The sequence below is a fragment of the Lissotriton helveticus genome, chromosome 8 (assembly GCF_964261635.1).
Source record: "Lissotriton helveticus chromosome 8, aLisHel1.1, whole genome shotgun sequence".
Taxonomy (NCBI): Eukaryota; Metazoa; Chordata; class Amphibia; order Caudata; family Salamandridae; genus Lissotriton; species Lissotriton helveticus.
The window spans coordinates 669,143,547-669,215,635 of NC_136069.1; positions in this window are offsets into that span (position 1 = coordinate 669,143,547).

Here is a 72,089-nt window from a genome sequence, read left to right on the forward strand (position 1 = left end):
CTGATCAATATTATTCTGATGTAAGAGAGTTTTATTGTTTTTATAACTTCTGATTGTTTCTTCATGCACTGTCTTTTCTTCTTTATGCCTTAATAAACTTCAAACTTAAAAAAAAAAAAGAAATGGGATTTCTGGTTGGTTAGGGCAAGCGCCTAAGCCAGGCAGAAACCACCACTCTAGTCAGGGCAAGGGAGTTACACGCTAAAGATAACCCCTGATCACCCCCTTGGTCGCTTGGCACGAGCAGGCAGACCTATCCCAGAGGCAATGTGTAAAGTGCTTGCGCAACACACTCACACAGGAGCAACACACTAGGCACACACCACAAAAGAAATTCCACACATGGTTATATAGGAATAGCCTTTGTATTATTTATTTATTTATTTATTTATTTTTAATATTTATAAAGCGCATCATTTACCCTTGGGCGTCTTGGCGCTAATGGAACCAATTTATCTATACGGTCAGTATGAGGAAGGGATGATCATTGAGCAAACAGCCAGGTTTTTAAAAGTTTGCGGAATTGGAGAAGAGAGGAGCTATCCCTGATGTTTGAGGGAAGCGCGTTCCAGAGCCTTGGGGCGGCCACCAAAAAGCGCCGATCGCCCCAGGTGACAGTTTTAGTGCGAGGAATGACCAGTTGATTGAGGGTGGCTGATCGTAGAACTCTGTTAGGTTTGTATTGTTGTAGCTGTTCTTTCAGAAAGTGGGGTCCTCACAAAGCACATTAGAATGCAATCACATATATACACTGTGCCACCTGGCACTAGGTATTACTTTACAGAGGATTATATACATAACAGGGCCAATCGGGCCGCTGTCCGGACCATCACAACTCACAATTGTACATTGAGAGAAAGCACCCAGTAACTACTGGCAATAGGACACTAGCATGAACATTACATTTGGGATTAACCAATAACCACTGGCAGCCATGTACATTGGCACAAAACATTGGGTATAACCCACATACCAACACTGAGCATAGCACATTTGCTCATACACCGAATAAGCCAAAGTGCCCCCAAGGAAACACTCACATTAATGCTCCCTAGCCCACAGACTTCCTGTAGTGCATCTGGGCATAATACATAACAGTATGGCACCTCGTGCCCACCTTAGACCTATGCAGATCACCAATACTGCACATTTGGGTGCCTTTCTGGCTAATGCAATGCCACATACGAGCACCAGTATTAGGAAGAACAGTAACTAAGGGCAGGGTTACACAGGGCATAAAACATTATGTCCATATCACCCACAGTTTACCATATGCGGGCCACGGCGCCTATGTACTCTAGCTGTGTTTTAAGCCCCTTAATTACCGTGTGTCTGGTGCCCTTCAGACACATAGGTGCTTGCTTCCAACTAGGCACTTCTAGCGGCCGAAGGGGAGAGCACCAAATAGTGGGCAGATGCAGGGAGACCAGTCTTCCCCGTGAGCCAAGATTCACAGCAGTTGCCCCTAAACAAGATTTGCCAGGTTGACAGGGGCCCTCGCTCAGTCCTTCCTGCGTGCTGTGACCTTGTAGGGCCTCCCACTCAATGCCCCTTCTTTAGAGTCAGGGCTCAGGCCACTACTTGCACCCCACGCGCAGCTGCCTACAATCTGGCAGTGCAGCTGCCAACACTGGCCTCAGGCTCCCCATGCCGGGAGCATCAAGTATGGCAGTGTCACGCACCCCACCGACTTTTCAGGTCTGACACAGTGGTAGCAGGACATGGAGTGAAGTCTCCGTCTGTGTCATCCCCTCTGCCTTGCCTTCTCCAGCAGCAGTCCTGTCTACTTCTGGGAGTGTGGTCACACTTCCATCCACACTTGGGAATTACGCAGGGCTCTTATCTCCTCCCGGGAGCCCCATCCATCAAGGCAACAGGCGCCTGGCTTCCGGCGCCTTCAGCTTTTTTCTAGCAGCGTTGTTCACAATAAGGCTTTCTGGGCATAGTTCCCCCAACAACCTGGCCAGGTGCCTGTATTCCGGTGGCTTCTTTGTCCCCTGACGGCGCACTGGTGGGGGGTTAGGTAGGGGGAGCACTCCTCTATCGCTGCTCCTCCCTCCGGTAGCAGCTTTTCTGCACCTCACTCTTCAGCTGTGGGAACACACACAAGGCTCTCCATACGCTGTCCCCAACAAGAGGGCTTCTTCATGCTGGCAATCAAACAGGGCTCCCCCCTTCTCACTGGGCCCCGCCCACAACCAGGCGACTGCTACCTGACTTGCGCTTCGTGGTGCAGCTGCTCTTGCCATTCTCAGAGAGCAAGGGCCCCCTCCTCTGGCTCAAAGGGGCAAAAGATGAAGTGCTCTGCTCACGACACTGTGCTTGAAAGTAGGAGCCCCACTTCTTGGTCTCAAAGACAAAAGAGGTAAAGCGCTCCTACATGCGCCCCACTCGAGCCCCACTCCAGGGTCTTGGTCAATGAAGTTGTAGTGCTCAAGAGGTGGTAAGTCCAGAGTTCCCCACGGCAGAGCTGGGCATAGGCCGGCCACCACATAGGGTCCCACAGGAGACAGCAGCTAGGTCCCACAGTGGTTCTTCCTGGTGCCCAGCAGTCCTTCCGTTCCAGTCAAGCACAAAGCAGCACCTACACATGGGGTCACAGCCTCAATACTTATACCACTTAGGGCCGGATGTAGTTCACCCAATACCGGTAGGTAATGGCCGAAATTACTGAATTTCAGCCGTTACCGACTAGTATTTGGCTCTTGAGATGTAGATGGCATGATTCCTGGATTCTGTATTTTACCAAATCGGTAATTTAAGGAATCGGTAAATTATCGAATTCTTAACATACGAATTCGGTAAATTACCGAATCCGTAATGTAGGGAGCACTCAAGTTAGTGCATTCCTGAGTTAAGGTTTCTTTATTTACCACCAACTACAAGTTGGTGGTAAATATCGAAAACCTTTGAAAAAGCTATTATTTTGCTTTTACAACAGTGCGATGTGGCAGACATACATGCCCCATGCACTATTCAGGGGTGCAACAGGGTGTCAATGTGACACCCTGCCACCCTTGAAAATGTTCCCCCTATTACCGATTCGGTATTTACCAAATCGGTAATACTAAATGGCTTCCCATTCATTCCTATGGGCCTCCAGGCTCAAAAGAAGTAATGGAAATTACCGAATCGGCAAACACTGATTCTTAATTACCGAATCCTACCGATTCGGGAAAAATTTACAGAATAATTATCTACATCCCATTTACCTATTCTTAAATACCGAATCAGTAAAATTCGGTATTTAAGAATAGGTAAATTGAGATTACCTACATATGGCCCTTAGTGTCTTTGTTCTCCCCCTGCCACAGGGCTCTCTGCCCAGTCCAAAGCAGTTCTGGGGGGGGCACTGAAACATTTTCTCAGATGTGTACAACACCTTCTATGTCAGTGTAGGCTCTGGCCCCAGACACACCACAGGGGGGCGGAGCCAGTATTGTGTGAGACAGGCTCTGTCCTATTCAGGCCCAGGTGCTGCTCCTCCTACTACTCAAAATGCAGATTGGCCTATTCAGCCTAGTGCTGACTCGCCCAGCCCCTCTGGAGCCACTGCACCTCCCCAGCCCCTGTCACTCCAGAGCCAGACATGCAATACACAACATGCAGGCACAAAGACCCATATCACACAGAAATGCCCACTTTTGAAAGTGGCATTTCTAAAATAGTGATAATAAATCTCTGAACACCATTACGTAGCATTTATTATCACTATTACAAACATACCAAACTTGACCACTCTACTCCTCTCAGGTCAAGAATTACCCCTGAAGCACATATCAGGGAATCTCCAATGCATTCCTATGAGAGGGTAGCCTCACAGTAGTGAGAAACCAAAATGGCTGTTTGTCTCTACCAGGACATGTCACACAGTTAAGGCACATGTCCTACCTTTTACCTACAATGAACTCTGCCCATAGGGCTACCCAGGGCTTACCTTAGGGGTGACTGATATTTAGTAAACTTTATGTGCCACATCACAGCGGCAGTGAGACAGGTTTGAAAGGCTACTTTGGTGGGCGACGCAATCAGCGCTGCAAGCCCACCAGTTGCATTTAATTTACTGGCCCTGGTTGTCTGAGATACCAATTTACAAAACAGGTGTAGACCAATCTTACCATGTTTTGCCATAGAGAGCACATGCACTTTAAACTGGACAGCCGTAATAAACTGCCTAGAGTCCTAAAACCACCAACACCAGAGTGGCAGCAACTCCCCCCTGTAAATGTGAGAGGGAAGTGTGTGTGTTTGACAGGTAGGAAGGAATGCACGAAGGGTTGTGTGAGAGGGTGGCAGGAGGCCAGGTTGGTATGGATTTTTCTATATTGGCGTTGGGCGAGGGTAATGCAGATGCTGGAAAGGGAGGATTGTGGGCAAAGGCATATTTTTAATATGTGGAAAACACCAGCTGCAGTTTTGTTCTTTAAATGGGAAGGGTATGGGGAGGAAATGTGCAGTTGGTGGTGAAGGATGATGGAAGACCACTAAATATAGAATTTTGTACCAGACCGGAGGGCTGGCACCATATGAGTTTTTTTTTTTTAATGGAGTGGAAGAGAGTAGGCTAATGGCTAGTCTGGGTGTGGGCATTGGCAGATTTATGTTTGGCTCCCTTTCTTTCTAGCAAGGAAACCAAGGTGTGCAAAGATCACATATAACATATAACAAAACAATACAATTAGTGATAATGTGACTGTAAATGTGGATGATATTTTTCATATCTTGCTTGAGAGTGATGTCATAGACAGCTAGAGCTTCATGCTCTTTCTCATTAGATGCCACTCAGTACACCTCAGGGAAAACATATCTTTTATTCACTCTCACCTTTCTATAGTTCTATATTATCTTGCTGCTCTGCACTAAAATAGTAGTTTAGCATTGTGAATATTGTGGTTGGAATCAACTTCTTTAACTATTTAAAAACATTTTAAAACTATATTTTTCGCTTGTCCTTGAAAATACTCCTCTAATATCCTCCAATACCTCCTCAGATTTCCAGCTTCATTTCATTTAATCAGTCCTACAATTTAGGGTGAAAGGGTATGTGAACTCTGCTATTAGTTAAAAACATAAACCCAATAAAACAAAAATATGATGAGTATATGCATTAACATACTGAGCTGTTTTACTTTTCAAGAGTTGCATGGATTGGTATATTATTAGTTATGATTAACAATTCCTATTCAGAAACATATTGCACACATTTTAAATTCTGCACATATACTCATAATCATTTAGCAATGTATTAAATGTTTAAATTGCTGGGAAGAATATAATAATGGTAATTGGTAAATGGGAGAGAATTTAGGCCGGTCATCCATAAACTATGGAGGTTTATGTTGGAACATTTCAGTAAATTTAATATACAATTCCATGATAAGTGATTTTGATCTTTAAGCTATTACTTCATTCTCACTCAGGAGTATACAACGTGGGCCATTTAATGCATTGCTGAAAGATTTAGTTATGGATCAATAGTAATAAAAGCAGAAGATATCAGTAGTGTGCAAATAAATGATTTGTAAAATGCCACGCTAGATGGTTTTATTCTTCCATGCACAAATCGTCAAAAGGTTGGTTGTAGCAGCCAGAACACAATCAATAAATATTTTGTAATATTAATTATTTCTTGATTTCTAAACACCCTCTCACTTTTTTAGAGGCTTATTTACAAATCCGTTTCGCCGCCGGTGCGTCACTTTTAATATGGGAAAAAGTGACATACCAGCGGCGCAAGGGGCTTGTAAATAGGCCCCATAGTCTGTTGCACTCTGTCAACATTTCTGGCTGTCTTTTCCACCATTTTCACTGTAGATCTTTTCATATCCTCTCTCTCTTGCTCGCTCTCACACACACACACGTGCATAAGCAGGTGTGTGTGCACACCCAGTCAGATTCATAAAAATTGAACTTTTGGTACTAAACCCACAGAATGTGCCATGTTGTTTATGCTTCTTGAGTGCACGAGGAGCAATACTTTGACAAAGATTACAGTGAGGATGAGAAGGCAAATCATGCTTTAAATATTACCTATCGGGCACCTTATCCTTATGAGCTGTTGATGATGAAGAACAGCAGAAAGACAATTATACATTTGAAGATAATATGACATTGTACGGTACGGTGTGTTAGTTGTGAATCAATTGGAAAATGTGCTGGTGAGTTGCATAGTTCCAGTGTGTTTTATATTTTTTTTCTGTTTCTATAGAACACTGGAAGGTGAAGACAGTTGAGAGGATGCATTACCTACTGAGATTCAGGATAAAGCTCTGTATTGGAAAATTCTACCATTAAATAGACTTAATTTACACTTTAACACCACAGATTGAAAAATATTTTCTCCAAACACACACAATTTATAGGTTGATGGTGCTAGGACACACTTCTGAGTAACAGCGAAATGTCAGAAAACATTTACACAACATAACATGGCTGATTTTTTGCAGACATCATCCTGATGAAGCGAAATCCTTTCTTCAAGGGAGACTTTCATGATGAGCTCTAAGAATGTTCCCACTCTTAGCATTTTGGCTTTAATCCTATCATCCATACAAAGCTTGTTTGTGAGACTCTGTAGTGTATTTTATTCAATTTCGTTTTTTCTACATTTGAATTGGTTTTAGCTTTTGTGTGTTTAAATGTTGTGGCCAATATGGCACTTTAAATGTTTTGGGGATTCCATAGTGTGTTTTACCACTGGGATGTACAATGCTGCTCGCACAGCTCAGAGCTGCTATTTTAGTGTAGTGACAGGTAGAAAAGAGAGTGCAGGGTATAATTCATTACTGGCAGAATAGATTAAAATTCAGGTGTGGCGGAGATAAGACTATACAAAGACATCCAAGATGGCTGGCTGCACCTTCAACTTTATGGCAGCAACACAATGGATTATTTTTCCCCAGAATTTATGAGCAGTGCCAGATTTACTAGCAGTGTATAGACAACTGTAGACCTGCTTGTACTCACTTTAACTCTTTCATGCGTCGGACGGCGGGGAGCCATCCGACGCTACAGGGCTCATGTGCGTCTGACGTCTCCAGGCCATCTGTGCACATGGCACAGGAAATCCCCCTTGTGCGGGCACCAGAGGAATTTCCTTTAAATCAAAACAGCCTCTGGAGCTAGCTCCCTAGGCTGTTCTTATTGTTTCTTTGAAATGACGTTCAGCACGCACGCCGCACTGACATCATTTCAGAGAAACCAACACTGAAATGAGCGGCTTGGCTTGTTTCAGTTTCACTGTCTCAGTTCTCAGGGGGCTATGTCAGCCCTCTGAACACCGAGGCAGAAGGGGGAGGTATCATTGAAAAGGGGAGAAACATCTCCTTCCAATGGTACCTGTACCTAGTGGATCCCTGCCTGGGGACCACTGCAGGAGGGTGATCCCAAGCAGGGATCCAACCACTAGGCACCAGGGAGGTGAAGTGGCCCTTTGGGCAAGAGATTGCTCTCTCCCCCATATTTTTACCCAAAAATTCAGTCTTTCTGCCCCCCTCTGGGAGGCAGCCGGGGCAATAGCCACTGATCTGTGCCCCACCGGGGACCGAAAGCACACTAGGCTCCAGGGATTTTTTTAATGTATATAGGGGTGTGGGCTGCCCAAAATAGGCATGCCGATGCCATACCCCCAAAGATTCCACAGTATTTCTGTCCCCCCAGGAGGCAGATGGGGCAATATCTCCTGATCTGCCCCATGGAGGAACAGAAAGCCCTCTATGCACCAAGTATTGTTTTTTTTTAATACGTAGGGGCTGCCCAAAAAGGGTATGCCAATACCCCAGCTCTAAACAATTGCCACATTTTTTTCTGGCGCCCTCCTGGGGCAATAGCACTTTATCTGACCCATCGGGGGTACATACAGAACACTAAGCACCAGGGATTATGTTTTTTTATTATATGAAGGGATTGGAGCTGCCCAGAATGGGCATGCCAGTTCCTTACCCCAAAAATATTAGCCACAGTTTTTCTGCTTCCCCCGCGAGGCTTATGGGGGCAATAACCCATGCTATGCCCAAAAGGAGAGAAAGCCCACTAGGCACCAGGGATATGTTAATGGGCATGTCAGGGAGAAAATCTATAGGCAAGGGTCACTCCAAAACACAATTTGGCTGTTTCTGTGATATTTTTAGTCTAATCTGCCCCCCAAATGGAGGCAGAAAACCACTAGAAACCTCTAGGGAGAGTTTTTGTGTGTGTGTGTGAAATAGAGTTTGGCTGACGGTCTGTGTGGCCTGACCTTTGGCTCGCATTCAGCTTGCAGTGTGTATGGACCTGCACTTGGTTAATGGTGTGTGTGACCTCACACTTGATGACGGTGTGAGTAGATTGGAGCTTGCCTGGTAATGTGATTAGAGAGGCGGTTGGTTGGCAGTGTGCATGGACTGGTGCTTGGCTGGCAGTGTGCGGGGATTGCACTTGCCTTGCAGAGTGTGAGGGTGGTACTTTCCTGTGGTGTGGGAGGAGCGGCTTGCATGGCTCTTCCAACATTGTCTTACTCAGAATCTCCTGCAAACCTCAAATTTAGCTAACAAACAAATCACATTTTTCTCACTTTTCTGTGAGGGAAAGTTATGGGATCACCTGGCGACACAAATTTCCTACCAACCAGTATTCCCCCAGGTATTTTGACCAAAAAGGTACCTCAATTGTATGTGTAGACCTAGTGCCCGTGGCAGGAAATGTCCCAAAAACATACTGTGGAGACTTAAAAACAATCTATAGCAAAACTACCTGTTTTTTAAGAGGAAGTAACCTGTGTTTTTGGTCCTGGGCTCAGTGCTATCTAAGGAAACCTACCAAACCCAGAAATTTCTGAAAACTTGACACCTAGGGGAGTCCAAGGAGGTGTGGTTTGCATGAATCTCTCACAGTTCCTACCCAATATCCCCTACATACCTCAAATGTAGCTAAAAAAATCACAGTTTGCTAATTTTGGGGTCTCCTCCTGGGGAATCCACAAACTCTGGGTACTTATAGAATCCTCTGGGTATTGGAAGAATAAAAAGCTAATTTGGCATGGATACCTTATGTGTATAAAAAGTTACAAGGGCCTAAATCCAAACTTCCCCAAATAGCCAAAAAAAGGGTTATCACGAGGGGCCTAGCAGTGAAGGGGTTAAGGTCTTGATTGGAACCAGAATAGTATGAACTAGTGCTCGAATATCCCATTGGGGATGAGGGTGCACTCTATGAATTCCATATACATATATACATACATATCCTTGCCCTGAGATTATCACAAGAGTTCTTGAACAAACTCACTGCAGTTGCTTGTGTTCTCCTCAGCAGTTAGATGGTTTCTTCTATGGTTACCGATATCGGACTCACAAATATTGTCATACACAAATATGTGAATAATATTGAGAGCATAAATATTGACTTTTAATGGTGTCTATGTAAAATATGGAATTATCAATAACAATATCACAATCAAAAATTATTTAAAAAAATCACAACATTTAGTCACAAAATATAAATGACAATATTGTCTTTAAAGCAGTACATTGCAAATACAACCAACTACATTGAAACCTAAAGTAGTTTGTTCTCTAACATTGATAAATATTAAAAAATACACCTAACTTATAAAAGCAACCAGGCAATTTAAACCATGTCTATGTTTTATAAAATCATTACTTTCACATTGCACATAAATTAGTATTTACCATTTAAGGTAAGTAAAAAAAGGCAAACCAATCACCTTCAAAAGTAAAACTGTCAAATTAGAACACAATACCAATTACTAAAGCACTGTAAATTGAAGGGGCACAAAACAGTCATTGTGTCTGCCACCTGCACAAGAAAAAAAGCTATTCAACTTGAATAAACTAGTTCTTTAACAGCAACAAAAAATACTTAAACTAATTAAAATCATTAATAAAACTAACCAAACATAGTTCCTTTTTTGCATTTTACAATCAGAATTGTCACCTGCATATGTTACTGAGGAAAACACTAGGAAATCAAATGAATTACAGTTGAAGGCCAAAAAAGGTTTACACCAAAAGCCTGAAAAAAAGAGAAGGTGTAAGTCTAAAAACTTTAACAGTACCTATAATGTTAAAGTATTATAATTTAAAGTTAGAACACATAAGTATCACATACATCTACAATTCTTTTGACTGCTCTTTATATCACACACATAGCCTAAAATGTCTAACAAGTCCAGTTTAACACCATCTAAAAAGGGGAAGCCCCTTTTTACCTTAGGCTATATGTATAATTAAGAAACACACCAGTAAACAATGTACTCATTTCTAACCACATTGCAGATTTTGCAAGCTATAAATACTTGCTTCGGGTTTAGTCAAAAGCATATGGAATTAATGTAGGACATTAACTCTATTTGATCACATCAATTTGGCAAAAAGGAATATTATTTGTAATCAATACTATTTCATAAAAAGCCCAAGACAAGAATAAGTCAGAAGAATATTCACTTCGGCCAAAGTGAATATAATTTATTCTGTAGTTAAAACTTGTACCACAGATGGGTTTCTTAGAACATATGCATTTGGAGTATTACACTACAAGCACAACAGAGTGATTAGTGAGCCCCAGTGAAGTGATCATAACCTAACGTGGTAAAAAACTAAGAGAAAAGTAAGCAGGGGAAAGGTTATTGTTAAAAAACTAAAGGAAGAGCTTTGTACAATGAACAATGTAATGTATCTTTCTTGCTCTCTCTTTGTAATTGTCGACAACTTTTCGACCCTCTCTCGATACGGGGTCTCCCCAGGACAGCGTTTCTGGGGACTAATGTAGAAAAGTTGTCAGTGCGAGAAGTGGAACCACAAGAATGGTGAAGGCTTGGAGAGGCGCGCAGTGGCTTACCTATAGTGGTACAGGAGTATATATATGGGTATAAGATTGTGTGATTTCACAGTTGACTTGGGACAGGAACCACTAGAAAATGCAGGGTTGCGACCCGATCTGTGTGAGTAGTCATCAGAAGCCTGTGGTAAGGGGAACAGAGTAGGTATTCTATTCACTAGCATTCATACGCACATGGCAGTGGGGAATAGTACAAAGGGCAGACTCACCAGAGTAGTGGGTGTGGTGAGTAGTCTTTTGATTGGAGGATATCAAATTTGCCTAAGTACCACATACAATGGTGGAGATACTACTAAAAATCACAATAATCTGTTCAGATTGATAGATTGTGCCTATGGTACCTAACGTATACTTAAGTGGCAAACTACAGCGCAATTGTGGGGCTATGTGCGGAGGCCAGACAAGGTATTGTCATTGTCAAGAGACTATGTGAGAGTGTTGCATTCATAACTTGTATTATCACATAACACAGTAAACTGATCAGCGCCTAAAATTTGGAAGCATGAGTGAAGCACAGTGAATTACACATAGAGCACTCGGGCTTACCAGACGCGAAGGTGTGGTGAGAGATCCTTAGTGGGATTCTATCTCTGATGGATACCAGAGCAGTACCGGTGTGGAGGGATGTTAGCTTGTCGGGTTGCGGGTTGGATTGTGTCCTGTGACGAACTGTAAGGAGACCACAGGGACACAGTTACAATAGTGAAAACGGGGGGGATGGGTGTTAGGTAGGGATGGAAGGATGCTGATTTAAAGGCTCCCAAGAGTACTTATTCAAGCGTCGTTGGGTCGGACTTCTCAATGGAGGATTCAGTTGGCGTGCGAGTCGCCGGCTGTAAGGACGTATTTATGGTCTGTAAGCCAGAGATAATTGGTGGCACATGCGCACAGGGACCACTCTTGGAGGAGGGTGTGGTGGCCATCTTGGAGTAGCGAATAGTGTGTCTCCCTCAATGGATAGGTGCAATATGTCACTTAATCTGCTCATGTGGTGATAAGTCTGGGAACTCATGACACTATTCATAGGGTCTACAGGAGGATACTGATTGTGAAGGTGTACTATGATCACTGTTCAGTGAGTGAAGCTTACATTTTCTAGCAGTAAAGGGAAATCTATTTCTTGATAGATTCGTGTCAGTGAACTATACGTGACAATAGTCTTTATACAATATAAAGTCATAATTTGGTGGGTGTCTGCTGAGGGACCCAGGTTGAGTCAGATTCTACTGGTTGAAATTAATCACATAAGTTTTTTATTACCTGCATGTTAACAGCTGTATATATTTGGAGATATCTACTTTACAAGGGTTGATACATAATACATCATAGTACAAAACAGCAGTATTGGTTTATTTCACAATATAGAGAGTTATATAGATAAAGTGCCACTATATACAGTGTATAGATTCAGATCAAAAGTGAAGCTAGTCAGAGCCCTGGCTAGCTAATCGTGAGTAATGTACCACATTTTAATGAAGGCTGATAAACCTAGGCCAGTCTTCTCGGCTGTTCAATCACCTCTGTATAGATTCACATTTATCGATCCATTTACACTCTAAGGACTGCAAAATCAGTGAGATGTCTCCACCTCTGGGGGTATCCTGGCTTTTTCTAACACCTGCCATTTAACATCATCTGCTGAGTGGGCTTTCTCTTTGTAGTGTTCAACAAGAAGGGAGTTCTCTACTTGACAACAAATTCTACTACGATTTTGGCAAACTACATCAATAGTTTTGTCAAAGAGTATGTGCCTGCCCTACCAACATACATCGGAGACAGCACATACATGATAAATCTGGTAAAAGGTATTGAATACAATCCCACCCACAAGATACTCGTAACTATGGACATAGAATCGTTGTATTTGAATATTCCTCAAATTTTATGTACAGCAAAGATAAAGAGATGATCCTTTTTTGGACCTGAAGATGAGACACTGCAACAATCAAATAAATGTGACCCTCTATCGCAAACCGACTGACAGAAATACACTTTTATAATACAACAGCTTCCATCCCAGGGCGCTGAAGGATGGTGTAACCTATGGTCAATTTTTAAGACTTCAGCCGGGCCCTCAACTGTATAAATTTTGGAGGAACAAGAGGCGATTACTTCCTTGGGCAACGCAGTGGCTGGGAAACCTAAGGAACTTAAAAAATACCCATTATTCTTCAAAGCTAAACCTGGATTGACACCTGGCACAGAGGGGGTGGAGAGTGTCCCGCCAACAGCTGAACAGCCTCATGACCCCCTTAAGGGTACGCCTTTCTGTGGTGGTCCTTTCACAAACTCTAGCACAACCCTTTCCGTCTCCCAGACGGAGCTTATCTGGATTACCCACTCCTGAAAATGCTGGGCAGGCAGTACCTGATAACACTGTAACTTTTGTAGCATCTACAGCGCAATTTAAATCTGGGTCTGAATTAACTCAGGAAAGCTCCTCTGAGGACGATAGATCCTTCACTTTGCACTGAGATGCTAAGAGCCTGCTCAACTTAATTCTGGAGGAGATTAGGGAGCTCAAAGTCTCTCAATCCATGGAAATTGCTGCCATTCACGCCCGCCTCACTAAAATTGAAGACAACTTGGCCAGAGTTCCAGTGCGACTTCATGAGGCTGAGACTAGTATCTTGCAGTTGGAGGATCAAGTATCTATTATGAATGATGAATGAATGAATGATAAAGTTGCCTCTTATCAGAGCCAAGAATCTGCAATAGAGTACACACTGGAAGAATTGGCGAATCACTCTAGATGCTCTAATCTCCGAATTCTTGGTATTCTGGAAGGCCTTGAGGGGCAGTAGACACTACAAAGGGTCGACTCTTAAAATAAAATATCTTCCCAGAATATAATGGGTATTTGACTCTCATAAGGGCCCTTTGGGTGCCTGTGCCTCTTCCACCTAACCCCAAATTCCTGCGGACAATCTTTGTTAACATTGGGGATTACAGGATCAAGGAACAACTTCTATCTAAGGCCATAAAGCAGAGACAGTTTACCTCCTTGGATGTCCCACTATGTCATATTTTCTCTGACATGTCTCCATCCAGAGCCAAAAGGCGGAACAAATTTGTTTGAAGGTTGCATTTAGTTAAATAACAGGGGGCACAGGCAATGATTGCACAACAAAGCAAACTAGAAGTGTTTTTAAAAGGTAGATGTTTTCATCAATGTCCCAAAAGCATAGGATCTACTGCAGCAAATGTCTTCAAACAAGTCCTAATTTCCTAGTTCAGGGCTCTTAAAGTAGTTGCAGTAACTAGTTGGATATTTTCTTTTTTGTCTGTTCTTTCTTTTTGAGTTGTTATTTTTTTATCTGAGATAGTTTTCTGGGGATTATCTCTTCTTCTTTTTTCTCTTTTCTGAGTCCATTTCTTTCTTTTTTCATGCCCTGGGTGAGGGGGAGGGGTTTTTAGGCTGGTAGCACCTGGCACAAGGTCAACATGCCAATTTTGGGGAGTTGGGTAAGCCTGTCAGCCATGAGCAGGGACCGTGGACTGTTCACCACAGCTTTTTGGAGAGGGGGGAGCACATGGTTGGAATGGGAAGCAAGAAGGAAGAAAAAGATCCATTTTAAAAATCTGGATTCATCCAAATCTTATCAGTAAATGTATACCCTGTTAGGGCAAGTATGGGATTAATGATAGATCATGCGTCCCTCCAGCAAAGCTGATGGATAAAAAGGAAATCTTAAAGGTGGTCTCATTTAATGTCAACAGTCTCCACAATAAAAAGAAAATGCTGGCCATTGAATTCTGGATAAAGACAGAAAACTTGTCTTTCATTTTAATTCAAGAGACAAATATATATCGGAGGGGAAGCTTGAAGATTGTTCTGTATTTAGGTCCTAGGCAGCATACCGAGGGCTTCTTCTCCTCCTTTGCATCACATCCCGGCACGGCGATCTTCTTGGGTGAACATTTTTTGGCAGAGGTGGTTAACTTTGTGAGTGATCAGAGAGGAAGGTGGTGTTGGGTAACTTGTAACCGGGGAAACAGATACCTAGCCTTTGCTAGTATTATGCCCCAGTAGAGGATAATCATGTGCCAGACGAAGAGTGTTTTCAATCCCTGATTCAAATTCCCGGTGAAATGATTGTAGGAGGGGGGGTTAATTTTTGAGCGAACCCAAAAACTGATTCCTCAGTCATTTCCAAAAAGCAATTAAAACCTCAAACTTTTAGACTTATTCAAAATTATAGGAAGACTCTGGATATAAATGAACCCTGGAGGGCAGTATTCCTGACTAAAATTGCATGTACCTGTTTCTTCGGCAGATTTCGCACCTCCTCACATATCAATTTTTTTCTTATATCTAAGACCCTGATTTTTAGTCAGCAGAACATCCTTCCAAACAGATTTTCGGATCATGCTATGATCATCTTAGAACTTGAGTTAGGTAAACTCTCGGCTCATTCTAAGAGATGGACTCAAAATAGGCAATATCTATCGGAAGAACGCTGGGTGTTACTATGTAAAACAGAGTTTCTTGTGAGAAATCACGGGTCTGCTCTTCCCCATATTACCTGGAATTCTCTTAAGGAATATATTCGAGGTCTAGTTATAGGGAACAACGCTGAAAGTTCTGGAAAGGAGAAGGAAAGAAAGCAAAACCTGAACAGAAGGTGCAGAAGTGCTATGATAACTTTCTTAGTAGCCCCTCAGCCCCCAACCAACGAAAACTTTGCCAGGCGAAATGGGCTATTAGTGAGACCTACTATTTAGAATGTGAAACTTTTAATAGTAACTATAGGCAAAATTTATATGAAGAGAGTAATCAAGGTTCCTTGCTTGGCAGGCTCGGGAGCAGGCGGTAAGTAACCAGATTGGTACATTGAGATGTCCTGTAACTGGTACTCAAAGTAGGGGAACATAATGTTCCAATACTACAGGCGTATTTATGGTCAACAACAATCCATCCATAATGCATCCCTAAACAAGTTCCTTCGGGAACAGGAAATTCCGGTACTTGCCGAGGCCGACAAAATTAGAATGATGCGCTCTTTCTCCAAAGAATAATTGGGGGATATTATAAAAAACCTTCCGAATGGTAAAGCCTGTGGACTGGATGGTCTCCCGGCTGAGTTTTTTAAAAACATTTTGAGGGTCCGTTTTAGAATATTTTTTGCTGATCACTGATACAATCTTATAGGGAGGCCCAATACCACCTTCATTCCAAAAAGGGAAGGTAGTTAGTTTTTAAAAAGGGAAAAGACTGCAAAGTCCCCAATTCATATCGCCCAATCACAATTTTAAACTCTGACTGTAAGATCATCAATAAACTTTTAGCCAACAGATTTAATGTAATAGCCTCAAACCTGATCCACTCCAATCAAAATGGAGGGAGACAGCTTGGGACCAACACGCATTATTTAGCTGAAGCACTGGTTTATTTCGAAACCAAGAAAATACCAGCCTAGGTCCTTCTGTTAGACGCAGAGAAGGCATTCAACCTCATGGTCTGGGAGACTTTATTCCATATCCTCACTAGTTTTGACATACCCCCAAGATCATAGGGATGATTTAGAGAATGTACTATAACGCAGAAGCCAATATTATTGTTAACGCCTCTGAGGTAGGACAAATCAGTGTCAAACAGGGGAATAGACAAGGCTGTCCACTGTCCCCCGTTTTATTTGCTTTTTTTTTTTAACCTTTGACTATCGCTATCTGAGATAATGCAGATATTCGTCCCTCTTTACATACTATGGGGAAACGAAAATTATATGCAGACAATATCATGCTCATAATCAAAGGCGATAAGGGGATCCAAACAAAAGTCTTTGAGGTCTTTGAGCAGGTTGAATTGCTCAGCGGGTATAAAATGAACTATGTGAAAACAGAAAAAATCCGTGTGGATGCAAGTCCAATGTTTTACACTCTGATATTTTGTCCTGTCTAAATTCTAAACCAGAAAGATATTTGGGTGTTCATTTCTCATCAAGAATCTCTGACTTGTACGATTTAAATTTTGCCCCACTTCTGCTGAAAGTACATGAATTACTGCACCGGTGGAACTCACTCCTGTTTACTATAGTGGGGAGGGTCTCACTGATCAAGATGTCTGTTCTCCCGCGAATTTTTTTTTTTTTTTGGCATTCGGTGTGTTTTAACAGCACCTTTTTTGCAAAATTAGAGTCAATGTTTACATCCTTTCTTTGGGGAAATTAACCCCCAAGAATTGCCCTTAGCACATTATATGAGGAGTTGGAGAATGGTGGCTTAGCTCTCTCTAATGTCAGGGATTATTATTTTGCATACTTTGCACCATATATGTCGAGGTTTAAGTTGGAATAACATACAGGACTATTCGCTACAAGTGTATGCAGTGGTTCTTTCATTAATGTCAGGACTTTTATAGAAGATATACAATCCCAGTAATCAATTCCTCAACCCCATTATCCTAACTCACTTTAGTATTTTGGATTAGAGAATCAACTGAAATAATTCAAAAAATGGGCTAAGGCCGGCTTTCGGAAAATCTCAGACTGTATAATAACGATAGGTGGCTAGACATTTCCGAAATGTCTGATTTAATTCTGAATGATTTCCTTCTTCACGGGTCATATAATATTCTTATCAAGTTTCTTAGTAATCTGGATCTGATACAGATTAATGAACGTAGAAATCTGGCATATGCACTATGCGAAGAAATCACAGTTAGGAAACCCGGGGAGTGGAAAAAACTTTTAGCCCCTATCAAGGGTCTGGACCTTGCGGAGAAAGCAATAACAAAATGGGAAAAACAAGGAGTATTGGAGGTTACAACGAGTCCTAAGTAAATAAACTTAATTTTAGTACGTTAAAGGGGGCTAACTGGCACCGGCTGCTATTTTTTAGCAAATGACTTCTATATAGAACCCCACATTTTTTATCTTACGTCCATCCTAGCCAATCTGGTCAGTGTTTTCGCTGCTTAAATCATCTGATAACCATTTGGAGACATATTATATCACAGTGCCCTTCAATTCAGGGATTCTAAAACAACATTTTTCATCATCTGAATGCTGAATGTTTAATCACAGTAGACTTGAACATTTGGCGGGAGATCCTTGGCTATTACCCTACTCTACACCTTTCCGATAAGTTGGTTAAACTATTGTATATTGTAATGGCGGTTGTCAGGTCACTCCTGCTTCAGAGATGGGGATCAGGTCTGGTACCAACAAAATGAGAGTGGGTTCAGAAAATCAAGCAAGTTAGAGATAGTGAGCATTTGTATGCATTGCAAATTCGGGGAATTAGGAAGTCTGAAAAAGTCTGGGCGGCCCATTTTGATTACATTTTAAATAAGAACTTTAATTTTAAAGGTACTTCTAATATGCTGAAATTTTATCTGATGTTTTTATGTGTTGACATTTTTGTACATTTTCCTGCAAATTATTGCACTATAGAAACTTATTCTATTGCACTTTATTGCACTAGAGACACCTTAGCTTCTTTTTTTTATAAGTAATCAAAGGCGTTTTAACATGATGAAACATTATTTATGCCACATATGTTGATATTTTTTGCATAGTCTAATGTACCTAATGCACTATAGACACCTTAGCTCTTTTTACAACAGGCAGGTGATGTCGTATTTGATCTTTATTATGCCAAAACACAATTGGCAGTCTTATTTTTGGCTAAACTTTCAAGCTTTACCGGGAATTACATTTTAATGCACTATGGGCACTTTAGTTAATATCTTTGGGAAAATTGTGCCACACAATGGGGGAAATCGTACCACACAACAGAAGCGCCGCGCACTACGTGATTGCTCCATGAGGCGCAGAAAAGGCTGACCGGGACCCCGCTGCGCGGGAAATCGCGCCACACTACGGAAACTCTGCCCCTACCCACGGAGGCGACGCTCTGATGCTGTGGTTCCGTAGTTGACCCGTTGGGACTGGAGCTCGCATTGTGCCTCGCCGGCCCACCAGAGGACTACAATTCCGGGCATTCCTTGCAGCGCTTCATGCCGCGCTCTATGTGATCGTGCCAGGAGGTGCAGAAAGGCTGACTGGGACCCCGCTGCGCGGGAAATCGTGTCACACTATGGAAACTGTGTCCCTACCCACGGAGGTGACTCTCTGATGCTGTGGTTCCGTGGTTGACCCGTTGGGCCTGGAGCTCGCATTGTGCCTCGCCCGCCCACTGGAGGACTACAATTTCCGGCATTCCTTGCAGCGCAGAAAAGGCTGACTGGGACCCCACTGCGCGGAAAGTGCACGGGCGCTTCCCGGGCAGGCCTGTCGGAGATTGTCTGAGCCAGGAGAAGGCAGGGCAGGGCCACCCCCCTTTCAAATGTCTTTTGGTAAGTATATGGACTTGGTTAGTGACTTTGATCTTTGCTAAACTTTGTTTATTCCTTCTATTGTTTTTTTTTTTTTTTTGCAAATTAGTATTGTGCTAAAGTTAGATATGAGTAAGAAAAACCTCAAGGGATCGGGGGGTTCAGGGGTTGTTGGTACACTTGACGCTTTTCTTATTAGAGCGGAATCTGTACTCAGGCATGAGATTGAGCTCACCTAAAGGAGATTGTCTCTAGATCCCCGTTGAGTTTCTGCTGGAGCTCCTTGAGTATGTTCCCAAGGGGGTTTGGGCTCATCTGTTGAATTGGCATCACACTCATCACCTCGGTCTCTTGTTACATCAATAGCTGTTCCAACAACCCCAGCTAGAGATCCTATCCCGCCTATCTCATCCCCAGACAAGATACTAACCCGCCATTAACGGCAAACCCAGGTTAAGAAAGGGGACGGTGCGGTTACAGCTCCATTGAAGAAAAGGAAGGCAGGGGGGCTACCCCTTACTTTTCATCAGGCCAGTAAAGTGGCTAAAACTAGAGGGACTGCCTGCGGAAAGAAAGGTTGTGCTCAAGATGTTGTAATATCACAGGTTTCTAGTCCAATAACTATCAGCTCCTAGGCCAGTTCTAATATGATGCCACACAATTTGGAGGATCGGCTTTTAGTTAAACTTGAGGAAAAAATACAGGCAATGCTTGAGCCCCTAGCATCTAAACTTGCAGACATTGCTCATAGGCTATGTAACATTGAGCATCAACTGTCATTGTCAAATTGTAATCCACCCGATGTTATGCCCAGTGGCCCTGTTGTTTCCAATGAAACGCTAGTCTCTGTACCAAATCTCTCGCCTAGTGATATGGTTATGGTTGTTAATGCTCCTTCCCAGGCCCCCCTACAAACAATGGGTAATATGTCAGTCCCGGAAGCAATAGTCTCTCACAGGAGAGAATTATCTGGGACTACCAGTAGAAGTTTGCCCCAGAGAAACACGTACAGCTATAATTGTAAAGAATATCTCAATTTACCCCCTGAAGCAACACCTTATACCATTGTATTGACGAATGTACCCCATATACCAGCTGGAACTGAGGAAGACTGGGTTTCTCTTAGGAATAGGGCCCTCCATCTAATAAATGCTAGAACAGGGCTTGGTCGTCACTTATTTGGAGGTTTTAAGATGGTACGCAAGATTGCATGGAAAGGGACCTCAAAGAAAACAAGTAGAGGTGACTGTGTGGTGTTGAACTTCGAGTCCCCCCCATATAGTAAAAACTATCCTTGATAGAGCTGGATCAAGGCATTTGAATGGGGAAGTTATTAACATCTTACCGTTAGGGTTCGTTTATAAAACCACACCTCCATTGCCAATGGATAGGAATGATCGTAACACTGCATTACACGGCCGGGGAATGTATGAGTACTCTGTCCCAACCTTTAACAGATTTGAATGCTTCAATAATTTGGAGGATAAAGACTGACTAGGCACGTCTATCTCAACTGTAAGGGCACCACCTCTAATGGGTGACCAAGATAGGGTTAATCAAATGTTGTCTAATTGTAACAGTGGTGAGGAAGCACAAAAGGGTTCAGAGTGGCTAGTATCACCTTTTATTATGTGTCCCTCTGAAAACCTCCAAGTATGTGACAGAGGTATGGTTTATTCAAGTAATTATATCAATCAAGTTCCAGATTCACACTTGTTAAATCATGGACAAGGCCACCAAATAAAAATCAGTGTTCCTATTGAGCCTAGTACTGCTATAAAAATAGCTTCTTGGAACATTTCGGGGCTTGCAAGTAAATTAGTTTCTAGTGAATGGACCTCATTTGTTGAGGATCAAGATATTATATTCTTTCAAGAAACCTGGGCAGTGGCCCAGGTATTTTGTGAGGGATATATTCATTTTTCAAAACTAGCTGTGCAGGGTGACAGGGGTAGACTGAAGGGTGCTTGACAATGTGGATCAGGCAGCTCCACTATTATACGTTAGAGGAAGTTGCTATTGACTCTTGGGACATCCTTATTGTCAAGTTATCACAGTGTAATTCCCCAGATGTTCTACTCATCAATGTTTACTCCAGGGGCCAGCAAGGCGTCTAATACAGTAGCTTTATTAGATGCTTTTTTAACGAATCACAAAGGTCATTGTAATATTATCATAGCTGGGGATTTCAATTGTACGTATGAACCCTTAGATTATGAGGATTTGTATCTTCATGTGGAGGAGGACAACCAGTGGTCGATTCCACCTCTTGAACTCCCCCTGATAAATAGGTGGACTAGTGCAGCACTCCAATTCAAAGTATTCTTCCTGGAACATGGGTTACAGGCAGCAAATGGTCGCACAAAATCTGATAAACTAGGGATGCCAACATACTGTAGTGCCCACGGTTCTAGTCATATAGACTATTTTATCATAAATAAAGATCACTGGCCAAATCTGTTAGATTTGGTGGTGGAAGCCCATCCAGAAAGCGATCATAATCCTCTTTTAGTTTCTATGAAGGTCATAGAACTAAATCATGCTGAAGCGCTGCCACCTTGTCCCTATTTTCTAGAAGGTCAATTATCAAATGACACAAGACATCAAATTGGGGCTAAGGTAGCACTTAACTGTGAAAAGCTACAGGACATGAGCAACCTAGTAGTTAATACTATAGCTGCTCTTCAGGCAGACATTGAACTTGGGGTTCACTTGGATAAAGTTGGTCAGGCTCATGAGCATCTTTTTAATCAACTCAAAAGTTTTTTTATTGTGAAAAACAAAAAAGGGCCTGTATCGTCCATTTCCAAGGCTGCAGTTTGGTATAATTCCAACTGTCGCATGGCCTATAGAACTTTGGCAATGGCAATCGGGAGTAAAGACCTGGCTTCCATAAGAGAGAAGAGGCAGACTTATAAGGCAGCAAAATCCAAGGCCCAAAGGGATTGGGATGAAGCTCAGTGGGCCGATTTACTTAAAGCCTGCTCGGGAAGAGATATGAGAAGATTTTGGAATTTGGTGAAATGAGGGAGTGGGGACCCCAGAAATGTGCCCACAAATCATGTGGAACCAAAGGTCAATTCGCCAGTGACAAGTGTGTTTATGTCACCTTTACATTGCCATCTTCTCCCCTGCTCCTCTGTATTACTAAAAAGGAAGTTGAAACTGCTCTTCTCCAGGTCCCAAAAGGTAGGGCTCCCGGTCTTGACTGCATTCCTGCAGACCTTTTTTTACAAGACCTAGAGTCCTGGGCTACGTACATTCAACTTTTAATGATTGCTATCGACAAGGCAGCAGCGATTCCTAGTTCTTGGGCGGGTGCAGTAATCCTTCCGATTTTTAAAAAGGGGGATGGCTCCCTACCAGGAAACTACGGGCCTATAAGCCTGATTGATTGCATTCAAAAGGTATTCGCCAGGGTGATTTTAGGTAGAATGCCGGCATGGATGGAGGAATGCCACATCCTCTCTGATTTACAAGCAGGGTTTTGACAATGTATTAGTACAGTGGACCAAGTTCTAAGGTTTATCCTTATATACTGGCGCACCGTTACCCTGGGGAGAGGTTCCAACTATGCAACTTTTGTGGACCTTAGGTCAGCCTTTGACCTAGTTCCACGTTCCAAGTTGTGGGTTAGTCTTTTAAAGTTGGGTATGCCATTGGACATTTTGCCTTTTGCTGTTAAACTGCATACGGACAACTATGCCCAGATGGAACGTGGCAGGTAGTACAACTGAAAAGTTTTCAGTTGAGAAGGGAGTGAGGCAGGGGTGAGGACTTGCACCCACCCTATTTTCAATATATATTAATGGGGTTTGAATTATTTTGAAAACTATCCTACTGATGCTCCGAATTTAGCCAGGACAAAGATCCCTCTCCTAATGTTCGCTGATGACACTCTCATCCTCTCCAAAACGAGACAGGGGAGTTATGTGTAGATCATGACCTTGTTGTCAATGTGGACAAAACAAAGTTTATGGACTTCCAGAACTCTAATAAAGTCATTGGTGTAGTTAGGATGCAGGATGGTGTCCTTGAGCAAACAGAAACTTTTTCATATTTAGGGGTATTCATAGATAAAAAGTTGAGCTGGAAGCTACAAATAGATTGTCTTTCAGTGCGACACGCCCAACTTTCGGGGGAGTAGCTTAAAGAATACAGACGCTCCTATACCAAACCCATAGCTCCAGTATTGCAGGTTTACAATTCTAAAATTGGTGCTTCTATTCTTTACGGTACAGAGTTGTGGGGTCAAGTAAACTTGGATTCTTTAGTGGTGGGTCAAAACAAATTTCTAAGAACATTGATCGGCCTGCCGCAATTCACCCCACTGATCCCCCTTTATTTGGATTCGGGATGCCATTCCATTAGGGACATAGTAAGTTATAGATTAGTTGCTTACTGGAGGAGACTTTTGGTGACTCCCAAGCTAGCCAAATATGCTATGGCAGTGTTGGAAGTTAGGGAGTTGGATGTAAATAATAAAATTGAGTGGTTTGGAAGTGTTAAAAAACATTCTCTGTGAGCTGGGTTTGAGCCAGTTGTGGAGTTGTCCCGCCAGAGGTATATTCCCCAGTAAATCAGAGTTAAAGGCTGCTTACTGGCATATGATACATCTTAGATGGCTCTCAGCTTCTAGTAATTCCATCATGTCTTGCACCTTTCTTGAAATTAAACATAAACCAAATATTGAACAGAACTGGGATTTAATCACATCAACACGTGGTAGAAAATAATTTCACCAGTTCAAAGTGGGAATATTACCCACTAAGGTTTTTACTTTAAAGTGGTTGAATTCGGACGCATCTAACAGCAACTGTCCTTTTTGCCCGAACAGGGTTGAATCCTTGGCCCACATTCTTTTTGCATGCCCAGCCTATAGGAATCCGAGGCGATGTTGGTTGAAACCAGTGTGCTCACCTTTGGGAACTAGGTCTTACAGTGAGGCATTTAGATTACTAAAAACAGCAGTAGATGGCCCCACTGTGATTGCTACAGCTAAGTTTTTGGGCAAAATATAAAACGGGGGCTTTATTGGACTATTTTCACCTCCCACAGCTTAAAATTAACTAGCTGCACATGCAGCTTTTCCAAAATGGCTTTTTCGACCGCCCTTTGGTAAAATTGGAAATATCAGGACTGGAAGTATGCAAAACACCTTCTAGATGTTTTATTTAATAAGGTTCATCTCAAAGATAAAGATAAAGACTGGTGCATGCATATCCAGAATGAAATTAGTTTTTCAACTAAAGGGAAACACAACAAGGGTAGAAAGTGGCTGGGAAGTTTTTAAAACAACCATCCGTGGCTAAATAACCTCTAAAGATAGCAATAAGACACTCTCAAAATACACAAAGGACACAATTAAAACAAGAGGTCAATTGGGCAAACAAACAAGATATAAGGAACAAAATACTAAAAATAAACAGTTGCTTACACAAGCACAAAAAACAATGCAAGATTATTACTATTATGCGACGGGTACTTGGCCTATTCCTCATACTTCTAAAATGTTTATGAGGAGAGTGAGTTCTCCGGCAAATTCCTGCCTTGGCAAATAAGAGAACGACAAGCACGAAATAGGATACAAAAACTTGTATTACAAATGAAACACAAATGCAAGAGAGCTTTGTTCTTATAATCTACTCCGTTAGACAGGAGGTGAATATTTCAAAACTTAAGGATTTTCTTAGTAAATGTTCAATCCCAAAACTGCAGACAAGTCATGTGAAGGGTCTGTTGGCAGATATTACATTAAAAGAAATTGAAGAAGTAGTACAATTCTTGGCTAATGGAAAAGCATGTGGAGAAGTTGGACTGCCAGCTGAATTATATAAAAAATGTTCCTTAGTATGAAACCCTGAATTGGTGATGCTAGCTAAATTTATTCTGAAATGGGGCGGGACACCGTCTTCTTTCCGCATGGCAGTCATGGTCAGTTTTTTTAAGAAAAATAAGGAAAAGGAAGAAGTTAACTCATATAGGCCTATAAGCCTTTCAAATACTGATTATAACATTATAACAAAGTTGTTAGCAAACACAGTGAGTAAGTGTAGAAGGTCAATTATAAATTTAGACCAGTGTGGATTTGTACCAGGGAGTTCGCTATTTTTAAAGACCAATTTCTAAGTCGTTATTATTTTTTTTGTTTAATAATTTTTATTGAGTTTTCAGAGAAAGAAAAACATCAAACAAGTAAACACATTAGGAATAAAGTATAACAATTAATATATAAGTAGAAAAGAGGAAAAGAAAAACAGAAGCAAATAGTTTGTAAGAAAAGAGCAGAAAAAAAGAGAGGAGGGAAAGAGACAGAGAAGACATATACCAGACAGTAGAGGACAAAAACATTGAAAAGGGCCTAGACCATCTGACAAAATATTATATAATAAATGTTGGGAATATTTTAAAATAGGATTATCTGAAATGAAAGTACAGTTTGACATGTAAATTAAGTTTCGAAAAGAAAAACCTTTCAATAGGGAATGCTCAAAAACAATCCAGCGAGGGATAGAGATATCAGCAAAATCATAAGTTAGGGCAAGAAATTGCCAAATAAAAAATGCAAAATGATGAGATCTAAAATCAGGAAAATGCACACCGCCTTCTGATTTGGGACGTTTGAGTTTCATAAGAGCGATGCGGGGATGTTTGTTATTCCATAAAAAATTTTGCAATTAGAATTACTTTGTGAAAAATATGAGATAGGGATCCGAAACAGTAACATGGATAGTGTGAAAAAAATGGACATGATGCACATTCATCATTTTAACAGTATCCAATCTACCCCACCAAGATAAATGAAGGGGGAACAAGAAAAAAGGAGTGACTGTATTTTAGTAATTAGTGTATTAAACGTAAAGCTAATTGTGGTAGATAAAGTAGAGGAGAACCAAATACCAAGGTATTTAATTTGTCTGGGACACCAAGTAAAATTAGTATCATTAAACATATATTGGTAACAGAGAGAATTCAAGGGTAAGACTTCTGTTTTACAAAAGTTTAACTTATATCTAGAAATACTGGAATACTGCTGAACCTCATCCAAAAAAGGAGGGAGGGAGGTATTAGGATTAGACATATATACCAAAATATCATCAGCACATGCTGACATTTTAGTTTCTATGGAATTAGGTGTAACGCCAGAAAAAAGTGTATTAACATGAATACACTCAAGGAAGGGTTCAAGACATAAAACAAATAACTAGGGAGAAAGAGGGCAACCCTGACGTGTACCCCTAGATGAAGAAAAAAAAATAGAAAAACGGTTATTCACAAACATACTAGCACTGGAACAAGAATATAACAATTTAACATAAGAAATAGAAGTTGGACCAAAACCAAACCGTTGAAGTGTATTAAACATAAATTGCCAGTTTATACGATCAAAAGCCTTTTCGGCATCTAAGGACAATGCTGCAAGTGGAAACTTAAATTTCTTTCCAGCCAATCTGCCCTTAACAAAACCAGCTTGATCAGTTTTGACCAATAGTGGAAAAATATTCTCGAGTCAAGAAGCAAGGATTCGAGCAAATATCTTACAATAATAGTTAATTAATGATATGGGACGATCATTTTTACAGAGGGAGTGATCTTTGTCAGGTTTGGGAATAAGAACAATCAAGGCTTCCATAAAAGAACCAGAAGCTTTAGAATTAACAAGAAATTAGTTAAAAAGGGCCAGAAGTTTGGGAGCAAAAATAGAGGAAAAAGTATTAAAAAAATCAGCAGAAAGACCATCAGGGCCTGGTACTTTTGATTTTTTTAAAGATTTAATAGCATCAGTTATCTATTGAAGAGTAACTTCTTTTTCTAGCCATTCAAATTTAGGGAGACCAGAAAAAAGGTGTGTACATTTTGACTAGAGGGATTTGTATCATCAGAATATAATGATTGGTAATAATCATGAAATGCAGTAGCAATATCCTCATCGGAGGACGTTAAGTTGTTGGTAGATTCATTTGAAATGGGTCCAATATTTTTACGTTCAGATTTATAATTGGCCAGCATCATACCCACTTTATTTTGACCCCCATGATACTTGGATTAATTTTAAGAAGGATATTACAAGCATCAACTGTAGCAAGTTTGTTAAGAGCAGTTTTGGCCTTAATTCATAAAGAACAGAGGGAGATTTAGAAGTAAAGAAATTATGTTCCAACAGTTTGAGTTGTTGTAGTAAAGCTATATACTTGGCCTTCTTTTTTTGTAGAATATGAAATAGTAAAGGCACGAAAGGAGGCCTTAAAAGCATCCCAATTGTTAGGAATAGAGGTGTCCAGAGGATTGTTAACAGTAAAAAACTCATTAATAAGGGCAGTAGCTTCAGTTATAAAAACAGTGCCCGATAACAACAAATTATTAGGTTTCCAACAATCAAATTTTAGAGAACTCAGGGAAAGTGTAAACAACGAAAGAGTGTGACTACTTCAACAACAAGAAAGGGAGCATGGGAAAAAATAAATAAATCTTCTTAGATTTATATAGAATGCCCTCACTCACCAACCTAAGGGGCCATTAGAATGGCGGACCGATCACCGCCGCCATGCAGGCAGTGGCCATACGTCCGCCTTCCCTGCCCGTCCCCCACCTTTCTTCCCCCGCCATAATACGATGGCGGGGGGACCGTGGCGGAGGGGAAGACCGGCTGCCGCTTTTCGCAAGACGACCGCGGCGGAAAAGGCCTGATATGGTGGCGGTGACTATCAGATACCGCCAGCCATATTAGGATGGCCAGTGAGGAATGCCTTTCCTGCAATGTAAAAAATGCGGGATGCATCCTAATTGGGCGCACCGTTCCTCTGCCCTTGTGGCGGACGGTACCGGCCCCGACAGGATGGCGGACGGACTATGTCCATCCGCCATCCTAATGGACCTCCCAGTTGGGGACATGCTTCATCATTGGGCCCCACCGGGAGAGGCTGAGTGCCTACCCGGTGTGTTTCGACGCCAAAACTACTGCGGAGCTGGTTTTTTGTATTGTGAAGAGTGAAGGGGTGACAATGTGATTTTTAAAAATGTCTGAATTGTGTCACAAGACTTTTTTATTGAGTGGCCAATCAGACACATTAAAAGCAAAGTGTTGGTAGGGAGCTAAATAAATTGTTCAGCTACTTCCTCCTAAGTGGGTTCAACATGTTTCTGCCATCGTGGTGTCAGTTACCTGGCATTTGCCAGGACCTAGGGGCGAAACCTCGGCGGTATGGGCGCGCTAAGGCCCACCCGGACGTGAAAGTAAATTTGATTGGTTTTGTACGATTGAAACGTCCTACTTACTATAACAACCCTGAAACCTATGCTTTTTTAGTGAATTTGTAAGGTTTTTTAAATGCTAATTTCTTACTATTACGTGCCTGAAACCTTTGGTTTTTTGAGTGAATTTCTAAGGTTTTTTTAATGCTCATTTTTAACTTTAATGTGCCTGAAACCTATGTTTTTTTAAGTGAATTTCAAAGGTTTTTTAAATGCTAGTTTCTAACTATGCCTACAGAGGTAGGACATGTGAAGAAAGAAGAAAAATGCACAGAAAGAAGCAAAAGAAATGCAGAAAGAAGCAACAGAAGTCCACAAAGACGAAGAGAAGTGCAGGAAGAAGCAAGACATGTGCAGAAAGAACCAACAGAGGAGCAGAAAGAAGCCAGTATTGAAGGGGAATTCATTCCCCAACTTAAAATGCACAACAGGTTGCGTTTGCAGAGTGTTGCTTGGAGGGGGCGGGGCCTCAGTGATGCCAGTATTTCTTTTTTTTAGAACGGGAGCTGTGTGGCTCTCTTCCTTTTCTATTTTATGGGCCCTGGGGACCCCATCCCCCAGGGCCTGACCCCTTTTTTTTTTTTTATATGGAAGGGGGCCATGTGGCCCCCCTCCCGAGGCCATATTTGGCTCCGCAGACCTCATCCCCCGGGGCTGACATGCAGCTCCCAGTGTGGAAAAGCAATCTGGTGTGGATTTTGGAAGAGAGAGCAGGTTTTCTGCTCTCTCTTCCAAAATCCAAACGAGTCTTTGCTATGACAGGGCGAGAGCCACATGGCTCCCGCCCTGCCACAGCAAATAGCAGTGCTCCGGGGTTCAACACCCCGGACACTGCAGGAGCCGGCTCCGGGGGGTGGCGGTCCCCAGGGCCATCACAGGCTCCAGGAGGGGGGCCGTGCAGCCCCCTCCCAACCAATGCACACGTTTGCTCATGTTTTAACTGTTTAACTTGGGCACATAATGGGAAACGTTAAAAAATATAAAGCAGTAAAAGTTTCGATTTCGATCCTAACACGTATAAGGTCCCTATTATGTACATACGTTGGAGAGCTTAAAAACTGGTACTCGGCAAACCGCGTCATTTGCATTCTCATGACTAAAAACATCTATTAATTGCCGTAATTCTAAATAGAAGACATAAAAAAATATATAGTTCAGAATGGAGGAAAAATAATATGTGCTAATATTTCTCATCACTATGATTTAAATTTAAAAAATGCCAGCATTTGAAAAGGGTACAGCTACCCCTGGAAAGGTGTGCTGGTGCTCGGGAGCATCAGGAAGGTTAATCAAGGTGTTGCCCACAGTGTCATATAGTGGTGGGCTAATGTGCCGCAGGAGCCGGGAATTAAACTGTGAACACTGTTGTTCGAAGTCAGGTATCATAGCTGCTGCGTCACACTTTTTCCACACTTATATGTTGATTACTGCTAAGTAAGTTTTAAAGATTGATAAATTATACCTTATAACAGACTACTGTTACAGTTAGTTTTTCACTACAAAAAGGATGCACTCTTTTTAAATTTTTCTTAAAAACAATATAGGTTTCAGGGACATTGTAGTTAGAATTTAGCATTTATAAAACCTTTGAAATTCACTGAAAAAAGCATAGGTTTTACAGACCTTATAGTTAGAAATTCCACCATTATACTTAGTTCAGCAAACTATAACTTGCACCCCCTCAATGCACTGCTCTTGGCCAAACATATTACATCATTCATGGGTATGGTCAATGACATCACCGATGACATCACTGATGACATCTCAAATTACATCATGATGACATCATCCACATGAAAATCTGATGCACCTCCTCACAGTCTAATATAAACTTTGATACGACCAGTGTAAAATACAGACTACCATTTTCGAAACCAGCGAGATACCAATACCAGTTACTACATATGCACTCACTGATTCCTAAGTCTACACACACATCCACTCATTCACCCATACAATGACTTATACATACAGTCACTCATCAATACAACACTATCATATGCACTCATATACCGATTCAGACACTCATACACCGCCACTCATTCACGGTGTTATTCACACACCTAGTTAGTCATGCAAAGAATCAATCGCACTCACATTTACTCACCTATACAGTTATACACACACCACCTCACTAATTTATACAGATAGTAATACATGCTTACTCTCTTATATAATCACTGATACAAGTACACACTCATCCATACAGCCACTTTCGTAATTACTCACTGTCACATATAGTAATGTATATACACCATCACTCACATGAACTGCCTTTTACATATGTAGCTACTTACACGTACTAATGAGACCTCCATTCACTCACCAACACACCCATACACACACTCACCCAGTCATAGAGCTGTTTCCACATGCACTCTTGAACCCATACAACCAGTGAATCAACTAGTCAGATATCTATGCACAGTCACACACCTCCAACCCACCCACCCACAAAAACTCAGTCTCCCATACAAATACTCAGGCAAACAATCAATAACCCATATAGACACTCATGTAGCTACTGACCAACCCATGTATCAGCTTACACAACAACAGTCAGACTGATACAGACATCCACACAATTTAGTCACTAACCCATGCATTCAGTAAGACACGTTTATCCAGTCACTTATACAATCAGTCACACACCTCCTAAATCTGCCATCCAGACACTTATACACCACTCATTCTTCAATACACCTTGGCATATATATAAAACATATTTAAACTTTACAGAAACATACAGTCTCTGGATGATGTCATCAGTGATGTTATTTGAGATGTCATCAGGGATGTCACTGACCATGCCATGAATGATGTAATATGTGACTTCATGAACAGTGCAATGTGGGGGCGTGACTTATAGTTAGCTGAGCTAACTATAACGGTGGAGTTTCTATGGTTTTGTAGAGCGAAATGTCCAGCTAACTATAACGTCCCTGAAACCTATGGTTTTTTCAGTGAAAAAAAAAATATATATATACAATATCTGAGAACTGTATTCAAAGACTAGGGTACTATACCCAGTAATGACATTATCACAAACAGATAAGCCAAAGTGAACTATTTGTCACAAAGTGCATTAATTGTGAAGCACACAATGTCTTTCTTTTTGCATTTTATTTTAAAAAATTCACATAATTGTAACTACAATTCCCATAATGCCTCATTATGGGCTGACATGGGATAGTACAAAAAGCAACACTGTTGAGGGACTAACCGACCGTGAGCAAGGCCAGTTGTGGCTGAAACGCGTTGGTGGGGTGAAGTCTAAAAAAAAAGGCTTGAGAAGTATCCTGGTTGTGCCGCCTCCTTTGTATACAAAAATATATATATATATATATATATATATATATATATATATTTATTACAACTGCTCAAATAAATGCCCATATCTGATCATGTCAGTCTGTGGGGATACAGGTGAAGTATCTACGACTGACACTGATGACAGAGACATTGGTACTGTCACTGTGTTCTCTTAATTCTCAGGTGTACAAGTTTCACACCCGACGTCAGAAGTTGGTGAATGTCAAGGCAAATTAAAATATTCTCACGTTTTGGACTTTCCAGGAGGGTGAGTAGTCACCATGTGTCGTTTACTACTCACAATCCTCACTGGGTCGGCATAAAAAAGTACATCATACTTGAGTTTCTGTTTCTGCATGACGATACCTTGGTCTCCTCATTTGAAAACAGTGCTCTGAGTGCAGTGGCATCTGTCTGAATAGGTCTTCATTTAGTTTTTGTGAGATAAATCAGTAGTGCAAAGTTTATAAATTGCCAACAGATCTCTCAGTGGTCCATTGTGGCAATCTACTTCCTATTGCTCTCCCAAACAATAAGATGGCAGACCTTTCACCTGTGGTAGAATGGGGAGTTGACCGGTACGCACAAAACATAGACTAATGAACTGGTTTGAGTTCAAGCTTTTCCAGTGCAGCGCGCTGAATGGTCTTCTCGAGGTTGCTCATAAATCTCTTAACAACACCATTCGGCTGTGGCGAGAGAGTTGTGCTTTTCTGATGTTTAACATTTTGATGAGTGAGAAAAACTTTAAATTCTCGACTATTGAGAGGCGGCCCATTGTCAAATTTCTAAATCAAAGGAACACCCCATAGTGCAAAAATACTTTCTAATCTCTCGATGACTCTGTCATGACTAGTTGACATACGATCTTCCCAATGGGAAAAATGGCAATATTCATCAATAATTAATAATAGATGATGTCAGCCACGGCTGCTGCAGGTAAGTACAGTGGGGCGGTGAGGCTGGCTTGGGGGAGTTAGAGAGATGACCACAAGGGAAGATGTATTATTTTTCAAATTTTCCCTCGTGGTCGTCTCTCAAAAACGCCCTCACCCAGCTCTAACGCTATTACCTGCAGGGGCCGTGTCTAGAAGATGTCCATTGCCAAAGGGTCAAAAGAAATCAATTGCAATGCATTATTTGGAAGATCTGACATGTCTAACAGATGCTGAGTTGTTTTGGATGATAAGTAAATGCACAAATGATATGCCCTGAACTCCCTTTCAACTTTTTCATTATGATGAGGGAATCACACTTGGTCCCGTAGAGCTTGTTTATTAACAACAACTCTACAATGTTCCTCATGGGCCAATTCGATAGCAAGCTGTTTCAGACTTTCTTGTATGACAGTTCTCTACCCTCATAAGATGCTGCCTTTTTGAGTACCTGGTATTCAAGGTCATCATGAAGAGGCCGGATATGTTTTCGCCACAGTTGATGTGTAATAATGTCTTTGAGTATTAGCAAATCTCTGTCAGTGCCCATGGCAGCAATACTTTGTTCCACCAATATTGTGGCAAGGGTACTGGATTTCATGATGAAGTTCACAGAAACATCAGCAGCTTTACAAGTGGTGCCAGGACAATATATTAGTACACGTGAGAAGTATTTAGCAGGGTTTTGATCTATTCCTGGATGATGTACAATGAAATTGTCATACACCTGCAATCACAACCCCATCTCTCTTTTCGAGGGGGCATCTTGGCTGTAGGACTGCCGAAAATGGTGAGCAATGCTTGCTGGTCAGTGACAACTGTGAAATGCTTTCCAAATAGGAACACATGAAAATACTGACAAATTCACACCACAGCAAGGCTTTCCTTTTTAAGGTTGCAAATAGACTGTTTCCATCGATGACAAACTTCCACACAATGTGTCTTGGGGCACTGGGATGTCCAGTGTGCTAGGCAAGGATGGCACAAACCCACTGGACTTGCATCAACAATAACCACTGTCTGCAATTTTGGATTAATGTATGCCATTTCAGTCGCATTCTCAATTTCATTACATTCAGTGATCATAGGAGTTGAACATTTCGTTTTTATATGTATCTCAATGGGACACTTAGAGTGACAACATTTTATATCTCAATAAGTCAACATGAGTAAAAAATGTAGTAATGTACCTGCAATTTTCTTCCGATTTGATTTGGTGATTCCCTTTGATTAAATCAAGGCGCGATAAAACTTTAGCTCCATTCAGCTGCTTAATGATGTTAGCAATGTGCAGACCTTGATGTTGTTCTCTTTCACTTGCCTTGTTCGCTTGCCACATATCAACGCAGATGCACACAGTTCCTCCAGTATTCTTTTTTGGCACTACGATTATGGGTGTTAGCCACATCATCATACCAGTGGATCGCTCAATGATATCTTGCTTAGTAGTGTCTCAAGTTCTTTCTCAACAGCCTCTTGTAAACTGAATGCAATTTGACAATGCCATTGAGCAACAGGATGGATATCCTCATTTATGTGAAGATGCACTTTGATTGTCTTAAGTCTTCCTAGCTCATGAAACAAGGGTGGAGACTGATTCACTATCTCATAAAAGGCATCAGCATTGTAGTTTATAGAAATCAGCAGCATGTCCCATGTCAGCAGCAGTGGTGAAACTGAGTAAAGATGCAGTTGATGAAGTGCCTGGTAATACAATAATTGGTGCTTGGACTTTCTTCTTCTTCTGCTTCACAGTTGGTATAAATGAACTTTGACTTTGCAGTGGCATTGAAGCAGCCCACATATACAGTATGGTTTTAGATGTGGTTAAACGGGGCAGTAGAGACATTTCATGGTACTTTTTCTCTGCCTTAATGATTATCTATGAGCCACTGTCTATGATAAAAGGTGTTGAGCGCCAATTCACTTTCAGTGTGATTTGGGAGAGTGTACAAAAGAATTTCACACATTTACTTGTTGAGCTAGCTTCGTCCGGATCCCTTCCTTGCAAAAAGCTAATCATACATGTGCACGTTGGCCAGCGATCAACATTGACATCTCACACCCATCTTACTCCCTTTTACTTGACAGTGAATGTGACAAACTTTTAGGCAAGGAATTTGATGACATTCGTCATCATTCCGTTTCTACTGGCATCAACTGATGTTGTTGCTTGGCTTTGTGGGAGAGGTTGGAACTTCTCTGGAACTTTTGGGCATCCAATTTGTTTTCTCGACTTGATGCAATTGGTCTTTCCTTCATTTTGCATTCTTGACGTGACACACTTGAGCTTTCCCTCAATTTGAAAACCATTATGATATGGTTCTCTTTCCACATCGTTTGTGTAGTGTCTTAAGTGAACAATTTCAGAACCCTTTTCACTCCTAATAACTCTGTAGAGCTATGACATAATGAATAGAGTGTATTGCAGACACGGCTGCTTTAGAATTTTGAGTTTGAAGCTACACGCAGATGAATAAAGGCCAATGTGTGGCGAAGCCACTGGCGGGTACTCCAGCTGGCAACGCTACACATGGTGATAAGATAGGAGATAATTAACCTGAAAAATGACATTGCTCACTCACAGAATTTGACTTGGTCTAACCAATCTCATGCATGCCACATGTGCTGTCATTGAAGTAAGGAATCAACACTGAATGCATATGAAGTCAGTGCAGTTCCAGACGCTGTGAAGCAGTTGAAAGAAAAAGCATTTGCAGAGAATCTACACGTCGTTGCTCAATAACCTGTTGTTCAGGCCATGCAAAAAGGTACCACGCTGCTATGCAACATTTGCAACATTACGTAATACATAGTATGGAGTGATAACGCTGCAACTACAAGTGTTGTGAAGCAAAGATTCACATTGTGTCAAAACATACAAAGCGCCAGCCGAGTGCAAAATAATTGTGTGATTACACATGTTGCAAAACAGAGATTAACCAGGTGAAAGCAAGTGCACAGAAGTGATAAAATCAAAGCAGTAAATAAGTCTACATACACAGCACTGGGCATAGCAGCCCAAGGAGAAGTACTTGGGGTTGTGCTTATGGAGACATCCATACCTGAAGGTGCAATCCACCAATGCTGCTGTGTGGGTCTCAGAACAACTCCACAGTTCTTTGAAGAGTGAAAGTCAGTGAAGAGTCCAGAATAGTGTAAAGTTCCGATAGATACCAAGAAGAGAATCACATTTCCAGTCATCATCAAGGATTTTCTAGAGGCCAATACGTCACAGGGTCTCAGAGAGAATAAGCTAGAAGCAGTTGCCAAAAGATAGCCATGTCCTTCCTCAGTGAGTTTCACAATGGCCTAAAGCGCTGCTGCTTTCTTGAAACCACCATCATCATTCAACACTACAAAAAAGCTAAATATTGGTGACCTATGAACTACATGGATAGAGAGATTTGAAGATTTCATTGAGGGTCTTGAAGAGACTGGTAACAGAAATATTATCAAATACCTTGCTGCTGATGGCGTAAAGGAAGTCATAAATAAAATCCCACAAACTGACGAAGAAATCACATACTGTCAGATTAGATGAAACCTTGCATCTCAAGTTCAATCCAATGCCAAGTATTCACTATGAAAGATGTATTTTGAGTCAAGAACTACTGAAATTTGTCAAAATCATTGATGAATTTGTAGAGAGACTGGACACACTCATAAAACACTGTAAGTTCAATGAATTTAATGATGAAGAGGGCATAGGTCTCAGGGTTATTGATAGATGCTTGTCAGATTTGTTCAGACGGCGAATGCTGAGAAAAACTTTGATCCAGGAATGAGTGTTGATGGTTGATAGGCATGCAGATTGACAAGCGGCTGATATGGAATTATTCAGTCATGAGCGTAAAAAGCAAGTCAAAGCATAAGACTGAATGACACAAAGTGAAGTATCTACATAAAAAGAAGTTATGTTTTACATGCAAATGTATTTTCTACATGAAGACAAATGTCCCGCCTTTGGACAAATATGTAAGGGCTGTGGGAAGGAAAACCATTTTGTGATGGTGTGCAAAGCAAAGGGAAAAACAAGCGGGTCACGACGCGAAGATAAGATGGCCAGGGAATATTTCAGTGCACCCACAAGACCCAGCGGAGACATCAGGTACCACAAATCTACACTGAATGAAGTTGATTGTCATCCAAATCATAACCAAACAGTTCCTTGATATCATTATCAAGTGAAAGTGAAGAATTCACTCAACAGGTGCTCATGTGAAGTTGTAACGCAACTGCTGCTCATGTAAAGCACTCTGATACCCAAAACCTTCTGGTCAAGTTCGCACTATCTAAAGATCTGTTTATAAAAAAAATGTTGTTCCATGTTGATGTTTTCTTCAGAAAAGCGTCAGTATGTGAGATTGGCCGTATATAAAGAAAAACTGTTAATCAAATAAAAGTCAACATGTCAAAGCACCAAACTCATTCATACTTTGCCTGAAAGTAAATGGTTTTTCAATATCTTACATCATTGACAGTGGTTTGTTGATAAATTTTATTCTTGATGAAAAATATAATGAATTGCATAACTTATGCAGTTGAAAACCAAAGTGTATACATGGGTGCATCAACACCGTTAAAAAGTCAAGGTTCATTTGTAGCGACAATGAAACATTAAAAAACAAAGGTATAATCATTCATCCATGTGCTTCAAGGGACAGGGTTGAGTTCCTGTTTACTCAGGTTCAGCAAAGCTGCTGATACTGGACTGACTTTCATGAACTACATCATGACTGCTTACCATGAAAATAGTATGTCTGTTCCCTTCATTGTTTAATGGTTTGGGAAAGCTTAAGACTATGAAAGTAAAGTTGCATATTAGTGAGGACATCTCTCCTGTTGCTCAGAGATAAAGACACATTTCTTTTCATTTACAAAGCGCTGTTGAAAAGAAAATTGAATTGCTACTTGAGCATGATATAATTGAGCGTTCTACTGGTCTAACGCCATGGTTTTCGACAATCGAGGTAGTGCCCAAAAAGGACAGTGAAGGAGCGGTACGCATATTTGTTGATGTGCGTCAGACAAACAAGGCAATTCAATGAGAACGACATCCAGGTCCATACATTGCTGACATGATAAGGCTACTGATGCTGCAAAAGACTTCCCTCAAATTGATTTAAATAAAGGTTATCATCCATTGGAACTTGAAGAAGATTGCAAGTGCATTACAACCTTTTCTAGACATATTGATATGTTTTGATATGAAAGACTAAGGGCCTGATTATGATCTTGGCAGATGGTATACTCTATCACAAACATGACGGATATCCTGTCCACCGTCCACAAGTTCCATATGATATTATGGAATTGTAATTTGGCAGAAGGGATATCTGTCACAAACGTGACAGAGTACTCCTGTCTACCAAGATCATAATCAGGGCCTAGGTTTTGGTGTGTCATTAGCTGCAGAACTGTTTCAAGACTTCATTTGACATATCATACTGTCTACCACGAATTCGTTCAATCACAGCAATGATATGTTGGTTTTTGCAGCTACCATAAAGAACATGATAAAGCTCTTACACAAGTATGTCATCTACTTGCTGAAGCAGGTTTCACTTTGAATGCCGACAAATGTGAGTTCCATAAACCAAAGCTAAAATTCTTTGGCCATATCTTTTCTGATGTGAGGTATAACACTAGATCCTGCTAAAGGGCAAGCGCTGGCAAATGATGATCCCCACAAGATGGTTTCATGATGCGTTCATTTCTTGGCTGTTCCAGCTACTGTTCTAGATATATACAAGACTTTGCCACTGTAAGTGCTCCATTGAGAGAGTTGACAAAAAATAATGTTTCTTTTCGTGTGGTACTATGAATGTGAGAGCAGTTTAAATAAATCAAACAAGCCATTAAGAATGCTACTGAAATGGCTTATTTCAATCCAAAACTTTATACAGAGGTTGTTGTTGATGCTAGCACAGTAGGGTTAGGCGCTTTCCTTGCAGAGCACAGTGGACACCCTTGTGCTCGAAGGCATATTATGGCGTATGCGAGTAGGAGTATGTCCCAACCAGAACATGCGTACTCGTAACCTGAAAAAGAAAGTTTAGCCATGGTATGGGCATGTGAACACTTCCATGTATTCTTTTATGGAAAGCCTTTTATGCTTGTAACTGATCATCAAACTTTATTAACAATATTTGACAATTCAAAGGCCAAGATGCCTCCTTGCACTGAGTATTGGGAACTACGGCTACAAGAGTGCAATTATAACATTGTGAATTAGCCAGGAAAGGATCAGAACCGTGCTGACTACTTTTCCAGAGTGCCTATTCAGGGTCAAGGCACTCCATCCAAGTTAGCTGAAGCTTATATCAACTTCATCTTGAAATCACACCTGCTTTAATTTCGATAGCCCAGATTATCACAGCCACAAGGCAAGATAGTGAAATGCTGAGTTGAAAGATATACTAGAATATCAGTAATGCTCCCTGTTTTCCGTTTTTACTGATTTTTACAGATAAATACAGACAGAATTTTTTTAATTTTCTTGTCTGTATTTATTTTTAAATATGGATAAAAATTAAATTTGGGTTCTTTTTGAGTGATTCTAAAACCACTTTGCCATGAGTGCCAGGCCAATGACTTTGTGGACTGATAGGTAAGGGGGTTCAAAAAAAGGAATTTTAGTAAAGAGACTTAAACAGCAGTAGATATGCACAAAACTGATACTGAAATGTGCATTTTTTTCATATTAGTGTATTGATTTTTTTTCTGCGGGTGCCCATATCACTGAAACGTGGCAGGCATTGAAGCATGACTGCATATTTATTGGTTAAATATATGTGGAAATATGCCAGTTTCAGCTTTAATTTTTCACAACACCCATGATAAATATGGATAAATAAAGATAAAGGTAAAAAAAATTGGATAAATACAGACAGAAATGTCAGAAAAAAAAATACCATAAAACCGGGAGCCCAAAATATTAGTCATTGAACCAGAACACTCAGCCTCTCACCAGTGAGGGTGAATATAACATATACAGAAATGTCAAAGATGAACTGTCCATAACTCAAGAGGGAGTTATATTTAGAGGGTTAAGAATATTGATTCCTGAGAGTCTGCGGCAGAAAATGTATGAAGTGGCCCACGAAGGACATAGAGGAATTGTTGCCACAAAATGAGTTCTGTGAGGCCTAGTTTGGTTTCCATATCTCAATGAGCGAGTTGAGAATGAATCAAAGGCCTGTCATCTATGTAACTGACTATATATAAAAGTTACCCAACACACCCTAAACATTTCAGAAAACTCGATGCATGCCTGCGAGAGAATGGCCATTGATTTTTCAGTCCACTCGACAACAGACATCACATTTCATTAGTCGAGGATCTCTCTTCCACTACTCACGAATGATTCATTGATAAACTCAATTGCAACTTTGTCACATGGGGTGTTTCAGCCATACGAAAACCTGACAATTGCCCCAAATTTAATAATTGAGGGTTCAAAGACTTCTTATCAGTATAAAGCATAAAAAACCTCCTCTGTGGCCGCAGGCCAATGGACCAGTTAAGAGATTTATGAATACACTAAAGATAGCCGTGCTACACCTGAAAAGCTCAATTTACAAACTGTGTTAAGCTCAACATTATGATCCCACTGTTTACTCAACCACCGGTAAAAGTCCAGCAACATTGATTTTTGGGAGAGCACTGTCAACCATACTACCCCAGTGGACCAATCAGAGAGAAAGAGGTGAGGAATGCAACTCACACAAGGAACTTAATTCAGAAACAAAAGATGAAAATAACATGTGAAAAACATCATCTTCTAGAGAGGAGACAGAGTGCTCACACGACAGATGCGTAAAAGAAAATCTGATGCTTTCTTTGATGCAGTACCTTTCCAAGTAATGCCAACCAAAGGACACGTTGTGACTGCCTAGCAACTTGGGAATTTTATTACCAGAGAGTCTGCTCACTTCAACATTTGATGCATAGTTCCCCAGATCTCAGTGCTGAAGGAGAGAATGACTCGGAAGCATCCATGCCTGCTGCTGCCTTTTCGCCATCCCTGCAACTCTTGGATCATGATCGTGACAGATCTCAACTTGCCAAAATACATCCAGGTAAAACAATTACCGCACCAACGAGATTTAAATGTATATATGTGTATATCCTTAGTAATATTGGGAATTTTTTGTTTAACAGAGAGGGAGATGTAGTTTTTTGTAAATTAACAATGACGGATCACTTTTGACTTCTAACGAACTCGGTAGAGCTATGACATAATGAATAGGGTGTATTGTAGTGAAGGCTTCTTTCGAATGTTGAGTCTGCAGGTACACACTGATGGGCAAAGACGTGTGATACCAAGATCCATGTGTGGCATATTCATTGACGGATATCCCCAGCTGGGTAGACAATACACTTTGCATATCTGTCCAAAGGTGAGACATTTGCCTTCATTTAGAAAGGAAAATCCACATCGAAAATATAACTTTTTCTTTTTTTTCTTTGTAAACATTACTTTATGACCTTCTACTTTGTATTTTGACTTATTTTTCACACTGATTCATTTTGGGCTGCTCTGGCCTCAATTTTAGTTGCTTGTCTAACAGCTCTTTCGTTCTCTCTGGCAGCCATAAGTACTGGGTATAATCATGTTTCATATCTTTGGAATGGTAATGATAAATCCTTTTATGTGGTAACTTTGGATTTAACATTACTGTTTTAGAAATGTCACTTTTAGAAAGTGGATATTTCTCTGCTCTTCACTTAGCTTCACTTAGCTTTGGGTGACTGCAGCCCGTCTTCAATACATGTCTGGGGTGGGTGATAGCTATATATTTTGCATTCCCTTTAAACAGCCACAAACACATGAAGGGTGGGTGTGACAGAGAACTCTTATTTACAAATCCGTTTCACCGCCGGTGCGTCACTTTTAATATGGGAAAAAGTGACATACCAGCGGCGCAAGGGGCTTGTAAATAGGCCCCATAGTCTGTTGCACTCTGTCAACATTTCTGGCTGTCTTTTCCACCATTTTCACTGTAGATCTTTTCATATCCTCTCTCTCTTGCTCGCTCTCACACACACACACGTGCATAAGCAGGTGTGTGTGCACACCCAGTCAGATTCATAAAAATTGAACTTTTGGTACTAAACCCACAGAATGTGCCATGTTGTTTATGCTTCTTGAGTGCACGAGGAGCAATACTTTGACAAAGATTACAGTGAGGATGAGAAGGCAAATCATGCTTTAAATATTACCTATCGGGCACCTTATCCTTATGAGCTGTTGATGATGAAGAACAGCAGAAAGACAATTATACATTTGAAGATAATATGACATTGTACGGTACGGTGTGTTAGTTGTGAATCAATTGGAAAACGTGCTGGTGAGTTGCATAGTTCCAGTGTGTTTTATATTTTTTTTCTGTTTCTATAGAACACTGGAAGGTGAAGACAGTTGAGAGGATGCATTACCTACTGAGATTCAGGATAAAGCTCTGTATTGGAAAATTCTACCATTAAATAGACTTAATTTACACTTTAACACCACAGATTGAAAAATATTTTATCCAAACACACACAATTTATAGGTTGATGGTGCTAGGACACACTTCTGAGTAACAGCGAAATGTCAGAAAACATTTACACAACATAACATGGCTGATTTTTTGCAGACATCATCCTGATGAAGCGAAATCCTTTCTTCAAGGGAGACTTTCATGATGAGCTCTAAGAATGTTCCCACTCTTAGCATTTTGGCTTTAATCCTATCATCCATACAAAGCTTGTTTGTGAGACTCTGTAGTGTATTTTATTCAATTTCGTTTTTTCTACATTTGAATTGGTTTTAGCTTATGTGTGTTTAAATGTTGTGGCACATATGGCACTTTAAATGTTTTTGGGATTCCATAGTGTGTTTTACCACTGGGATGTACAATGCTGCTCGCACAGCTCAGAGCTGCCATTTTAGTGTAGTGACAGGTAGAAAAGAGAGTGCAGGGTATAGTTCATTACTGGCAGAATAGATTAAAATTCAGGTGTGGCGGAGATAAGACTATACAAAGACATTCAAGATGGCTGGCTGCACCTTCAACTTTATGGCAGCAACACAATGGATTATTTTTCCCCAGAATTTATGAGCAGTGCCAGATTTACTTGCAGTGTATAGACAACTGTAGACCTGCTTGTACTCACTTTAACTCTTTCATGCGTCGGACGGCGGGGAGCCATCCGACGCTACAGGGCTCATGTGCGTCTGACGTCTCCAGGCCATCTGTGCACATGGCACAGGAAATCCCCCTTGTGCGGGCACCAGAGGAATTTCCTTTAAATCAAAACAGCCTCTGGAGCTAGCTCCCTAGGCTGTTCTGATTGTTTCTTTGAAATGACGTTCAGCACGCACGCCGCGCTGACATCATTTCAGAGAAACCAAAACTGAAATGAGCGGCTTGGCTTGTTTCAGTTTCACTGTCTCAGTTCTCAGGGGGCTATGTCAGCCCTCTGAACACCGAGGCAGAAGGGGGAGGTATCATTGAAAAGGGGAGAAACATCTCCTTCCAATGGTACCTGTACCTAGTGGATCCCTGCCTGGGGACCACTGCAGGAGGGTGATCCCAAGCAGGGATCCAACCACTAGGCACCAGGGAGGTGAAGTGGCCCTTTGGGCAAGAGATTGCTCTCTCCCCCATATTTTTACCCAAAAATTCAGTCTTTCTGCCCCCCTCTGGGAGGCAGCCGGGGCAATAGCCACTGATCTGTGCCCCACCGGGGGCCGAAAGCACACTAGGCTCCAGGGATTTTTTTAATGTATATAGGGGTGTGGGCTGCCCAAAATAGGAATGCCAATGCCATACCCCCAAAGATTCCACAATATTTCTGTCCCCCCAGGAGGCAGATGGGGCAATATCTCCTGATCTGCCCCATGGAGGAACAGAAAGCCCTCTATGCACCAAGTATTGTTTTTTTTTAATACGTAGGGGCTGCCCAAAAAGGGTATGCCAATACCCCAGGTCTAAACAATTGCCACATTTTTTTCTGGCGCCCTCCTGGGGCAATAGCACTTTATCTGACCCATCGGGGGGACATACAGAACACTAAGCACCAGGGATTATGTTTTTTTATTATATGAAGGGATTGGAGCTGCCCAGAATGGGCATGCCAGTTCCTTACCCCAAAAATATTAGCCACAGTTTTTCTGCTTCCCCCGCGAGGCTTATGGGGGCAATAACCCATGCTATGCCCAAAAGGAGAGAAAGCCCACTAGGCACCAGGGATATGTTAATGGGCATGTCAGGGAGAAAACCTATAGGCAAGGGTCACTCCAAAACACAATTTGGCTGTTTCTGTGATATTTTTAGTCTAATCTGCCCCCCAAATGGAGGCAGAAAACCACTAGAAACCTCTACGGAGAGTTTGTGTGTGTGTGTGTGAAATAGAGTTTGGCTGACGGTCTGTGTGGCCTGACCTTTGGCTCGCATTCAGCTTGCAGTGTGTATGGACCTGCACTTGGTTAATGGTGTGTGTGACCTCACACTTGATGACGGTGTGAGTAGATTGGAGCTTGCCTGGTAATGTGATTAGAGAGGCGGTTGGTTGGCAGTGTGCATGGACAGGTGCTTGGCTGGCAGTGTGCGGGGATTGCACTTGCCTGGCAGAGTGTGAGGGTGGTACTTGCCTGTGGTGTGGGAGGAGCGGCTTGCATGGCTCTCCCAACATTGTCTTACTCAGAATCTCCTGCAAACTTCAAATTTAGCTAACAAACAAATCACATTTTTCTCACTTTTCTGTGAGGGAAAGTTATGGGATCACCTGGCGACACAAATTTCCTACCAACCAGTATTCCCCCAGGTATTTTGACCAAAAAGGTACCTCAATTGTATGTGTAGACCTAGTGCCCGTGGCAGGAAATGTCCCAAAAACATACTGTGGAGACTTAAAAACAATCTATAGCAAAACTACCTGTTTTTTAAGAGGAAGTAACCTGTGTTTTTGGTCCTGGGCTCAGTGCTATCTAAGGAAACCTACCAAACCCAGAAATTTCTGAAAACTTGACACCTAGGGGAGTCCAAGGAGGTGTGGTTTGCATGAATCTCTCACAGTTTTCCTACCCAATATCCCCTACATACCTCAAATGTAGCTAAAAAAATCACAGTTTGCTAATTTTGGGGTCTCCTCCTGGGGAATCCACAAACTCTGGGTACTTATAGAATCCTCTGGGTATTGGGAGAATAAAAAGCTAATTTGTCATGGATACCTTATGTGTATAAAAAGTTACAAGGGCCTAAATCCAAACTTCCCCAAATAGCCAAAAAAAGGGTTATCACGAGGGGCCTAGCAGTGAAGGGGTTAAGGTCTTGATTGGAACCAGAATAGTATGAACTAGTGCTCGAATATACCATTGGGGATGAGGGCGCACTCTATGAATTCCATATACATATATACATACATATCCTTGCCCTGAGATTATCACAAGAGTTCTTGAACAAACTCACTGCAGTTGCTTGTGTTCTCCTCAGCAGTTAGATGGTTTCTTCTATGGTTACCGATATCGGACTCACAAATATTGTCATACACAAATATGTGAATAATATTGAGAGCATAAATATTGACTTTTAATGGTGTCTATGTAAAATATGGAATTATCAATAACAATATCACAATCAAAAATTATTTTAAAAAATCACAACATTTAGTCACAAAATATAAATGACAATATTGTCTTTAAAGCAGTACATTGCAAATACAACCAACTACATTGAAACCTAAAGTAGTTTGTTCTCTAACATTGATAAATATTAAAAAATACACCTAACTTATAAAAGCAACCAGGCAATTTAAACCATGTCTATGTTTTATAAAATCATTACTTTCACATTGCACATAAATTAGTATTTACCATTTAAGGTAAGTAAAAAAAGGCAAACCAATCACCTTCAAAAGTAAAACTGTCAAATTAGAACACAATACCAATTACTAAAGCACTGTAAATTGAAGGGGCACAAAACACTCATTGTGTCTGCCACCTGCACAAGAAAAAAAGCTATTCAACTTGAATAAACTAGTTCTTTAACAGAAACAAAAAATACTTAAACTAATTAAAATCATTAATAAAACTAACCAAACATAGTTCCTTTTTTGCATTTTACAATCAGAATTGTCACCTGCATATGTTACTGAGGAAAAACACTAGGAAATCAAATGAATTACAGTTGAAGGCCAAAAAAGTCTAAAAACTTTAACAGTACCTATAATGTTAAAGTATTATAATTTAAAGTTAGAACACATAAGTATCACATACATCTACAATTCTTTTGACTGCTCTTTATATCACACACATAGCCTAACATGTCTAACAAGTCCATCTAAAAAGGGGAAGCCCCTTTTTACCTTAGGCTATATGTATAATTAAGAAACACACCAGTAAACAATGTACTCATTTCTAACCACATTGCAGATTTTGCAAGCTATAAATACTTGCTTCGGGTTTAGTCAAAAGCATATGCAATTAATGTAGGACATTAACTCTATTTGATCACATCAATTTGGCAAAAAGGAATATTATTTGTAATCAATACTATTTCATAAAAAGCCCAAGACAAGAATAAGTCAGAAGAATATTCACTTCGGCCAAAGTGAATATAATTTATTCTGTAGTTAAAACTTGTACCACAGATGGGTTTCTTAGAACATATGCATTTGGAGTATTACACTACAAGCACAACAGAGTGATTAGTGAGCCCCAGTGAAGTGATCATAACCTAACGTGGTAAAAAACTAAGGGAAAAGTAAGCAGGGGAAAGGTTATTGTTAAAAAACAAAAGGAAGAGCTTTGTACAATGAACAATGTAATGTATCTTTCTTGCTCTCTCTTTGTAATTGTCGACGACTTTTCGACCCTCTCTCGATACGGGGTCTCCCCAGGACAGCGTTTCTGGGGACTAATGTAGAAAAGTTGTCAGTGCGAGAAGTGGAACCACAAGAATGGTGAAGGCTTGGAGAGGCGCGCAGTGGCTTACCTATAGTGGTACAGGAGTATATATATGGGTATAAGATTGTGTGATTTCACAGTTGACTTGGGACAGGAACCACTAGAAAATGCAGGGTTGCGACCCGATCTGTGTGAGTAGTCATCAGAAGCCTGTGGTAAGGGGAACAGAGTAGGCATTCTATTCACACGCATTCATACGCACATGGCAGTGGGGAATAGTACAAAGGGCAGACTCACCAGAGTAGTGGGTGTGGTGAGTAGTCTTTTGATTGGAGGATATCAAATTTGCCGAAGTACCACATACAATGGTGGAGATACTACTAAAAATCACAATAATCTGTTCGGATTGATAGATTGTGCCTATGGTACCTAACGTATACTTAAGTGGCAAACTACAGCGCAATTGTGGGGCTATGTGCGGAGGCCAGACAAGGTATTGTCATTGTCAAGAGACTATGTGAGAGCGTTGCATTCATAACTTGTATTATCACATAACACAGTAAACTGATCAGCGCCTAAAATTTGGAAGCATGAGTGAAACACAGTGAATTACACATAGAGCACTCGGGCTTACCAGACGCGAAGGTGTGGTGAGAGATACTTAGTGGGATTCTATCTCTGATGGATACCAGAGCAGTACCGGTGTGGAGGGATGTTAGCCCGTCGGGTTGCGGGTTGGATTGTGTCCTGTGACGAACTGTAAGGAGACCACAGGGACACAGTTACAATAGTGAAAACGGGGGGGATGGGTGTTAGGTAGGGATGGAAGGATGCTGATTTAAAGGCTCCCAAGAGTACTTATTCAAGCGTCGTTGGGTCGGACTTCTCAATGGAGGATTCAGTTGGCGTGCGAGTCGCCGGCTGTGGGGACGTATTTATGGTCTGTAAGCCAGAGATAATTGGTGGCACATGCGCACAGGGACCACTCTTGGAGGAGGGTGTGGTGGCCATCTTGGAGTAGCGAATAGTGTGTCTCCCTCAATGGATAGGTGCAATATGTCACTTAATCTGCTCATGTGGTGATAAGTCTGGGAACTCATGACACTATTCATAGGGTCTACAGGAGGATACTGATTGTGAAGGTGTACTATGATCACTGTTCAGTGAGTGAAGCTTACATTTTCTAGTAGTAAAGGGAAATCTATTTCTTGATAGATTCGTGTCAGTGAACTATACGTGACAATAGTCTTTATACAATATAAAGTCATAATTTGGTGGGTGTCTGCTGAGGGACCCAGGTTGAGTCATATTCTACTGGTTGCAATTAATCACATACGTTTTTTATTACCTGCATGTTAACAGCTGTATATATTTGGAGATATCTACTTTACAAGGGTTGATACATAATACATCATAGTACAAAACAGCAGTATTGGTTTATTTCACAATATAGAGAGTTACATAGATAAAGTGCCACTATATACAGTGTATAGATTCAGATCAAAGGTGAAGCTAGTCAGAGCCCTGGCTAGCTAATCGTGAGTAATGTACCACATTTTAATGAAGGCTGATAAACCTAGGCCAGTCTTCTCGGCTGTTCAATCACCTCTGTATAGATTCACATTTATCGATCCATTTACACTCTAAGGACTGCAAAATCAGTGAGATGTCTCCACCTCTGGGGGTATCCTGGCTTTTTCTAACACCTGCCATTTAACATCATCTGCTGAGTGGGCTTTCTCTTTGTAGTGTTCAACAAGAAGGGCGTTCTCTACTTGACAACAAATTCTACTACGATTTTGGCAAACTACATCAATAGTTTTGTCAAAGAGTATGTGCCTGCCCTACCAACATACATCGGAGACAGCACATACATGATAAATCTGGTAAAAGGTATTGAATACAATCCCACCCACAAGATACTCGTAACTATGGACATAGAATCGTTGTATTTGAATATTCCTCAAATTTTATGTACAGCAAAGATAAAGAGATGATCCTTTTTTGGACCTGAAGATGAGACACTGTAACAATCAAATAAATGTGACCCTCTATCGCAAACCGACTGACAGAAATACACTTTTACAATACAACAGCTTCCATCCCAGGGCGCTGAAGGATGGTCTAACCTATGGTCAATTTTTAAGACTTCAGCCGGGCCCTCAACTGTATAAATTTTGGAGGAACAAGAGGCGATTACTTCCTTGGGCAACGCAGTGGCTGGGAAACCTAAGGAACTTAAAAAATACCCAATATTCTTCAAAGCTAAACCTGGATTGACACCTGGCACAGAGGGGGTGGAGAGTGTCCCGCCAACAGCTGAACAGCCTCATGACCCCCTTAAGGGTACGCCTTTCTGTGGTGGTCCTTTCACAAACTCTAGCACAACCCTTTCCGTCTCCCAGACGGAGCTTATCTGGATTACCCACTCCTGAAAATGCTGGGCAGGCAGTACCTGATAACACTGTAACTTTTGTAGCATCTACAGCGCAATTTAAATCTGGGTCTGAATTAACTCAGGAAAGCTCCTCTGAGGACGATAGATCCTTCACTTTGCACTGAGATGCTAAGAGCCTGCTCAACTTAATTCTGGAGGAGATTAGGGAGCTCAAAGTCTCTCAATCCATGGAAATTGCTGCCATTCACGCCCGCCTCACTAAAATTGAAGACAACTTGGCCAGAGCTCCAGTGCGACTTCATGAGGCTGAGACTAGTATCTTGCAGTTGGAGGATCAAGTATCTATTATGAATGATGAATAAATGAATGATAAAGTTGCCTCTTATCAGAGCCAAGAATCTGCAATAGAGTACACACTGGAAGAATTGGCGAATCACTCTAGATGCTCTAATCTCCGAATTCTTGGTATTCTGGAAGGCCTTGAGGGGCAGTAGACACTACAAAGGGTCGACTCTTAAAATAAAATATCTTCCCAGAATATAATGGGTATTTGACTCTCATAAGGGCCCTTTGGGTGCCTGTGCCTCTTCCACCTAACCCCAAATTCCTGCGGACAATCTTTGTTAACATTGGGGATTACAGGGTCAAGGAACAACTTCTATCTAAGGCCATAAAGCAGAGACAGTTTACCTCCTTGGATGTCCCACTATGTCATATTTTCCCTGACATGTCTCCATCCAGAGCCAAAAGGCGGAACAAATTTGTTTGAAGGTTGCATTTAGTTAAATAACAGGGGGCACAGGCAATGATTGCACAACAAAGCAAACTAGAAGTGTTTTTAAAAGGTAGATGTTTTCTTCAATGTCCCAAAAGCACAGGATCTACTGCAGCAAATTTCTTCAAACAAGTCCTAATTTCCTAGTTCAGGGCTCTTAAAGTAGTTGCAGTAACTAGTTGGATATTTTCTTTTTTGTCTGTTCTTTCTTTTTGAGTTGTTATTTTTTTATCTGAGATAGTTTTCTGGGGATTATCTCTTCTTCTTTTTTCTCTTTTCTGAGTCCATTTCTTTCTTTTTTTCATGCCCTGGGTGAGGGGGAGGGGTTTTTAGGCTGGTAGCACCTGGCACAAGGTCAACATGCCAATTTTGGGGAGTTGGGTAAGCCTGTCAGGCATGAGCAGGGACCGTGGACTGTTCACCACAGCTTTTTGGAGAGGGGGGAGCACATGGTTGGAATGGGAAGCAAGAAGGAAGAAAAAGATCCATTTTAAAAATCTGGATTCATCCAAATCTTATCAGTAAATGTATACCCTGTTAGGGCAAGTATGGGATTAATGATAGATCATGCGTCCATCCAGCAAAGCTGATGGATAAAAAGGAAATCTTAAAGGTGGTCTCATTTAATGTCAACAGTCTCCACAATAAAAAGAAAATGCTGGCCATTGAATTCTGGATAAAGACAGAAAACTTGTCTTTCATTTTAATTCAAGAGACAAATATATATCGGAGGGGAAGCTTGAAGATTGTTCTGTATTTAGGTCCTAGGCAGCATACCGAGGGCTTCTTCTCCTCCTTTGCATCACATCCCGGCACGGCGATCTTCTTGGGTGAACATTTTTTGGCAGAGGTGGTTAACTTTGTGAGTGATCAGAGAGGAAGGTGGTGTTGGGTAACTTGTAACCGGGGAAACAGATACCTAGCCTTTGCTAGTATTATGCCCCAGTAGAGGATAATCATGTGCCAGACGAAGAGTGTTTTCAATCCCTGATTCAAATTCCCGGTGAAATGATTGTAGGAGGGGGGGTTAATTTTTGAGCGAACCCAAAAACTGATTCCTCAGTCATTTCCAAAAAGCAATTAAAACCTCAAACTTTTAGACTTATTCAAAATTATAGGAAGACTCTGGATATAAATGAACCCTGGAGGGCAGTATTCCTGACTAAAATTGCATGTACCTGTTTCTTCGGCAGATTTCGCACCTCCTCACATATCAATTTTTTTCTTATATCTAAGACCCTGATTTTTAGTCAGCAGAACATCCTTCCAAACAGATTTTCGGATCATGCTATGATCATCTTAGAACTTGAGTTAGGTAAACTCTCGGCTCATTCTAAGAGATGGACTCAAAATAGGCAATATCTATCGGAAGAACGCTGGGTGTTACTCTGTAAAACAGAGTTTCTTGTGAGAAATCACGGGTCTGCTCTTCCCCATATTACCTGGAATTCTCTTAAGGAATATATTCGAGGTCTAGTTATAGGGAACAATGCTGAAAGTTCTGGAAAGGAGAAGGAAAGAAAGCAAAACCTAGAACAGAAGGTGCAGAAGTGCTATGATAACTTTCTTAGTAGCCCCTCAGCCCCCAACCAACGAAAACTTTGCCAGGCGAAATGGGCTATTAGTGAGACCTACTATTTAGAATGTGAAACTTTTAATAGTAACCATAGGCAAAATTTATATGAAGAGAGTAATCAAGGTTCCTTGCTTGGCAGGCTCGGGAGCAGGCGGTAAGTAACCAGATTGGTACATTGAGATGTCCTGTAACTGGTACTCAAAGTAGGGGAACATAATGTTCCAATACTACAGGCGTATTTATGGTCAACAACAATCCATCCATAATGCATCCCTAAACAAGTTCCTTCGGGAACAGGAAATTCCGGTACTTGCCGAGGCCGACAAAATTAGAATGATGCGCTCTTTCTCCAAAGAATAATTGGGGGATATTATAAAAAACCTTCCGAATGGTAAAGCCTGTGGACTGGATGGTCTCCCGGCTGAGTTTTTTAAAAACATTTTGAGGGTCCTTTTTAGAATATTTTTTGCTGATCACTGATTCAATCTTATAGGGAGGCCCAATACCACCTTCATTCCAAAAAGGGAAGGTAGTTAGTTTTTAAGAAGGGAAAAGACTGCAAAGTCCCCAATTCATATCGCCCAATCACAATTTTAAACTCTGACTGTAAGATCATCAATAAACTTTTAGCCAACAGATTTAATGTAATAGCCTCAAACCGGATCCACTCCAATCAAAATGGAGGGAGACAGCTTGGGACCAACACGCATTATTTAGCAGAAGCACTGGTTTATTTCGAAACCAAGAAAATACCAGCCTAGGTCCTTCTGTTAGACGCAGAGAAGGCATTCAACCTCATGGTCTGGGAGACTTTATTCCATATCCTCACTAGTTTTGATATACCCCCAAGATCATAGGGATGATTTAGAGAATGTACTATAACGCAGAAGCCAATATTATTGTTAACGCCTCTGAGGTAGGACAAATCAGTGTCAAACAGGGGAATAGACAAGGCTGTCCACTGTCCCCCGTTTTATTTGCTTTTTTTTTTTAACCTTTGACTATCGCTATCTGAGATAATGCAGATAATCGTCCCTCTTTACATACTATGGGGAAACGAAAATTATATGCAGACAATATCATGCTCATAATCAAAGGCGATAAGGGGATCCAAACAAAAGTCTTTGAGGTCTTTGAGCAGGTTGAATTGCTCAGCGGGTATAAAATGAACTATGTGAAAACAGAAAAAATCTGTGTGGATGCAAGTCCAATGTTTTACACTCTGATATTTTGTCCTGTCTAAATTCTAAACCAGAAAGATATTTGGGTGTTCATTTCTCATCAAGAATCTCTGACTTGTACGATTTAAATTTTGCCCCACTTCTGCTGAAAGTACATGAATTACTGCACCGGTGGAACTCACTCCTGTTTACTATAGTGGGGAGGGTCTCACTGATCAAGATGTCTGTTCTCCCGCTAATTTTTTTTTTTTTTTGGCAATTCGGTGTGTTTTAACAGCACCTTTTTTGCAAAATTAGAGTCAATGTTTACATCCTTTCTTTGGGGAAATTAACCCCCAAGAATTGCCCTTAGCACATTATATGAGGAGTTGGAGAATGGTGGCTTAGCTCTCTCTAATGTCAGGGATTATTATTTTGCATACTTTGCACCATATATGTCGAGGTTTAAGTTGGAATAACATACAGGACTATTCGCTACAAGTGTATGCAGTGGTTCTTTCATAAACGTCAGGACTTTTATAGAAGATATACAATCCCAGTAATCAATTCCTCAACCCCATTATCCTAACTCACTTTAGTATTTTGGATTAGAGAATCAACTGAAATAATTCAAAAAATGGGCTAAGGCCGGCTTTCGGAAAATCTCAGACTGTATAATAACGATAGGTGACTAGACATTTCCGAAATGTCTGATTTAATTCTGAATGATTTCCTTCTTCACGGGTCATATAATATTCTTATCAAGTTTCTAAGTAATCTGGATCTGATACAGATTAATGAACGTAGAAATCTGGCATATGCACTATGCGAAGAAATCACAGTTAGGAAACCCGGGGAGTGGAAAAAACTTTTAGCCCCTATCAAGGGTCTGGACCTTGCGGAGAAAGCAATAACAAAATGGGAAAAACAAGGAGTATTGGAGGTTACAACGAGTCCTAAGTAAATAAACTTAATTTTAGTACGTTAAAGGGGGCTAACTGGCACCGGCTGCTATTTTTTAGCAAATGACTTCTATATAGAACCCCACATTTTTTATCTTACGTCCATCCTAGCCAATCTGGTCAGTGTTTTCGCTGCTTAAATCATCTGATAACCATTTGGAGACATATTATATCACAGTGCCCTTCAATTCAGGGATTCTAAAACAACATTTTTCATCATCTGAATGCTGAATGTTTAATCACAGTAGACTTGAACATTTGGCGGGAGATCCTTGGCTATTACCCTACTCTACACCTTTCCGATAAGTTGGTTAAACTATTGTATATTGTAATGGCGGTTGTCAGGTCACTCCTGCTTCAGAGATGGGGATCAGGTCTGGTACCAACAAAATGAGAGTGGGTTCAGAAAATCAAGCAAGTTAGAGATAGTGAGCATTTGTATGCATTGCAAATTCGGGGAATTAGGAAGTCTGAAAAAGTCTGGGCGGCCCATTTTGATTACATTTTAAATAAGAGCTTTAATTTTAAAGGTACTTCTAATATGCTGAAATTTTATCTGATGTTTTTATGTGTTGAAATTTTTGTACATTTTCCTGGAAATTATTGCACTATAGAAACTTATTCTATTGCACTTTATTGCACTAGAGACACCTTAGCTTCTTTTTTTATAAGTAATCAAAGGCGTTTTAACATGATGAAACATTATTTATGCCACATATGTTGATATTTTTTGCATAGTCTAATGTACCTAATGCACTATAGACACCTTAGCTCTTTTTACAACAGGCAGGTGATGTCGTATTTGATCTTTATTATGCCAAAACACAATTGGCAGTCTTATTTTTGGCTAAACTTTCAAGCTTTACCGGGAATTACATTTTAATGCACTATGGGCACTTTAGTTAATATCTTTGGGAAAATTGTGCCACACAACGGGGGAAATCGTACCACACAACAGAAGCGCCGCGCACTACGTGATTGCTCCATGAGGCGCAGAAAAGGCTGACCGGGACCCCGCTGCGCGGGAAATCGCGCCACACTACGGAAACTCTGCCCCTACCCACGGAGGCGACGCTCTGATGCTGTGGTTCCGTAGTTGACCCGTTGGGACTGGAGCTCGCATTGTGCCTCGCCGGCCCACCAGAGGACTACAATTCCGGGCATTCCTTGCAGCGCTTCATGCCGCGCTCTATGTGATCGTGCCAGGAGGTGCAGAAAGGCTGACTGGGACCCCGCTGCGCGGGAAATCGTGTCACACTATGGAAACTGTGTCCCTACCCACGGAGGTGACTCTCTGATGCTTTGGTTCCGTGGTTGACCCGTTGGGCCTGGAGCTCGCATTGTGCCTCGCCCGCCCACTGGAGGACTACAATTTCCGGCATTCCTTGCAGCGCAGAAAAGGCTGACTGGGACCCCACTGCGCGGAAAGTGCGCGGGCGCTTCCCGGGCAGGCCTGTCGGAGATCGTCTGAGCCAGGAGAAGGCAGGGCAGGGCCACCCCCCTTTCAAATGTCTTTTGGTAAGTATATGGACTTGGTTAGTGACTTTGATCTTTGCTAAACTTTGTTCATTCCTTCTATTGTTTTTTTTTTTTTTTTGCAAATTAGTATTGTGCTAAAGTTAGATATGAGTAAGAAAAACCTCAAGGGATCGGGGGGTTCAGGGGTTGTTGGTACACTTGACGCTTTTCTTATTAGAGCGGAATCTGTACTCATGCATGAGATTGAGCTCACCTAAAGGAGATTGTCTCTAGATCCCCGTTGAGTTTCTGCTGGAGCTCATTGAGTATGTTCCCAAGGGGGTTTGGGCTCATCTGTTGAATTGGCATCACACTCATCACCTCGGTCTCTTGTTACATCAATAGCTGTTCCAACAACCCCAGCTAGAGATCCTATCCCGCCTATCTCATCCCCAGACAAGATACTAACCCGCCATTAACGGCAAACCCAGGTTAAGAAAGGGGACGGTGCGGTTACAGCTCCATTGAAGAAAAGGAAGGCAGGGGGCTACCCCTTACTTTTCATCAGGCCAGTAAAGTGGCTAAAACTAGAGGGACTGCCTGCGGAAAGAAAGGTTGTGCTCAAGATGTTGTAATATCACAGGTTTCTAGTCCAATAACTATCAGCTCCTAGGCCAGTTCTAATATGATGCCACACAATTTGGAGGATCGGCTTTTAGTTAAACTTGAGGAAAAAATACAGGCAATGCTTGAGCCCCTAGCATCTAAACTTGCAGACATTGCTCATAGGCTATGTAACATTGAGCATCAACTGTCATTGTCAAATTGTAATCCACCCGATGTTATGCCCAGTGGCCCTGTTGTTTCCAATGAAACGCTAGTCTCTGTACCAAATCTCTCGCCTAGTGATATGGTTATGGTTGTTAATGCTCCTTCCCAGGCCCCCCTACAAACAATGGGTAATATGTCAGTCCCGGAAGCAATAGTCTCTCACAGGAGAGAATTATCTGGGACTACCAGTAGAAGTTTGCCCCAGAGAAACACGTACAGCTATAATTGTAAAGAATATCTCAATTTACCCCCTGAAGCAACACCTTATACCATTGTATTGACGAATGTACCCCATATACCAGCTGGAACTGAGGAAGACTGGGTTTCTCTTAGGAATAGGGCCCTCCATCTAATAAATGCTAGAACAGGGCTTGGTCGTCACTTATTTGGAGGTTTTAAGATGGTACGCAGGATTGCCTGGAAAGGGACCTCAAAGAAAACAAGTAGAGGTGACTGTGTGGTGTTGAACTTCGAGTCCCCCCCATATAGTAAAAACTATCCTTGATAGAGCTGGATCAATGCATTTGAATGGGGAAGTTATTAACATCTTACCGTTAGGGTTCGTTTATAAAACCACACCTCCATTGCCAATGGATAGGAATGATCGTAACACTGCATTACACGGCCGGGGAATGTATGAGTACTCTGTCCCAACCTTTAACAGATTTGAATGCTTCAATAATTTGGAGGATAAAGACTGACTAGGCACGTCTATCTCAACTGTAAGGGCACCACCTCTAATGGGTAACCAAGATAGGGTTAATCAAATGTTGTCTAATTGTAACAGTGGTGAGGAAGCACAAAAGGGTTCAGAGTGGCTAGTATCACCTTTTATTATGTGTCCCTCGGAAAACCTCCAAGTATGTGACAGAGGTATGGTTTATTCAAGTAATTATATCAATCAAGTTCCAGATTCACACTTGTTAAATCATGGACAAGGCCACCAAATAAAAATCAGTGTTCCTATTGAGCCTAGTACTGCTATAAAAATAGCTTCTTGGAACATTTCGGGGCTTGCAAGTAAATTAGTTTCTAGTGAATGGACCTCATTTGTTGAGGATCAAGATATTATATTCTTTCAAGAAACCTGGGCAGTGGCCCAGGTATTTTGTGAGGGATATATTAATTTTTCAAAACTAGCTGTGCAGGGTGACAGGGGTAGACTGAAGGGTGCTTGACAATGTGGATCAGGCAGCTCCACTATTATACGTTAGAGGAGGTTGCTATTGACTCTTGGGACATCCTTATTGTCAAGTTATCACAGTGTAATTCCCCAGATGTTCTACTCATCAATGTTTACTCCAGGGGCCAGCAAGGCGTCTAATTCAGTAGCTTTATTAGATGCTTTTTTAACGAATCACAAAGGTCATTGTAATATTATCATAGCTGGGGATTTCAATTGTACGTATGAACCCTTAGATTATGAGGATTTGTATCTTCATGTGGAGGAGGACAACCAGTGGTCGATTCCACCTCTTGAACTCCCCCTGATAAATAGGTGGACTAGTGCAGCACTCCAATTCAAAGTATTCTTCCTGGAACATGGGTTACAGGCAGCAAATGGTCGCACAAAATCTGATAAACTAGGGATGCCAACATACTGTAGTGCCCACGGTTCTAGTCATATACACTATTTTATCATAAATAAGGATCACTGGCCAAATCTGTTAGATTTGGTGGTGGAAGCCCGTCCAGAAAGCGATCATAATCCTCTTTTAGTTTCTATGAAGGTCATAGAACTAAATCATGCTGAAGTGCTGCCACCTTGTCCAGATTTTCTAGAAGGTCAATTATCAAATGACACAAGACGTCAAATTGGAGCTAAGGTAGCACTTAACTGTGAAAAGCTACAGGACATGAGCAACCTAGTAGTTAATACTATAGCTGCTCTTCAGGCAGACATTGAACTTGGGGTTCACTTGGATAAAGTTGGTCAGGCTCATGAGCATCTTTTTAATCAACTCAAAAGTTTTTTTATTGTGAAAAACAAAAAAGGGCCTGTATCGTCCATTTCCAAGGCTGCAGTTTGGTATAATTCCAACTGTCGCATGGCCTATAGAACTTTGGCAATGGCAATCGGGAGTAAAGACCAGGCTTCCATAAGAGAGAAGAGGCAGGCTTATAAGGCAGCAAAATCCAAGGTCCAAAGGGATTGGGATGAAGCTCAGTGGGCCGATTTACTTAAAGCCTGCTCGGGGAGAGATATGACAAGATTTTGGAATTTGGTGAAATGAGGGAGTGGGGACCCCAGAAATGTGCCCACAAATCATGTGGAACCAAAGGTCAATTCGCCAGTGACAAGTGTGTTTATGTCACCTTTACATTGCCATCTTCTCCCCTGCTCCTCTGTATTACTAAAAAGGAAGTTGAAACTGCTCTTCTCCAGGTCCCAAAAGGTAGGGCTCCCGGTCTTGACTGCATTCCTGCAGACCTTTTTTTACAAGACCTAGAGTCCTGGGCTACGTACATTCAACTTTTAATGATTGCTATCGACAAGGCAGCAGCGATTCCTAGTTCTTGGGCGGGTGCAGTAATCCTTCCGATTTTTAAAAAGGGGGATGGCTCCCTACCAGGAAACTACGGGCCTATAAGCCTGATTGATTGCATTCAAAAGGTATTCGCCAGGGTGATTTTAGGTAGAATGCCGGCATGGATGGAGGAATGCCACATCCTCTCTGATTTACAAGCAGGGTTTTGACAATGTATTAGTACAGTGGACCAAGTTCTAAGGTTTATCCTTATATACTGGCGCACCGTTACCCTGGGGAGAGGTTCCAACTATGCAACTTTTGTGGACCTTAGGTCAGCCTTTGACCTAGTTCCACGTTCCAAGTTGTGGGTTAGTCTTTTAAAGTTGGGTATGCCATTGGACATTTTGCCTTTTGCTGTTAAACTGCATACGGACAACTATGCCCAGATGGGACGTGGCAGGTAGTACCACTGAAAAGTTTTCAGTTGAGAAGGGAGTGAGGCAGGGGTGAGGACTTGCACCCACCCTATTTTCAATATATATTAATGGGGTTTGAATTATTTTGAAAACTATCCTACTGATGCTCCGAATTTAGCCAGGACAAAGATCCCTCTCCTAATGTTCGCTGATGACACTCTCATCCTCTCCAAAACGAGACAGGGGAGTTCTGTGTAGATCATGACCTTGTTGTCAATGTGGACAAAACAAAGTTTATGGACTTCCAGAACTCTAATAAAGTCATTGGTGTAGTTAGGATGCAGGATGGTGTCCTTGAGCAAACAGAAACTTTTTCATATTTAGGGGTATTCATAGATAAAAAGTTGAGCTGGAAGCTACAAATAGATTGTCTTTCAGTGCGACACGCCCAACTTTCGGGGGAGTTGCTTAAAGAATACAGACGCTCCTATACCAAACCCATAGCTCCAGTATTGCAGGTTTACAATTCTAAAATTGGTGCTTCTATTCTTTACGGTACAGAGTTGTGGGGTCACGTAACCTTGGATTCTTTAGTGGTGGGTCAAAACAAATTTCTAAGAACATTGATCGGCCTGCCGCAATTCACCCCACTGATCCCCCTTTATTTGGAATCGGGATGCCATTCCATTAGGGACATAGTAAGTTATAGATTAGTTGCTTACTGGAGGAGACTTTTGGTGACTCCCAAGCTAGCCGAATATGCTATGGCAGTGTTGGAAGTTAGGGAGTTGGATGTAAATAATAAAATTGAGTGGTTTGGAAGTGTTAAAAAACATTCTCTGTGAGCTGGGTTTGAGCCAGTTGTGGAGTTGTCCCGCCAGAGGTATATTCCCCAGTAAATCAGAGTTAAAGGCTGCTTACTGGCATATGATACATCTTAGATGGTTCTCAGCTTCTAGTAATTCCATCATGTCTTGCACCTTTCTTGAAATTAAACATGAACCAAATATTGAACAGAACTGGGATTTAATCACATCAACACGTGGTAGAAAATTATTTCACCAGTTCAGAGTGGGAATATTACCCACTAAGGTTTTTACTTTAAAGTGGTTGAATTCGGACCCATCTAACAGCAACTGTCCTTTTTGCCCGAACAGGGTTGAATCCTTGGCCCACATTCTTTTTGCATGCCCAGCCTATAGAAATCCGAGGCGATGTTGGTTGAAACCAGTGTGCTCACCTTTGGGAACTAGGTCTTACAGTGAGGCATTTAGATTACTAAAAACAGCAGTAGATGGCCCCACTGTGATTGCTACAGCTAAGTTTTTGGGCAAAATATAAAACGGGGGCTTTATTGGACTATTTTCACCTCCCACAGCTTAAAATTAACTAGCTGCACATGCAGCGTATCCAAAATGGCTTTTTCGACCGCCCTTTGGTAAAATTGGAAATATCAGGACTGGAAGTATGCAAAACACCTTCTAGATGTTTTATTTAATAAGGTTAATCTCAAAGATAAAGATAAAGACTGGTGCATGCATATCCAGAATGAAATTAGTTTTTCAACTAAACGGAAACACAACAAGGGTAGAAAGTGGCTGGGAAGTTTTTAAAACAACCATCCGTGGCTAAATAACCTCTAAAGATAGCAATAAGACACTCTCAAAATACACAAAGGACACAATTAAAACAAGAGGTCAAATGGGCAAACAAACAAGATATAAGGAACAAAATACTAAAAATAAACAGTTGCTTACACAAGCACAAAAAACAATGCAAGATTATTACTATTATGCGACGGGTACTTGGCCTATTCCTCATACTTCTAAAATGTTTATGAGGAGAGTGCGTTATCCGGCAAATTCCTGCCTTGGCAAATAAGAGAACGACAAGCACGAAATAGGATACAAAAACTTGTATTACAAATGAAACACAAATGCAAGAGAGCTTTGTTCTTATAATCTACTCCGTTAGACAGGAGGTGAATATTTCAAAACTTAAGGATTTTCTTAGTAAATGTTCAATCCCAAAACTGCAGACAAGTCATGTGAAGGGTCTGTTGGCAGATATTACATTAAAAGAAATTGAAGAAGTAGTACAATTCTTGGCTAATGGAAAAGCATGTGGAGAAGTTGGACTGCCAGCTGAATCATATTAAAAATGTTCCTTAGTATGAAACCCTGAATTGGTGATGCTAGCTAAATTTATTCTGAAATGGGGCGGGACACCGTCTTCTTTCCGCATGGCAGTCATGGTCAGTTTTTTTAAGAAAAATAAAGAAAAGGAAGAGGTTAACTCATATAGGCCTATAAGCCTTTCAAATACTGATTATAACATTATAACAAAGTTGTTAGCAAACACAATGAGTAAGTGTAGAAGGTCAATTATAAATTTAGACCAGTGTGGATTTGTACCAGGGAGTTCGCTATTTTTAAAGACCAATTTCTAAGTCAAGTTATTATTTTTTTTGTTTAATAATTTTTATTGAGTTTTTAGAGAAAGAAAAACATCAAACAAATAAACACATTAGGAATAAAGTATAACAATTAATATATAAGTAGAAAAGAGGAAAAGAAAAACAGAAGCAAATAGTTTGTAAGAAAAGAGCAGAAAAAAAGAGAGGAGGGAAAGAGACAGAGAAGACATATACCAGACAGTAGAGGACAAAAACATTGAAAAGGGCCTAGACCATCTGACAAAATATTATATAATAAATGTTGGGAATATTTTAAAATAGGATTATCTGAAATGAAAGTACAGTTTGACATATAAATTAAGTTTCGAAAAGAAAAACCTTTCAATAGGGAATGCTCAAAATCAATCCAGCGAGGGATAGAGATATCAGCAAAATCATAAGTTAGGGCAAGAAATTGCCAAATAAAAAATGCAAAATGATGAGATTTAAAATCAGGAAAATGCACACCGCCTTCTGATTTGGGACGTTTGAGTTTCATAAGAGCGATGCGGGGATGTTTGTTATTCCATAAAAAATTTTGCAATTAGAATTACTTTGTGAAAAATATGAGATAGGGATCCGAAACAGTAACATGGATAGTGTGAAAAAAAGGACATGATGCACATTCATCATTTTAACAGTATCCAATCTACCCCACCAAGATAAATGAAGGGGGAACAAGAAAAAAGGAGTGACTGTATTTTAGTAATTAGTGTATTAAACGTAAAGCTAATTGTGGTAGATAAAGTAGAGGAGAACCAAATACCAAGGTATTTAATTTGTCTGGGACACCAAGTAAAATTAGTATCATTAAACATATATTGGTAACAGAGAGAATTCAAGGGTAAGACTTCTGTTTTACAAAAGTTTAACTTATATCTAGAAATACTGGAATACTGCTGAACCTCATCCAAAAAAGGAGGGAGGGAGGTATTAGGATTAGACATATATACCAAAATATCATCAGCACATGCTGACATTTTAGTTTCTATGGAATTAGGTGTAAAGCCAGAAATAAGTGTATTAACACGAATACACTCAAGGAAGGGTTCAAGACATAAAACAAATAACTAGGGAGAAAGAGGGCAACCCTGACGTGTACCCCTAGATGAAGAAAAAAAAATAGAAAAACGGTTATTCAAAACATACTAGCACTGGAACAAGAATATAACAATTTAACATAAGAAATAGAAGTTGGACCAAAACCAAACCGTTGAAGTGTATTAAACATAAATTGCCAGTTTATACGATCAAAAGCCTTTTCGGCATCTAAGGACAATGCTGCAAGTGGAAACTTAAATTTCTTTCCAGCCAATCTGCCCTTAACAAAACCAGCTTAATCAGTTTTGACCAATAGTGGAAAAATATTCTCGAGTCAAGAGGCAAGGATTCGAGCAAATATCTTACAATAATAGTTAATTAATGATATGGGACGATAATTTTTACAGAGGGAGTGATCTTTGTCAGGTTTGGGAATAAGAACAATCAAGGCTTCCATAAAAGAACCAGAAGCTTTAGAATTAACAAGAAATTAGTTCAAAAGGGCCAGAAGTTTGGGAGCAAAAATAGAGGAAAAAGTATTTAAAAAATCAGCAGAAAGACCATCAGGGCCTGGTACTTTTGATTTTTTTAAAGATTTAATAGCATCAGTTATCTTTTGAAGAGTAACTTCTTTTTGTAGCCATTCAAATTTAGGGAGACCAGAAAAAAAGGTGTGTACATTTTGACTAGAGGGATTTGTATCATCAGAATATAATGATTGGTAATAATCATGAAATGCAGTAGCAATATCCTCATCGGAGGACGTTAAGTTGTTGGTAGATTCATTTGAAATGGGTCCAATATTTTTACGTTCAGATTTATAATTGGCCAGCATCATACCCACTTTATTTTGACCCCCATGATACTTGGATTAATTTTAAGAAGGATATTACAAGCATCAACTGTAGCAAGTTTGTTAAGAGCAGTTTTGGCCTTAATTCATAAAGAACAGAGGGAGATTTAGAAGTAAAGAAATTATGTTCCAACAGTTTGAGTTGTTGTAGTAAAGCTATATACTTGGCCTTTGCAATTTTCTTCTTTTTTTGTAGAATATGAAATAGTAAAGGCACGAAAGGAGGCCTTAAAAGCATCCCAATTGTTAGGAATAGAGGTGTCCAGAGGATTGTTAACAGTAAAAAACTCATTAATAAGGGCAGTAGCTTCAGTTATAAAAACAGTGTCCGATAACAACAAATTATTAGGTTTCCAACAATCAAATTTTAGAGAACTCAGGGAAAGTGTAAACAACGAAAGAGTGTGACTACTTCAACAACAAGAAAGGGAGCATGGGAAAAAATAAATAAATCTTCTTAGATTTATATAGAATGCCCTCACTCACCAACCTAAGGGGCCATTAGGATGGCGGACCGATCACCGCCGCCATGCAGGCAGTGGCGATACGTCCGCCTTCCCTGCCCGTTCCCCACCTTTCTTCCCCCGCCATATTATGATGGCGGGGGGACCGTGGCGGAGGGGAAGACCGCCTGCCGCTTTTCGCAAGACGACCGCGGCGGAAAAGGCCTGATATGGTGGCGGTGTCTATCAGATACCGCCAGCCATATTAGGATGGCCAGTGAGGAATGCCTTTCCTGCAATGTAAAAAATGCGGGATGCATCCTAATTGGGCGCACCGTTCCTCTGCCCTTGTGGCGGACGGTACCGGCCCCCGACAGGATGGCGGACGGACTATGTCCGTCCGCCATCCTAATGGACCTCCCAGTTGGGGACATGCTTCATCATTGGGCCCCACCGGGAGAGGCTGAGTGCCTCCCCGGTGTGTTTCGACGCCAAAACTACTGCGGAGCTGGTTTTTTGTATTGTGAAGAGTGAAGGGGTGACAATGTGATTTTTAAAAATGTCTGAATTGTGTCACAAGACTTTTTTATTGAGTGGCCAATCAGACACATTAAAAGCAAAGTGTTGGTAGGGAGCTAAATAAATTGTTCAGCTACTTCCTCCTAAGTGGGTTCAACATGTTTCTGCCATCGTGGTGTCAGTTACCTGGCATTTGCCAGGACCCAGGGGCGAAACCTCGGCGGTATGGGCGCGCTAAGGCCCACCCGGACGTGAAAGTAAATTTGATTGGTTTTGTACGATTGAAAAGTCCTACTAACTATAAAAACCCTGAAACCTATGCTTTTTTAGTGAATTTGTAAGGTTTTTTAAATGCTAATTTCTTACTATTACGTGCCTGAAACCTTTGGTTTTTTGAGTGAATTTCTAAGGTTTTTTTAATGCTCATTTTTAACTTTAATGTGCCTGAAACCTATGTTTTTTTAAGTGAATTTCAAAGGTTTTTTAAATGCTAGTTTCTAACTATGCCTACAGAGGTAGGACATGTGAAGAAAGAAGAAAAATGCACAGAAAGAAGCAAAAGAAATGCAGAAAGAAGCAACAGAAGTCCACAAAGACGAAGAGAAGTGCAGGAAGAAGCAAGACATGTGCAGAAAGAACCAACAGAGGAGCAGAAAGAAGCCAGTATTGAAGGGGAATTCATTCCCCAACTTAAAATGCACAACAGGTTGCGTTTGCAGAGTGTTGCTTGGAGGGGGCGGGGCCTCAGTGATGCCAGTATTTCTTTTTTTTAGAACGGGAGCTGTGTGGCTCTCTTCCTTTTCTATTTTATGGGCCCTGGGGACCCCATCCCCCAGGGCCTGACCCCTTTTTTTTTTTTTATATGGAAGGGGGCCATGTGGCCCCCCTCCCGAGGCCATATTTGGCTCCGCAGACCTCATCCCCCGGGGCTGACATGCAGCTCCCAGTGTGGAAAAGCAATCTGGTGTGGATTTTGGAAGAGAGAGCAGGTTTTCTGCTCTCTCTTCCAAAATCCAAACGAGTCTTTGCTATGACAGGGCGAGAGCCACATGGCTCCCGCCCTGCCACAGCAAATAGCAGTGCTCCGGGGTTCAACACCCCGGACACTGCAGGAGCCGGCTCCGGGGGGTGGCGGTCCCCAGGGCCATCACAGGCTCCAGGAGGGGGGCCGTGCAGCCCCCTCCCAACCAATGCACACGTTTGCTCATGTTTTAACTGTTTAACTTGGGCACATAATGGGAAACGTTAAAAAATATAAAGCAGTAAAAGTTTCGATTTCGATCCTAACACGTATAAGGTCCCTATTATGTACATACGTTGGAGAGCTTAAAAACTGGTACTCGGCAAACCGCGTCATTTGCATTCTCATGACTAAAAACATCTATTAATTGCCGTAATTCTAAATAGAAGACATACAAAAATATATAGTTCAGAATGGAGGAAAAATATTATGTGCTAATATTTCTCATCACTATGATTTAAATTTAAAAAATGCCAGCATTTGAAAAGGGTACAGCTACCCCTGGAAAGGTGTGCTGGTGCTCGGGAGCATCAGGAAGGTTAATCAAGGTGTTGCCCACAGTGTCATATAGTGGTGGGCTAATGTGCCGCAGGAGCCGGGAATTAAACTGTGAACACTGTTGTTCGAAGTCAGGTATCATAGCTGCTGCGTCACACTTTTTCCACACTTATATGTTGATTACTGCTAATTAAGTTTTAAACATTGATAAATTATACCTTATAACAGACTACTGTTACAGTTAGTTTTTCACTACAAAAAGGATGCACTCTTTTTAAATTTTTCTTAAAAACAATATAGGTTTCAGGGACATTGTAGTTAGAATTTAGCATTTATAAAACCTTTGAAATTCACTGAAAAAAGCATAGGTTTTACAGACCTTATAGTTAGAAATTCCACCATTATACTTAGTTCAGCAAACTATGACTTGCACCCCCTCAATGCACTGCTCTTGGCCAAACATATTACATCATTCATGGGTATGGTCAATGACATCACCGATGACATCACTGATGACATCTCAAATTACATCATGATGACATCATCCACATGAAAATCTGATGCACCTCCTCACAGTCTAATATAAACTTTGATACGACCAGTGTAAAATACAGACTACCATTTTCGAAACCAGCGAGATACCAATACCAGTTACTACATATGCACTCACTGATTCCTAAGTCTACACACACATCCACTCATTCACCCATACAATGACTTATACATACAGTCACTCATCAATACAACACTATCATATGCACTCATATACCGATTCAGACACTCATACACCGCCACTCATTCACGGTGTTATTCACACACCTAGTTAGTCATGCAAAGAATCAATCGCACTCACATTTACTCACCTATACAGTTATACACACACCACCTCACTAATTTATACAGATAGTAATACATGCTTACTCTCTTATATAATCACTGATACAAGTACACACTCATCCATACAGCCACTTTCGTAATTACTCACTGTCACATATAGTAATGTATATACACCATCACTCACATGAACTGCCTTTTACATATGTAGCTACTTACACGTACTAATGAGACCTCCATTCACTCACCAACACACCCATACACACACTCACCCAGTCATAGAGCTGTTTCTACATGCACTCTTGAACCCATACAACCAGTGAATCAACTAGTCAGATATCTATGCACAGTCACACACCTCCAACCCACCCACCCACAAAAACTCAGTCTCCCATACAAATACTCAGGCAAACAATCAATAACCCATATAGACACTCATGTAGCTACTGACCAACCCATGTATCAGCTTACACAACAACAGTCAGACTGATACAGACATCCATACAATTTAGTCACTAACCCATGCATTCAGTAAGACACGTTCTCAGACAATATCTGAGAACTGTATTCAAAGACTAGGGTACTATACCCAGTAATGACATTATCACAAACAGATAAGCCAAAGTGAACTATTTGTCACAAAGTGCATTAATTGTAAAGCACACAATGTCTTTCTTTTTGCATTTTATTTTAAAAAATTCACATAATTGTAACTACAATTCCCATAATGCCTCATTATGGGCTGACATGGGATAGTACAAAAAGCAACACTGTTGAGGGACTAACCGACCGTGAGCAAGGCCAGTTGTGGCTGAAACGCGTTGGTGGGGTGAAGTCTAAAAAAAAAGGCTTGAGAAGTATCCTGGTTGTGCCGCCTCCTTTGTATACAAAAAAAAAAAAAATATATATATATATATATATATATATTTATATTTATTACAACTGCTCAAATAAATGCCCATATCTGATCATGTCAGTCTGTGGGGATACAGGTGAAGTATCTACGACTGACACTGATGACAGAGACATTGGTACTGTCACTGTGTTCTCTTAATTCTCAGGTGTACAAGTTTCACACCCGACGTCAGAAGTTGGTGAATGTCAAGGCAAATTAAAATATTCTCACGTTTTGGACTTTCCAGGAGGGTGAGTAGTCACCATGTGTCGTTTACTACTCACAATCCTCACTGGGTCGGCATAAAAAAGTACATCATACTTGAGTTTCTGTTTCTGCCTGACGATACCTTGGTCTCCTCATTTGAAAACAGTGCTCTGAGTGCAGTGGCATCTGTCTGAATAGGTCTTCATTTAGTTTTTGTGAGATAAATCAGTAGTGCAAAGTTTATAAATTGCCAACAGATCTCTCAGTGGTCCATTGTGGCAATCTACTTCCTATTGCTCTCCCAAACAATAAGATGGCAGACCTTTCACCTGTGGTAGAATGGGGAGTTGACCGGTACGCACAAAACATAGACTAATGAACTGGTTTGAGTTCAAGCTTTTCCAGTGCAGCGCGCTGAATGGTCTTCTCGAGGTTGCTCATAAATCTCTTAACAACACCATTCGGCTGTGGCGAGAGAGTTGTGCTTTTCTGATGTTTAACATTTTGATGAGTGAGAAAAACTTTAAATTCTCGACTATTGAGAGGCGGCCCATTGTCAAATTTCTAAATCAAAGGAACACCCCATAGTGCAAAAATACTTTCTAATCTCTCGATGACTCTGTCATGACTAGTTGACATACGATCTTCCCAATGGGAAAAATGGCAATATTCATCAATAATTAATAATAGATGATGTCAGCCACGGCTGCTGCAGGTAAGTACAGTGGGGCGGTGAGGCTGGCTTGGGGGAGTTAGAGAGATGAACACAAGGGAAGTTGTATTATTTTTCAAATTTTCCCTCGTGGTCGTCTCTCAAAAACGCCCTCACCCAGCTCTAACGCTATTACCTGCAGGGGCCGTGTCTAGATGATGTCCATTGCCAAAGGGTCAAAAGAAATCAATTGCAATGCATTATTTGGAAGATCTGACATGTCTAACAGATGCTGAGTTGTTTTGGATGATAAGTAAATGCACAAATGATATGCCCTGAACTCCCTTTCAACTTTTTCATCATGATGAGGGAATCACACTTGGTCCCGTAGAGCTTGTTTATTAACAACAACTCTACAATGTTCCTCATGGGCCAATTCGATAGCAAGCTGTTTCAGACTTTCTTGTATGACAGTTCTCTACCCTCATAAGATGCTGCCTTTTTGAGTACCTGGTATTCAAGGTCATCATGAAGAGGCCGGATATGTTTTCGCCACAGTTGATGTGTAATAATGTCTTTGAGTATTAGCAAATCTCTGTCAGTGCCCATGGCAGCAATACTTTGTTCCACCAATATTGTGGCAAGGGTACTGGATTTCATGATGAAGTTCACAGAAACATCAGCAGCTTTACAAGTGGTGCCAGGACAATATATTAGTACACGTGAGAAGTATTTAGCAGGGTTTTGATCTATTCCTGGATGATGTACAATGAAATTGTCATACACCTGCAATCACAACCCCATCTCTCTTTTCGAGGGGGCATCTTGGCTGTAGGACTGCCGAAAATGGTGAGCAATGCTTGCTGGTCAGTGACAACTGTGAAATGCTTTCCAAATAGGAACACATGAAAATACTGACAAATTCACACCACAGCAAGGCTTTCCTTTTTAAGGTTGCAAATAGACTGTTTCCATCGATGACAAACTTCCACACAATGTGTCTTGGGGCACTGGGATGTCCAGTGTGCTAGGCAAGGATGGCACAAACCCACTGGACTTGCATCAACAATAACCACTGTCTGCAATTTTGGATTAATGTATGCCATTTCAGTCGCATTCTCAATTTCATGCTTGATTCTCTTGAAGCTTTGTTTACATTCAGTGATCATAGGAGTTGAACTTTTCGTTTTTATATGTATCTCAATGGGACACTTAGAGTGACAACATTTTATATCTCAATAAGCCAACATGAGTAAAAAATGTAGTAATGTACCTGCAATTTTCTTCCGATTTGATTTGGTGATTCCCTTTGATTAAATCAAGGCGCGAAAAAACTTTAGCTCCATTCAGCTGCTTAATGATGTTAGCAATGTGCAGACCTTGATGTTGTTCTCTTTCACTTGCCTTGTTCACTTGCCACATATCAACGCAGATGCACACAGTTCCTCCAGTATTCTTTTTTGGCACTACGATTATGGGTGTTAGCCACATCATCATACCAGTGGATCGCTCAATGATATCTTGCTTAGTAGTGTCTCAAGTTCTTTCTCAACAGCCTCTTGTAAACTGAATGCAATTTGACAATGCCATTGAGCAACAGGATGGATATCCTCATTTATGTGAAGATGCACTTTGATTGTCTTAAGTCTTCCTAGCTCATGAAACAAGGGTGGAGACTGATTCACTATCTCATAAAAGGCATCAGCATTGTAGTTTATAGAAATCAGCAGCATGTCCCATGTCAGCAGCAGTGGTGAAACTGAGTAAAGATGCAGTTGATGAAGTGCCTGGTAATACAATAATTGGTGCTTGGACTTTCTTCTTCTTCTGCTTCACAGTTGGTATAAATGAACTTTGACTTTGCAGTGGCATTGAAGCAGCCCACATATACAGTTTGGTTTTGGATGGGGTTAAACGGGGCAGTAGAGACATTTCATGGTACTTTTTCTCTGCCTTAATGATTATCTATGAGCCACTGTCTATGATAAAAGGTGTTGAGCGCCAATTCACTTTCAGTGTGATTTGGGAGAGTGTACAAAAGAATTTCACACATTTACTTGTTGAGCTAGCTTCGTCCGGATCCCTTCCTTGCAAAAAGCTAATCATACATGTGCACGTTGGCCAGCGATCAACATTGACATCTCACACCCATCTTACTCCCTTTTACTTGACAGTGAATGTGACAAACTTTTAGGCAAGGAATTTAATGACATTCGTCATCATTCCGTTTCTACTGGCATCAACTGATGTTGTTGCTTGGCTTTGTGGGAGAGGTTGGAACTTCTCTGGAACTTTTGGGCATCCAATTTGTTTTCTCGACTTTATGCAATTGGTCTTTCCTTCATTTTGCATTCTTGACGTGACACACTTGAGCTTTCCCTCAATTTGAAAACCATTATGATATGGTTCTCTTTCCACATCGTTTGTGTAGTGTCTTAGGTGAACAATTTCAGAACCCTTTTCACTTCTAATAACTCTGTAGCGCTATGACATAATGAATAGAGTGTATTGCAGACACGGCTGCTTTAGAATTTTGAGTTTGAAGCTACACGCAGATGAATAAAGGCCAATGTGTGGCGAAGCCACTGGCGGGTACTCCAGCTGGCAACGCTACACATGGTGATAAGATAGGAGATAATTAACCTGAAAAATGACATTGCTCACTCACAGAATTTGACTTGGTCTAACCAATCTCATGCATGCCACATGTGCTGTCATTGAAGTAAGGAATCAACACTGAATGCATATGAAGTCAGTGCAGTTCCAGACGCTGTGAAGCAGTTGAAAGAAAAAGCATTTGCAGAGAATCTACACGTCGTTGCTCAATAACCTGTTGTTCAGGCCATGCAAAAAGGTACCACGCTGCTATGCAACATTTGCAATATTACGTAATACATAGTATGGAGTGATAACGCTGCAACTACAAGTGTTGTGAAGCAAAGATTCACATTGTGTCAAAACATACAAAGCGCCAGCCGAGTGCAAAATAATTGTGTGATTACACATGTTGCAAAACAGAGATTAACCAGGTAAAAGCAAGTGCACAGAAGTGATAAAATCAAAGCAGTAAATAAGTCTACATACACAGCACTGGGCATAGCAGCCCAAGGAGAAGTACTTGGGGTTGTGCTTATGGAGACATCCATACCTGAAGGTGCAATCCACCAATGTTGCTGTGTGGGTCTCAGAACAACTCCACAGTTCTTTGAAGTGTGAAAGTCAGTGAAGAGTCCAGAATAGTGTAAAGTTCCGATAGATACCAAGAAGAGAATCACATTTCCAGTCATCATCAAGGATTTTCTGAAGGCCAATACGTCACAGGGTCTCAGAGAGAATAAGCTAGAAGCAGTTGCCAAAAGACAGCCATGTTCATCCTCAGTGAGTTTCACAATGGCCTAAAGCGCTGCTGCTTTCTTGAAACCACCATCATCATTCAACACTACAAAAAAGCTAAATATTGGTGACCTATGAACTACATGGATAGAGAGATTTGAAGATTTCATTGAGGGTCTTGAAGAGACTGGTAACAGAAATATTATCAAATACCTTGCTGCTGATGGCGTAAAGGAAGTCATAAATAAAATCCCACAAACTGACGAAGAAATCACATACTGTCAGATTAAAGAAACCTTGCATCTCAAGTTCAATCCAATGCCAAGTATTCACTATGAAAGATGTATTTTGAGTCAAGAACTACTGAAATTTGTCGAAATCATTGATGAATTTGTAGAGAGACTGGACACACTCATAAAACACTGTAAGTTCAATGAATTTAATGATGAAGAGGGCATAGGTCTCAGGGTTATTGATAGATGCTTGTCAGATTTGTTCAGACGGCGAATGCTGAGAAAAACTTTGATCCAGGAATGAGTGTTGATGGTTGGTAGGCATGCAGATTGACAAGCGGCTGATATGGAATTATTCAGTCATGAGCGTAAAAAGCAAGTCAAAGCATAAGACTGAATGACACAAAGTGAAGTATCTACATAAAAAGAAGTTATGTTTTACATGCAAATGTATTTTCTACATGAAGACAAATGTCCCGCCTTTGGACAAATATGTAAGGGCTGTGGGAAGGAAAACCTTTTTGTGATGGTGTGCAAAGCAAAGGGAAAAA